The sequence below is a fragment of the Lolium perenne genome, chromosome 7, assembly GCF_019359855.2.
Source record: "Lolium perenne isolate Kyuss_39 chromosome 7, Kyuss_2.0, whole genome shotgun sequence".
NCBI lineage: Eukaryota > Viridiplantae > Streptophyta > Magnoliopsida > Poales > Poaceae > Lolium > Lolium perenne.
The window spans coordinates 214,291,914-214,352,861 of record NC_067250.2 but is presented as its reverse complement, the minus strand read 5'-3'; the positions used below and the strand labels follow the sequence as shown (position 1 = coordinate 214,352,861).

General features: G+C 41.8%; 2 protein-coding genes across 2 annotated transcripts; one reads left to right on the top strand and one right to left on the bottom strand.

The window, feature by feature from the left end:
- Window positions 1–17,763: 17,763 nt before the first annotated feature.
- LOC127315577 (uncharacterized) lies at window positions 17,764–21,542 on the top strand. The gene is made up of 6 exons (XM_051346053.1): window positions 17,764–17,778; window positions 17,943–18,603; window positions 18,692–19,300; window positions 19,388–19,833; window positions 19,930–20,146; window positions 20,755–21,542. Exons 1-6 carry the CDS (start codon window positions 17,764–17,766, stop codon window positions 21,540–21,542), a joined length of 2,736 nt encoding a protein of 911 aa, XP_051202013.1.
- A 242-nt stretch (window positions 21,543–21,784) lies between these two features.
- Window positions 21,785–27,286, bottom strand: LOC127314244 (kinetochore protein NUF2 homolog). The gene is made up of 11 exons (XM_051344700.1): window positions 27,007–27,286; window positions 26,616–26,925; window positions 26,323–26,502; window positions 25,229–25,318; window positions 24,747–24,854; window positions 24,403–24,456; window positions 24,196–24,310; window positions 23,939–24,096; window positions 23,601–23,696; window positions 23,450–23,508; window positions 21,785–22,224 (listed from the first exon to the last, which is right to left on the bottom strand). The coding sequence occupies exons 1-11, from the start codon at window positions 27,180–27,182 to the stop codon at window positions 22,146–22,148; spliced, it is 1,425 nt and encodes a 474-aa protein (XP_051200660.1). The 5' UTR covers window positions 27,183–27,286; the 3' UTR covers window positions 21,785–22,145.
- Window positions 27,287–60,948: the final 33,662 nt, after the last annotated feature.

Here is a 60,948-nt window from a genome sequence, read left to right as displayed (position 1 = left end):
TCCGGTATGAACATGTGCCTTATGGCAAAGGGGCCAAAGTTAACTCCTACCTTGAATCCCAACACATCTTTGAATGACGAGAGTGATGATGATGAACAAGATGAAGTTTCTATACTTACATGCCTTTACTACCATAGATGCACCCTTCGTGGTGATGCCCTTGTCAAATTCGATTACTTGATGACTCCCTCAAAGAAAGGAATGAGTCCATTGAGGAGTTGGAATCTCATATTGAAAATGAGAAACGAAGATTCTATCTCCTTAGACAAGAGCTGAAAACTGAAAGGGGCTTAACTAATGGCCTTAAGCAAGAAATGGAATTCTATGTGCTTGAAAAATAAAAATCTATTATTGATGCTTGTGCTACTAACTCTACTTATTGTGAAGCATCTATCTTAAAGGAGAATGTTGAGCTAAGGGCTCAACTTGAGTTGCTAACTAGAATTATAGGGAATTGGAAGAAAGTCATAAAAAGCTCTCAGGCTCTCATGATGATCTTCTAATTTCCTATGATGGGCTAAAGTTAGCTCATGTGGCAAGTATTACTAAGGTAACCTCTTGTGAGCCTCACATGGACATTAGCACAACCTCTACTCAAAATGTTATATTGTCTTGTGCTAGTCCTAGTAATCCATCTAGTCAAACTAGTGATACACCTTGTGTTGGATTACTTGCTTTGTCTTGTTGCTCTGACAATGAAGCTTCTACTTCCTCTAGTACTTGTATTTCTACTAACCATGTATAGGAAATCAAAGAGCTCAAGGCCCAAGTCCTTTGTTTGAAGAAAGACTTGGAAAAGCGTCATGAAGGGAAATCCGCACTTGACAAGATGTTGAGTGTGCAACAATCCCCCAATGACAAGAGTGGACTTGGATTCAACTCCAATAACAAGAACAAGTCCAAGATCAAGAGCAACAAGAAGGGCCAAGACAAAGTCAAGGATCCGGCCAAGATTGTTTGCTTCAAGTGCAAGGTTGAAGGGCATCATGTTAGATCATGCCCATTGAAGAAGAAGCACTTGAGTAAGAATCAACAAGGGAAGCGACATCATGGTAAAGGCCAATCACAAGCTCAACTTCAAGTTGAAGATAGGCCACTTCCCAAGAAGAATCAAGATAAAGTTCCCCAAGTAAAGGAATCAATGAAGAAGAGAAAGGGGAACACTTGTTACTTATGTCGTGAGAAGGGGCACTTTGCTTCTTCATGCTTAATGGGTACCTTATCTAACCCTATCATTGTTGATGATGATTATTCTCTTGGTAAGGATAAGGATGGCAATGTGTTTGCCAAGTTTGTTGAAACTCAAAGTGGTATCAATAAAAGAATCATTTGGGTTGTCAAACCTATTGTGACTAACCTCTTAGGACCCAACTTGGTTGGGGACCAACAAGCTCAAACTTGATCAATAGGTGTATGTGGAGGGCATTGGAGACTTGGCTACTTCATGAAGAATTAAGGGATCTTCATATATTATATTTTTATCAAGCCAAGTCATAAGGATTATCATGTATATCTTATATCCAATGTTCCTCTTTGCGGTAACGTATACTTAAACTCTTCATATTTATTGTAAGTTACTTTCCCCTTTGCATGTTTGGTTTTGTACTAAATATGTGTTTGTATGTGTTGTGTCTTACTTGTCTATCTTGTGTATTCAAGTATGTTTGTTTGACTCATCATATACCTGTGCATTGTTATGAGCCTAATGCATCTTGATGACATCTTATTTGGCTCTCTTTGAGTGATTAATGGAACATCCCATTTTGGGGGATTGAAATGCTGTAATATCCCAGGTGGGGTTACAAAAATAGAAGAAACAGATGTGTGCATTGCATTCATGCATAGAAAATCTGGGGATTTTTCGCGCTTTAAAGTAAAACAGTCACAGTAACTGAAGTTTCACTTGACCTTGGTGGAATTGAAGTAGCTCATCGAGTCAAGCGCTATAAACCTCAATGTGACTTTACTAAAACCTTGTTTTGGGTAGAGATGATTTGATCTAAGGGATTAGATCAAATGGAATTAAAATCAACACAAGAACTTATTAACCAAGGATCAACTACTTGATCTTATCAAAGATCACAGCATGATATTCCTTGCCATAATATATGAACATCCATTTAATTGGAAATCAAGTAACAATAAAATGGAGAAGCCATTCTTGACTTATCTTTTCCATGTCTTAAACTAATATTTGATCCTACCATGAACCTCATGGTATTCATTCTACCTTAATCTTGGAAACAAGACAAGGAGATCCAACCAAGGAAAAATAATTCTTCTCTATTACAAATAGCTTCACATCAAACCTAAAGAGGTGAGAGTCCTATTTTAATTAGGGAAGCAATGGCAAACCTTGAGGCAAACCTTGGATATAAATATCCATATGATCACAACATTATCTTCAAGAGGAACCCTAGAGTATTACTCAAGTCATTACCAAGTGAGAGACCATTTATACTAATTCAAGCTTTACCTATTTAAGAATAAATGACAACCTTTGAACTAAAGTATTAGGTTGTAAACCATTTTCCTTGGAGTGGTGAGATAACCTAATATCACATGGAATAATACCATATCCATGAATTGATAAAGTAAGGAAGAGATTAGTTCAACCAAGATAGCCAAGTGGAGTTTTAGACTTGATACCTATTGAGATATTGTGAATACACCATAAACCTTAGAATAACTATTCCTATGAAAGAGAGCTCAAGCTATGGTGCTACACTCAAGTTAGGTGAGGCAACACTTGAATGTGAGGGAGAGAACTATCCATATACCCAGATGATTATATCAACATTGTTTAAGTAAAACCCTAACAGGATATCTCAGGTATTCTCCTGGGATATAAATTATTGAGGCAACCATAGGAGTCCCATCCAAGAAAGTAAAATAGAAGTGTTATATCCTAGTTGATCAAGACTATGCTTGATAATGGAAGTGAGAACCCATTCCATGAGAGATAACTTAGGAAGCCAAAACTTGATCATTATAAATTGAGTAATGATCATAAAACCTTAGAATTTGAGATAGAAGAGATTAAGAACAAGTTGATCATGCTTAAACCATGATCATGCTCTTGAGGTATGTGAGGATAAGTTAAATCCTATTAGGATAAGAAGATATTATTCACCACATGAAATTATAGGGAGATCACTAGTAATCAACCCTAGGCTTATATCTCAATCTTAATTTGTGAATCATTTGGTGATCATAAGTAGAATCCTACCATATCTATATTTCATAAATTAAAGAACCTACGAAAACCTTAGAGTAAAACTCCATACTTTATATGGTGAGAAACCAATCATCCATATAACCAAAGTTAACTATAAAAAGAACCATAACTACTTTAATTACTTTAATAATAGATTAAGGATATAAAGAAAGTCCATTGGTATTAGAGAGAAACAATTCTCAGAACCTTAACAACTAAATGAGAATAATACCAATAAAGCAAGTAACCATCTTATTTTAGTTAGGGGGAATTAAACCCTAGCAAGTACAACATGGTGTCCTCTCATATCTACAACCTAGAATTATATCTCAACCTTAGTTTATGTATCACTATGGTGATCATAATATAAAGCTAGGTCCTAATTGAAATTCAAACCAATTGCCACTAGGTGAATATGATGAGAACCTTAGAATTGTTCACTAATTAAAGCTCATGCTTCATTATGGAACTTAAGAATAACCTAGTGCTAAACCATTTGATTAGAACCATGGTGGTGATCAACCACTTAGCTTTATAAATAAGACCAACCCATAATGAGAGAAGTATCTATCTTAGGTATTTCATGATGTTATTAAAATATAACACTAATGCTAACTTTGAAATAGGGTTATAATAATGCTTACAAGGTCTTAACAAAAAGATGCTCACATAAAATATTATGCAAGTAATCAAATTATCAAATAAGAGGACAAATCCTAATGATTCTTTCTAATAAACTTGGAGTAGAAATTATCAACTCAATTAATTCAAAACAGAATTGATTCCACAAGAAAAAGAAATTAAAAGAGTACATAAAATCATGAATAATTGAAATTTCAATAAAGCTCACATATATTTAGTAAATGTTCAGAACAACAAAACCATGCAGTGATTTTTGTTATTAAGTCCTAATTGAAATATAAAGAAACATCTGCAAAGTAGGATTGAATTCAAATTTGAATTCAACAAATGGAATTGAAAACAGAAAATATAAAACAGAAAATGGAAAAAGGGGGAGAAAAACATTACCTGGTCTCATCTGGCAGCAACAGCCCAACAGCAGCCCAACCAACCCCAGCCCAACACGGCCCAGACCAGCCCACCATACCCCTTCGTCTAAAAAACAGAGGTGAGGGTCGTCCTCATTCTCTTCGTGTGCTGGAGGCCAGCACGAAGACGTGCTCGTCTTCTCCCTCGCGCTGGCGACCTCTCCTCGACCGAATCCGTGACGAGGCGTGCTCCACAGCGCCGTATAAAAGCCGAGAGATGATCAATGGCCCGAGTTCTTCCTCTCTCTGCTTAATTTCCCCAAGTCCGAAACCCTAGCTTACCCGGTCATCACCATCGCCGTCGACTGGGACATCCCCGTGCCTCGCCGTGACCACCATCGGCATCGCCATGGTCGACAAGCTCACCGTGCGCAAGGAATCGAGCCGAGGTGCTCGCAATTGACCATGCCTGGCCGCGGCTCAAACCGGCGAGCCAGGCCATCTCCGACCATGCCGTCACGCCCTACGCCCTCCTGGTGAGCCGCTGAACCCCTGGCATGCTCGCCTTGCTTCCTAGACCGCCGTAGCATCGCCGCACCGTGAACCCGTGACCGCCGCCGCTGTTTGTGCTCGCCGGAGTTACTCCGGTGACCATCCAGAGGGGGCGCCGCCACCTTTATGTCCAGTACCACACCGCACATCCCCTCAGCCTATCCACTCAGACGCGGGAGCCCTGGATCCTCGCCGTCGATCACCACTGGCCGCCGGCCAGGCGCTTCTCTTGCCACGCTAGCTATTTTGACTCGGTCAAAGCTGTGTGGCAGCTGACATGGACACTGGCCCACTGGTCAGTGTCAGGTGGGTAGAATAGCCGGGTACACTTAGTTACTTTTCTTGTTTTAATTCAAACTCATCAATTGCTGCAACTTCAAACAATTATAGAAAATTCAGTTCAACTCAGAAAAATGAAAATAATATATCAAAATTCTCAGAAAGGAAAAATCTATCCAATAAAAATATAATATGAAATTTTTATTTGTAATAAAAATTTAAGTATTTAATACTTGTTATTTAAGCATTTTTCTTTAATTCTAAATGCAAATCAACTTCAATAATTAGGAAAACTATCTAAAATAAATAAAACCAGTAAAGTAAATAAAGAAAACATTAACACTAAATTTCTTTATTTGTAACTTATTTAATCCTTAATATTGGAATTTAAACCCTAATTAATAATTACCTTAATTATTAATTGTTTAAAAATAATAAAATGCCAAATTCAATATTATTTTATTTACAAGTTACTAATAACTTCAATTTAAAATGAAGTTATTAATCATAGAACTATATGGTAATTAGAAAACCCTAGTTCCATAAGAGGAAAACTAGGAACTCATCATTTCATGTGTAATCCTAAAACCCTAGCTCCATTAATTAGAATAAACTCTAACTTGATTATCACCTAAACCCTAAATCAATCATGTGATCATGATACTTTAATTTCATTCATAGCTCCATAGTAGAAACTAAACAATTGCCAAGTCTTCATAAAATAATAGAGACCCATCTCTAATACTTTGGTGTTACATGCGTTCATGCTTAGTTGATCAAACAAGACCAACCCTAGTTCCTATCTTCTGAGACACCCAACTTAGTCATCCATGCTTAGCATCACACCAATGTGATGAACCTCAGGAGCAACTATGCCAAATCCTGAGCATTACCTAACCATATTCCACTAAACCCTACTAGTGTTGGATACTTATCAACCACCCTATTTAGGAGCCAATTATTCCTTACTTAATAGAACCAGTAGTAAAACCTAGACCACCTCAACCCTAATTGATATACTTCTTATTACTTAAGAAGTATGCTCTTTGAAAGTTATTCTTTTGAAGAAAATAAGGAATCATCATCAACCCTGCTTATAAGGACCTATAAACCCTAGCCAGCTATCACTAGCAAGATAAACCAACCTTGACAACAACCATGTATAATGATTTGCTTAGGATGCCTAGGCTTATCTTAACCTTACAAGCCCTAGGTGTTGATGAATCCAACTTTGTTGGGATCCATCTAATACTTACTCCAGAAACCAATTGGAACCATAGAAAACCATAGAACCCCACAAACCTAATTATCATACTTGTTCTTTATTAAAGAAAATGTTCTTCAAAAGTTATTCTTTTGAATTATATAATAAGTAATCATCAACCATGCACTATAGGACTTAAAGTTGATAACTGCTCTTTACTTACTAAACAACTACTATTCCTTGGTATGTATGATCGTTACTATGCATTTTACCACTTGCTTATGATTCTAAAACAACACAACCCTAATAAGAATCTTGTTTGTGAACCACTCTAAAAGTGCAACACACCCTAAACAAACCATTTCAACTCAATAATCCTAAATCATCGCGGTTAGGTCACGCTTAGAGCGATTGCATCTCATATTTATGCATTATTTCATCTTTGCCAATCTTTTAAACATCGTCCTTACCGGACGATGATGCTATTTCAGAATTTGGAGTTATTGCGTATCGAAGACCTTGCCTGCATAATCTTGCAGTCAAGAAAGGCAAGTTCATCGCTTGCTCATGTCAATTGAGTATTTTTACCAAATTACTTGCGAAGTACTATGTTTATCACTATTGCATAAAAAGACAAACCATTATTTTCATAACTATGAATATGACTAAGTGGTGGGCAATGGAACCATGGATTGTGTTGATATGGTGGAGGTTCCATTGCAAGGGTTTATATCCATCTAGGATTAAACAACAAATGTCGTCCAATGATTCTTGTGCCGTAATACCCGTGTTAACCATAAGATCTGGAGTGAGACGGAGTAGTCAAAAGTGTTTCCACCTCTCGTTCATCAACGGATGAGCTTGCCGTAGACACTTGTACTCTGTCGGGGGCAAGCGGTAGGCTGGGGAAGCCATAAGTTCCCCACGGCATTGTCCGTAGACACTTGTCGCCCGAAGAGCAAGCGGTAGGCTGGGGAAGCCATAAGTTCCCCACGGTAATGCGGTCTATGATGGGTTGCAACGACCGGCGAAGGTATCAGGCCGTCGTGCCTGGTAATAGTCGAGGTCGGATGGTATCCATGGATACGCTGGCCGGCGAGGACCCAAGGTCGGAATTGCAACAAAGGGTGGGTGTTCGAGGTAGCGGAGGAACATGATTGGCTAGACCTTATACCGGGCCTCACACCAAAGGAAGTGTGGACGAGCACGCGGCTCGGTTGGCACCAAGGTTAAGATCTCTTATGGGTAAAGCAACACACCTCTGCAGAGTGTAATGAACCGTGACCTGTCACTCCCTGTTCCGGGATATGGAACTGCGAACGCTGCTGGAAAGGAGCTCCATGAAGTTCTAGTAAACCGGTGAAGGCTGACGGACATAGTTCTTCTGAATAAAAGCAACCTCTTGAAGAAATGGTTATGAAAACCTGCATTGGTATTAGACTTTCTGGTCTAATGCTGTAGCTAGTGCATTAAACACCTCTTTCCTATAATGAACTTGTTGAGTACGCTCGTACTCATCCCACTCTTAAATCCCCTGCTTAGATATGGAGGCATCGAAGGAGGATCTACAGTGCAACTCGAAGACCGAGGGATCAACAAATACTTCAAGGGACAGGAACCTGACAGAAGAGTCAAACACTACATCCAACAAGGATCAAACCTAGCTTAGCAATAGAAAGGAACTAGTTTCCTAAACCTAGCTCCTATTTAGCTAGAATCTATTCATAGCCCCTATAGCTAGTCAAATGCTCTACAAATAGAGTTCATGATAGGATTAGACTACGAGTCGTTCTTCTGGAGTTTATTTACAGATTTACCTCATTGTAAAGTAGGAGGTTGTGCTGATCTCATGTAACAGAGTCAATGTTGTAATTCTATAGACATGCCTTGGACCCGCATATGTTTCTGTTGTACGACTCTGAGCGATATAAGACTAGTGGAACTGTGTTTCATTGGTGTTATATCAGACTTGCATACTACACCATGCAGTGGTATGTCGGGTCACCACATATGCCTTATGCATCTCTCTTCCTTTAAAATATGTGTACATATATAGGTACCACCATTTAGTATTGATATTGCAAGATTATCTAGTCACTATGTGGTGTGTCTTACTCATGCGAAATTCAAATTCTAAATGTCCATTAATCATATTTAGTCAATTTTAATTGCCTATTGATTAGAAGAAATGTTTTATCACATTATGGGGGAGAAATATGTTTTGTACATATCACAAACCTAGAAAATGTGAACATATGAGGTTATGCCACTTAGAGTTGATACTATTAATTATCTTGTTCCTAGGTGGCATGTTTGCTCAAACAAGCTTCACTTTTATTAAGAAACTTTTATTTGTTCATCGTATGAGTTTTTGTTTGAATAAGAAATTCTTGGTGCGGTTTTCCTCAAAAAACATATCTTTATATCTTATTTGGGACACTATTTGCTTTAAGTTATTCTAATCATTGCTCTGCGTGATTGTTTTACTTGTTGAAGCTATCAAGAATCTTCATCCGTGCATAGTGCTTAATCCTATATATATTTATCCTATGCATTTTATTGTGAAGTTGATCCTTACTATCCTTGGCAATATACCACCGGAAATTAATTCCAATATTCTCATTGTCTTTGACAATTAATAACCTTGTATGTGGTAACATCTTTGGATCATCTTCATCTTGGATTGTCGTTTTATTTGCCACTAAGAGTTGATATTTTTTAATTATCTTATTCCTAGGTGGCATGTTTTCTCAAACAAGATCTCTCTTATTAAAAGCTCCCTTTGCTTATCTTTTGGTTTTTGTTTGAGTAAGAGATTATTGGTGCGGTTTTCTCAAAGACATATCTATACATCTTATTTGGGAAATCATTTGCTCCAAGTTATTATAATCATTGCTTTGCATGATTGGATATATTGAGAATCTCTATTTGTGCATGGTTCTTAATTCATATCTTTAACCATATGCATCTTGTGAAGTTGATCTCGAATTCTTGAAATATACCACTAGAAGTTAATTCCAATATTCTCATTGTCTTTAACAAATGATAACCTTGTATGTGCTTGAATTTATGGATCATCTTCACCTTGGATTTCTTCTTATTGCCTTATTTTATTTCCAAGAAATCTTTGTTGCTCCCATGTGTCTTCCTTGTCTCTTTGAAAAATCTTTTTGATAAATTCTTTTATATCATATCAAGTGTATGTTTTGGAAGACAAATCTTTTTCTTTACGGTACATTGTGCCATTGTGAAAAGTGTAGAGGGTTTGGTTTATTTGTTCGAACATTGCTCTTTGGGGAGTGTGTTATCTCATTCCTTCTTACATATTTTATTTGCTTGAATGAGATAAATCGTTGAGCATGTGTGGCTTTATTCATATTTTATGCTCAATGTTTTCTACTTAGTTCATTTGTTGAACTTTGTTGAACAAATCTTTTGTGATTTGCTTCCTTGATATATTTTGGACAACAAATTTGTTTGGGCACACCTTTATGCCTTCTTGAATTCATTTGGTATTTTGTCCAAAGTGTATCTTTCTGGGATCTTTAAAGTCTTTGTGCATGCTTATATATAATTTGCTTATACTTATAGCATGCTTGCTTTCTTTGATCCAATATATAGGGTATACTCCATCAAATCCTAAATGGCTAAGATGTGCATTAAATTCAAATTTCATCTCTAAATATGCACATATTTATATGGAGTGTGTCTTATGTATTGTGGTTAGTCTAACCATTTTGGACCCAATAAGTTTGGGGACCAATATGTACTTGAATATTGTTTTAGGTACATTGGAGATGCAATGGAGGCTTGTCTCATCTATAAAGAAGGTATTGTCACCATATGAGAATTGGAGCCAAGCTAGGATGATCGATGAACTCTTATCTACTACATCATGTCATTGCTATCTCGGTAACAAGTATCGTATTCATGCATACTCATATAGCATCCAACCTCTTGTAGGTTGCATCTTGGCATGAAATTCGTTATTTCAAAATATTGCGGTTCTTGAAAAATCCTTTTTAAAGAAAACTTCTTATTGTACATTTGAGTAATTTGAGAAGATGCATACGATGGGAATATATGTACAAATCATGTTTATGATTCACCTATCCCAAATATGCCCCCTAGCAATTTATTGCATATCAATTCCTCGAAGAGCTCTTATGTGCAATATTGATGAACTTGCGAAATGAATCCCTATTTGTGATACTTGTTGAATTTCTCAAAACATTCCAACTAGCTTTACTTCCCTTATTTTTGGTTGTGATATTTTTGAGATTTTCTTGGTTGAAGCTCATTCATATACCATAAGTTAAAATTGGAGCCATAGGCTATATATGCATTTTAAGCAAACATCTCTTGGTATATTTTATGACTTCATCTTGAATATCTTGTCTTATTTATTTTATTAACCTCTTGTGTGTGCATGTTTCTTTATGGATCATTTTGTACACTTTAGAAACTTATATACATGAGAGTGTTAATCCATCACCTCGATATCCTTGTTTTTTGCCGACCATCTTTTTATCCTTTTGATTTTAGTGGTGTTGGTAAGGATTTGATTTACGAGCGCTTGGCTTAATTTTATCTTATCTTCATGCACTCATATCTCATAAAAGTTATTGGACTAAAGTTATCCTCTTTATCGCTTGTTTGTGTTCTAAATGATATAAAGGAAGTGAAGATTCCATGTTTATGCATATTGTATTTAAATGCAACTATTCTAATTTATGCACGAACCTTGGGAGCTTTCTTTGTTTTTCCAATTGGATCTTTGATTGCTTGCTTTATTTGTTAAAGTTTTCTTCACCATGTTATCTTTGTGCAATCTTTGATCCTCAATATAGTTTGACTTACTTCAAGTATTCGTCATTGGATATGTGCATTTGATTTCACTCAAATTATGAGAAATGCACACCTTGGGGAGGAACTCATATTATATTGGCTTTCTAAATTTTTCACCCATTTTTGCAATTGTTGCCAATGGGGGAGAAGTTTAGAGGGTTTAAGGGAAATGGTTTTATACTTAAGTTTGGTTTATGCTTAAGTGTTTTGCCTCTCATGCATTCCATATTTATTATGTCCTACATGGTTGTTTATATAGTGGAAACTCTCCCAAAGCTTAGTCTTGACAATGTATGCAATGAATTCATGTTCATCACACATGCATACATTATGGGGGAGTTTGCTCTATATATATTGGTTCTACTCACATCCCTTGTATTAGTTGTAGTTGTGTGAATAGAGCTGGTTTTCATATGGGCTAGTAGCTTCGTGTTACTTGACCATATCAAATACAACCTATTGTATACAACTTATTCTCGGGTAAGTTGCATACTTGTTTCTAATATTCATTATATCGGATGAACGCTGGTGTTCACATGGGTAGGTGAGCACGCGCTTGCTATGCGACACGTGTCTAACACCGTTTGTTCTGCCGTTAGCCTGTAAATAAAATAATTAGCCTGTACAAAAGATGTTCTTACCGGCACAAGGGGAGAGAGGTCCCTGGACGTGTTGTTACTGAAGTTGTTCTTACCGTCGAATCACACGAACCAGGAGGAATAGTCGATTAATCTACAAATTACAGGTCGAGAACTGGGACTAAAACTCTGTGGACTGTCGTGTTTATCAAATAATCTCTATCAGTTTACAAACACTACACCACCAGTTCAGAAAAGAAGATAGGATCACGTAGCAGGATAAAAAGAAACAAATTTTTTTTGCTGATGTAGTGCTTGTATCGCTCCAAACAGAGCTGGACCGGACCAGAATCAAGGCCGGCGCAACCTGGAAGGAGTCAAGAGGCTGACGCGGGAGATCCTGGCCGGAATAAGCAGGCTGCGGGCCGCTGCCGTGCCCCTCGTTCCCCACCTCGCGCTCGAGGATCTCAGCGGCGGCGGCCAGCAGCCACATTAGGAGCAGTGCGCCGAGGCTCCTCCTCCACCAGCGCGAGGCAACCGCCGCCCAGTCGACCCCGCGCACTGCCCATGCCCAGCTGGGAAGCCTCACCTTTGGAGATGCCATGGCGGAAGGAGGAGTGGTACAGCTCGAGGAGCGGCCTTGCGGCTCAAATCGAGCGTCCCAAAATCGATTCAGCCAGCGGATTCCAAGATATACCTTAAGTATTGGCATCAAGATCATCGATTTGAAGACATATATGTGATATGAACAAGAAGAAGAAATGAAGATGGAGTTCTTATGTGGAACTCAACATTAGCCATGCTCTAGCTTATGTGTTAAGCAATGAATGATCAAGATCTTGAGTGCTTGATTCCAAGTGAAGAATTCAAGATATGGCTCTAAGTCGGTGTCATGATAGTCTCATGAGTTGAGCTATGGTTGACTAATATTTAGAGCATGCAACCAAATGAAGAGTTCTTTATACACCTCAAGATCATATGATAGAGCATGAGAAGATACAAGGTTGACCAATACAAAGAGTGAAGAATAGATTCAAGTTTGGTCAACACATGAAGCATGAAGAATGTGCCACATGAAGTCATGTGGTATGGTAAGCCTTGTCAATTATGTTTTATGAACTAACCCATCATATATGTGCTCTTGTGTTGTCTATGTTGGTTAGGTATCTTTCCATGGGCATGCATCAAAAGTGAGATCTCATATAGCCCATGAGAAGATGACATCAAGTGGTGATCGTCATCAAGGTTGAGTTGGGAAAGTTCAAGTTGATCATCTCAAGAGGATCATATGCTTGAAGCTTGCCATCCATTTGGTGATAATGGACATGTGAAGATGTGCATCAATGGATCGATCCCATCATGGTGTATGGGGAGAATTTGTGAGTCTTCACGAAGCAACAATGATCAAGTGAGGCATTCCGGCTTGAGTGGAGCTTGAAGAGTTATCATCAAGATCAAGCGGGATGTGCAAGGCAAAGGTATGGCCTTGCTAGGTTTTCCTTTTACCGGTCTCAAGGTGGTTGTTGAGAGACCGGGTTATAGGATAGATAGTCGCACTATCAAGAGGGGCTTTCGGTTGGGTAACTTGATCACATCGTCTTAGGGATCTCAACCCTTTGCATGCTTTGCATTCCATAAATCTTCTTACTTCTTGGTGTTTCTTTATTTGAGGTTCTTGAGCTTGTTGCTAGCTTTACAACAAGTCCAAGTTCATCTAAAGCGGATTTCGTATGCATCTTCTATTGTGTTTTCATGGTTGGAGGTTTTACAGGTTTGATGTTTTATATATAGGAAAAACCTTTTATATTATTTTTCTTACTCAATGGTTGTACTATGATTTTTATATGCATAATGTTGTAGAGCTTGTTGTCGTGATTCCAACGAGCCCAAGATCATTGAAATTGGAGTCCGGATGCAAAAGTTATCGCAATTTCGGCGTGTGGCTCGGCATGCCGAGTGCTGCTGCCGGGTAGCCCGGTATCTGGCCCGGCATGCCGGTGAAAGAACAAGGATGTCGCCTAGAGGGGGGTGAATAGGCGATTTAAACTTTTACAATATGGGCTTAACAAATGCGGAATAAAACTAGCGTTTACTTTGTCAAGCCCAAAGCCTATATACTATGGTTCACCTATGTGCACCAACAACTTATGCTAAGCAATACAAGCAACTCTTGCGAGTGTTAATGTCCGTTGGAGAGGTGCGTTGGCTTAGTGCCCTCGAACGCCACAAGAGGCTCACCTTGAGGTGTGGTTGCTCGATGCACACCAACGCCACAAAAGCCTCACCCCAAGATGCGGTACTCACACCACACACCGAACGCCACGAAGGCGCCTCACCTTATTCTCCGGTGACCCTCGCCACAAAGGCCTAGGTCACGGTTCCACTAAGGGATTTCCTTCAAGGCGGAAACCGGGCCTTACACAAAGATTGGGGCACACATCCACAACTTAATTGGAGGCTCCCAAAAAATCACCACAAAGGCCTAGAATCTGTCTAGGATTCCAAGAACCCAAGAGTAACAACCTTCTTGCTTTCGCCACCACGAATCACCGTGGAGAACTCAAACCTATGCACCAAATGCAATGGCAAGAAAACCACAAAGATGCTCAAGTCCTTCTCTCTCAAATTCCAACAAAGCTACAAAAGCTATTGGTGGAATAAGAGAGGAAGAACAAAGAGGAGAACACAAAATTATCCAAGATCTAGATCCCAAAGATTCACTCATAAAAAGATAATTTGGTTTGGTCAAAGTGCGGATCTAGATCTCCTCTCTCTTTTCCCTCAAAAGGGGGCAAGAATCATGAAGGGATAGAGAGATAGGGCAAGCTTCTCAAGAACAACAATGGAGGAGAGAGAGAGTGTGAGGAGCACTAGCCCAAGGAGGAAGAAGGGGGTATTTATACCCCCCAAGAAAATCGAGCCGTTGGGGCAAATCCAGGGCCGAATAATCCGGTGTAAGTGAGGGCTGGATAATCCGCCCCCCCGGAAAATCAGGCCTCTGGGAAATTCCGTGCAAAAGTCCGGCCTAGATCCAGGGTTACTACGCGACATCGTTGAAAGTACTTAGCCAAATTTCAGGGGCCGGATATTTTGCAAATATCCGGCCCGGAAAATCCGGCCTGGTGATATAAACCTGCTACCTTGTAAAATCCAAAACTTAAGATTGGTAGCTCCGAATAGAGTGAAACCAATTTTGTTGGAAAGAGGACGACAAGAGATTACCCAACAAAATATGGAAACTAGTGGGGGGTGATTTTCTATTATTTTTAGAGGTGCAACACCTCAACATGAGAATCCGAGAAAAACACCAAACTCGAAGACGCAACAAGTGATTTATGCGAAATCCGTTTTCGATGAACTAGAGCTTGTCATGAGAATAAGCACAAGCTCTAAAACATCACATGGATAAGATCCAAATAACAACCAAGAGAGATGCTGCAAGGATGCAAAGGTTTGAGCTCTCCGAAGGATACGATCGAGTTACTCACTCGAGAGCCCTTTTGATAGTACGGCAATTAAACTATAAACCGGGCTCCAACTACACTATGAGACCGGTAAGAAAGAAACTTTATCAAGAGCAAACCTTATACTTGCGCATTCCACTTGAGCGCGATGATGACGATCTTGACCGCAACAAGATGGAACGCCTTTCTTGATTGTGCTTGCTTGACGAACTCATGCGAAATGCTCCCCCATACTCCACTATGGGAGAGCATCTTCTTCGGCGCGTCTTCACATATCCATGAACACCATATGGATTGCTCCCCCATAATCCACCATGGGAGAGCTTCTTCTTCGGCGCATCTTCACATATCCATGATCACCATATGGATGGCAAGAGTCAAGTGAAGGATCTCTTCGAGATGGCTCATCTTGAACTTGCAGTTCATTTCTTCATGGCAAGCTTCAAGCCTATGATCTCTTCAAGTTGGCTCATCTTGAACTTGCACTTCATTTCTTCATGGCAAGCTTCAAGCATATAATCTCTTCAAGTTGGCTCATCTTGAACTTGCACTTCATTTCGTTGATGTCTTGAAGTTAACCTTGAGAGTTCACTTCATCTTCATCTTCAAGACATACTTGACACTTGATCTTCTTCATTTGCTTCTTATTGCAATCTTGAAGCCAACATATGGTTCAAGCATTGCATATGGACAACTCCTACATATATAACTCAATGAAAAAATTTGTCCATAGGGATTGTCATTAATTACCAAAACCACACATGGGGGCTCCATGCACTTTCAGCCGGGTGGGGTGCCGAAAATTTCGGTACCGCCGGGTTCGGGCTCGATTTTGGCCCAAACGGTCATATTTTGGAGGGGCTATAAAAGGGGCCTTCTTCCCCATTGTTCTTGAGGTTCTTGAGCACGGTTTTGACAACCATTGTTGAACCTCTTGAGCTTGCTTCCTCTCCCTTTCCTCCTATGATTCTTGCATATTCTTGGGGGATCTAAAAAAGATCTAGATCTACAACCTCCTCCAATCCATTCCTCCTCTAACTGAGGGGAACTCTTGGGATCAAGATCTTGGAGTCATTTGTTGATTTCCTCCCTTGTTCTTCCTCTCTAATCTCATCCTAGCATCTGTTGCTTGGGTGGGATTTGAGTGTGAAGGATTTCAACACCTCTACTGTTCTTGCTTTGCATCATTGCATAGTGTTGAGCTCTCCACCACGATTAGTTCGAGTGAGAGACCGTGAGTTTGTTACTCTTGGAGGGAGACCTCCTAGTTGGCTTGGCGGTTGGTGCTCTGGTGATCTCTTCAAGGAAGATTGTGAAGAGGCACGGGCTTCTCCTTCGTGGAGCTTGTGAAGTGGTTTTGGAGCTGGCCATCTCCGGAGTGGAGGAAAAGCTAGCCATAAGGAAAGAGCTATTCCTTCGTGGGATAGGCTCTGGCCATCTCCGGAGTGGAGGAAAAGCTAGCCATAAGGAAAGAGCTATTCCTTCGTGGGATAGGCTCAGGAGAAGAAGGTAAGCCTTCGTGGCGTTGGGGAATCATTTGTGGGACCTCCACCTCTCCAAACGTGGCGTACCTTCTTGCAAAGGAAGGGAACACGGGAATACATCTTCGTCTCCGCGTGTCTCGATTATTTCTATACCCAAGCTTACTTTTCTTGTGATAGCCATCGTGCTTGAAGTACATATATTTTGCTATCACTTGTGGTACATATATCTTGTGCCTATCTTGCTTAGATCTAGTTGTTGTTGTTGCACTTAGTTGAGCCTAGCATATTTATGATTTGTGCTTGTAAAATAAACGTTAGTTTAATTCCGCATTCTTACAAGCCAAATCCGTAAGAGTTTTAAAACGCATATTCACCCCCCCCCCCTCTAGGCGACATCTCGTCCTTTCAGAGGGGAGGCACGTCGTGGAAGAACGTGTGAATGGCCCGAGATGCTGGCAGGTGGTACCCAACGTGCTTTTACCTAAATGGCGGGAGGCACAACTTTAGTCCAGCGCACCTAGCATGTCCATTGTGGTGCAGGGATGCGCTTTGGGCACTAGACACGCTATTGGGCCACGTTGAACAGAAACGGCCTTTAGGCACGAGGATTGGCATGATTTATCTATCACACCCGATAGGCTTTTGGGGCGTCGTTTGGGATACGCAACTGGAGATGCTCCTACACGGTCAGTACCGTTTTCAGGAACAAAAATTGAGCAAAAATTTAGTAGCATTTCTAGCATACCTGATAGTTTGGCCTCACATTTAAGCGACAAGTGGACTTGCAGCCATTCTCTTAATGCATGTATAATGATTGATAAGATGTTCTTATCTTAATCTGTTATTGAGATATAATAAGAAAAGTTGAAGTACATAGGTTACTTTTTACTCTTATCTTTAGGAACTATGAATTCACAAATATGTGGTGAAAAATATTATTGCTAAGATGATATCTCTGAATTAAGGAAGGCAAAGAATTTTTCAACTTTCTTTTTCCTTCACCTAAGCGTTTATCCTACGTGCCCAGATAACACCCTTGTACATGCCCTTAATTTTTTTCCTAACGTTTTCCTTACCACAAAGCACCTTACCGATGTACGCACCGTCGACCCCGCCGGTGTTAGGTCATCCCAACAAGCCCCCACAAAATGGACCACATTTCGGTCCGTCTAGCACCAATCAGATCTTCCTTGGATGTGCCTAGGTGATTTCAGTGAAACAATGTACAGTTTTGAAAAACAAGGGGGGCCCCCTAGAGCCCAATCTCTTATGGAAATTTTCCGTAGTGTTCTTGACTTTTGTAATCTGCAAGATTTGGGTTTTGAAGGTGACATCTTCACTTGGAGGAATAATAACTTTCGTGGGGTATATCCGTGAAAGGTTGGACCGTGCTGTGGCCTCGCCAGCATGGCGAGCTCGTTTCCCTGGTTACAAGGTGATAAATGGGGACCCCGAACACTCCGACCATAGGCCTGTGATTGTACATTTGGAGGGAACCACCCAGCCAGTCCGAATCAGCAACAATAACTTAAATAAGCGTTTCGAGGCACGGTGGCTCCTAGAAGATGGTTGTGAGGAGGTGGTTAATAATGCATGGATAACTGCAGGAGCTCGAGGTGAAGTTAAACTACCGGAGAAAATTCGTTTCGTGTCAAAGGAATTAGCAAGTTGGAGCCCTGAGGTCATGGGTGATCTCCAAAAACGTATAAAGCAGCTGAAGGCCGATCTAGAGGAGTGCCGCAAGGATAGTATCACTGAAGCATCTTTAAGGAAGGAGCAAGTTTTGCGCTACCGTCTGGATCGCGTGGAGGAACAATGGGATACACATTGGAAGCAAAGGGCGCATGTCACTTGGCTGCAAAATGGTGATCGGAACACCACTTATTTTGATTCAGTGGCGTCGGAGAGGAAAAGGCATAATACTATAAAAAAAGTTGAGGAGGGAGGATGGAGTGGTGGTAGAAGGGGAGGAGAGCTTGCAGGCTCTTGTAACTAACTATTTTTCTGGCTTGTTTACCCCCATGGCAGGTACAAATATGTTGCAGGTTCTACCACATATCCAACCACGCGTTACAGACCAAATGAATGCACATCTCAATGCTGAATTTACACGCGAAGAAATTAAAGAAGCCCTGGATAGCATTGGAGATCTTAAAGCTCCTAGTGTAGATGGTATGCCAGCGATTTTTTTCAAGAAGTTTTGGGGAACGGTTGGTGATGCATTGGTGCAAGAGGTTGTAAACGTATTGCAAGGCGGCAGTATACCGGAGGGATGGAACGAAACAATCGTGGTGCTTATCCCAAAGGTGCAGAACCCTGAAAGTATGAAGGATCTTCGCCCTATTAGCCTTTGTAATGTCGTTTATAAGCTAGTGTCCAAGGTGTTGGCTAACCGTTTGAAGTGCATCCTTGATGAGCTTATCTCTCCAAATCAGAGTGCTTTTGTGCCAGGTCGGCTTATTTCAGATAATACTATACTTGCATATGAGATGTCTCATTTTATGAAGAGGAGAAGATCGGGAAAGAAATGTTACATGGCAGTAAAGTTAGATATGAGTAAGGCCTATGATCGTGTAGAATGGTCCTTCTTGGAGGGGACAATGTTGAGGTTGGGAATCTGCAATGATTTTGTGAAGAATGTGATGAAGTGTGTACGGTCTGTCTCATACCGCTTCAAGGTCAATGGTAACATCACGGATACAATAATTCCGGGCCGTGGTCTTTGACAAGGTGACCCTATCTCGCCGTACCTTTTCTTATTGTGTGCTGAAGGTTTCTCAGCCCTCATTCATAATGCGGAAAGAAGAGGTGCAATTAGTGGGATAAAGCTGGCTCCAAGTGCACCAAGTGTTAATCACCTTTTGTTCGCGGACGACTCACTCTTGTTGTTGGAAGCGAACTTGGAGGGTGCTGCTGAGATCAATTTCATTCTTCGGCGCTACGAGGAAGCCTCTGGACAGTTTATAAACTGGGACAAGTCATCGGTTTTATTCAGTATCAATACTCCTAGAAGGAAAAAAGATGCAATTATGGGGGTGTTGGGGCTGCGTATGGAAGCACACGGTGGCAAGTATTTTGGTCTCCCAATTTATATTGGTCGTGAAAGATCAAGGGCATTTGTTTATCTGAAAGAAAGAATCTTAAGTAAAATAAGAGGGTGGAAAGAAAAGTTCCTCTCAAAAGCTGGCAAGGAAATCCTTATTAAAGCCGTTGCACAGGCAATTCCAACCTATGCAATGGCCTGTTTTGACCTTACCAAAAGCCTTTGTGATGATATCACTCAAGCTATTTGTCGCTTCTGATGGTCACAACAGGAAGATGAGCATCGTGCACACTGGATCAGCTGGGAGAAAATGATGAGACCAAAGGAAGAGGGAGGCCTAGGATTCCGGGATCTCCACCATTTCAACTTGGCAATGTTGGCCAAACAAGTGTGGCGCCTGATACAAGCGCCTTATTCACTTTGTAGCAGGGTACTGAGAGCTAAATATTTCGGGGATGGTGATATCCTCAATGCAAAACCAATGCCAGGTATGAGTTACGTATGGCGAAGCATGTTGAAGGGTCTTGATGTTGTCAAGCAGGGGATCATATGGCGGATTGGGGATGGTACAAAAGTTCGCATATGGGAAGATCCCTGGATCCCTAATGGTGATACACGTCAGCCTCGTACTACTCAGGGTATCCAAGTTCTGACTAAAGTGCATGAGCTTCTGGACCCAGTCGTTGGAACGTGGGATGAAGTGCTAGTGCGCCAAACTTTTAGCCAAGAGGATGCTGAAGTCATCCTTCGGATCCCAATCTGTGAGCATGAACAAGATCACCTTGCTTGGCATTTCGATGACAAAGGCAGATTCTCGGTCAAGTCAGCCTACACTGTCCACTCCTTAGCGACTAGTGAGGTAAGGCAATCAGGGTCATCGGATGGACAAGAGGCAGCCTGTGGAGGAGAAGCATTTGGCGCCGGTTATGGGACCTGGATTGCCCAGCCAGAGTTCACCATTTCTTGTGGCGAGTTGGCCATGATAGTCTGCCAACAAGAAGGAACATTGAACGGAAGCATGTGGACCTGGACACCCGATGTGCTATCTGCAATAGGCTGTTTGAGGACAGTGGACACCTATTCCTGCGATGCTCAGAACTGAAGAAGGTTTGGAGGAGTGTGCTCCCAGAACAACTAAGAGTGCAGCTTCTAGAATGCAATTCAAGTCTAGAGTTTGTTCATGAAATTTTCTCATTGAAATACAAGGATATGATGACGGCGGTAGCCCTGTTATGGTGTTGGTGGACGGAGAGGAATAAAGCAAACCACAATGAGAAACGTTTGTCACCTGCTGAATTTCAGTTTACAGTCAGGAGACATACAAGAGAATGGACTGAATTTTTTAAATCGAAGTCCACGAGCATACAACAGAATGAGCTTAAATGGCAGCCTCCGCAAAGAGACTGGATCATGATAAATACTGATGGATCTTACAAATCTGCTACTGGGAATGGAGGATGGGGTTGCATCGCAAGGGACCATGCGTGTCAACCAATCTTTGCTGCTGCGGGCAGTGTAGCAAATGTTGGTGAACCCCTTCAAACTGAAACGCATGCACTTCTTGAAGCAATCTCCCTGGCGGATCAGTTTGGGATTGGAAGGCCTGTGTTTGCTACGGATTGCCTAGTCTTGAAGCAAGCAGTTAACTCGAATGATTATGATGATGCACCACTTGGAGCCCTGTTTAGAGAAGTGAAGTATAATCTTTGGCTGAACTTTATCGACTACCGTGTGATTTATGTGCATCGGTCTTGTAACAAACCAGCTCACGAGCTAGCGGCATTGGGTGCGGCTGAGCCGCAGAGTTACCACAATGTGTGGGTCGAAAACTATCCTATTGCTGTAACCAGTGCCATGTCCGGCGATTATGCCGTGCAAGTTTAATGGAATGACTGTGTTCCATCTCAAAAAAAAAAAAGATCCGTTTGAGGTGGCCGGCGGACAGGAAAACTGCCCATGTCCGTTTACGTTGGGAGGGAGCCCCAACGGCCTCAAACTCACAAAACAGTGAAAAACATAGATATATATTGAGCTTAGTACTTATTTTTGGGGACAGGAAGGTTCTAGTTTTAGACATAAGAAAAACAAAAGTGGATAATGCGCCTAGTCCTCGTCGCCGAGGTCGATGAAGGCAACACGAGCTGTCATAGATCTAGTATTTACAAAGAACAGAACATCCGTACATGGCTTCCGTCCATCCTTCTACGAAACAACAAGCAATACGTAGTGTCCAGATCAGCAGATAGTTCAGTAAATAGTACAAACGCCGTCGCAGGATCTTTTCAGTTTGTGTTCGTTCGCCCACGTTGCCAGGGATACGAACAAAGCAGCGCGTATCTAGGGGTAGTCAGCTCTATGCCTTTTCTGTTATGCACACATATTTCAAATCAAAGATCGATAAAGTGCCGATGTTCTAGCAGCGCCATGTACAGATGAACCGAAGGTTCTCCGGAAATATACGGCATGGCATCTGGTAAGAAGAACACCTCATGTCCTTTTCCTAGCCCTTGACTTCTTGCTTGTTGCACTGGCTTTGGGTGCGGAGCTATCTTCCTCAGCCAATTGCCTACACATTTGGATATAGAAAGGAAAATAATCCCATCAGAAATTCTCAGCTGCTAGTCTACATTATGAAATATATGTAAAGGGTCATGCTGAGCGTCCCCGAAGGATGAGAAACATCCATCCTCCTGCTTTCTAACCGTTCGATGGGACAATCCACATCATCCAATACTGCCCACAAACGGTTCTGCATCGAGCAGAAAAAAACAGGTTAAATCTTCTCACGCGCTAGAGGGAGGTCCCTGGGCACGGCGCACAGCTCCATGAGGTGTGTCCGCTGCCGGCGAGAGAGCTCCGCCTGAGATGCGACCGACACCGGCAAGGAAGCTCTGCTGTGAGATGAGATTGCCGCCAGCGAGGAAGGCTTGCCGTGAGCTGCGATCGACGCTGGCGAGAAAGCCTGTCCCATTGCTTTGCACGAGCTTAGCGTCGGCGTGGTGAGCCATGGCTGCCGCCAATAGCCGGAGAAGACGCCCATCGCACCCCACACTGCCACTTGCTTGCAGCATTGCTGGCGGTCATTTGCAGCTCCTGCGCCCACTCACCGTGCCAACAATAGGCCGTAGGCTTGCAGCTCCAGCAGTGTTAGTTTGCAGCTCCCACGCCGGCCACTTGGAGCTCCGACGGTAGGTCATATGTTTGCAGCTCTGACGGTGCCCACTTGCAGCTCCGCGGGTAGGCCGTAGATGCTTGCAGCAGCCGTTCATAGCACCCCCCCCCCCCCCCCCCCCAGGCCATTAGCAGGTCCAGCGGGCACTAGTTGGCAGCAACAAAACCTTGTGTCTTGCCCCATCAGCCACGCGCAGAGGAGACAGAGGTGCTCGTCACGACAGAAAGAGGAGAGGGGCTGGTGGTGGGTTTTGGACTTTTGGTGGATAAGAGCGACCAGAGACAGGAGGCATCCGCACTGCGGTGTATCCGTGTATGTGCTCGAGTTGTACGGCGGCGAGGGCATTGCTGCACAGGCAATAAAGTGACGCCTCAGGACGAGTTTTTGCGTTGAATTTGGGACATAAGCTCTGTTTCTTGCGTGCAATGGGTAAGAGGATAAGCAAAAAGGAAGAGATAATGTGTGGTGGAAAAGAGGACGTGTGGTAAAGCAGGAAGGCTTTTCCATATGTAAAATATCGACTTGGGCTATATTTAGTTTGGGTTCAAGTCACAGGTCATGTAATTTCATTAAGTGCAGGAAAGGTATTCAAATGGTCTCGAAAGCTCAGTGATCTAACCTGCCCACCTCCTCGAGTCGTTCCAGGAAAGGGTTGATATTATCCATGTAGGTGTTGAACTGCAGAAAAGATATGTCAGCAGTTTACATATTCTTGAAAAGAAGCATGTTTATTGATGATATTACGGAACAGTCTTTTGAAGCAGACATACCGCCTTCAGAATATTGTCGAACTTTGCACGTATTTTCTGTTGTTCTGATGTGGCAGCAGTCCTTACTGAAGCAGCCTCTGAACATAACTTAGAAGCCTGTGTGGTGACATGAAGAAAAGCAGAATTAACAAATAGAGTGACTAAATCTGCAAGCCTGAACATTCAAAGAGATGGACAGTTAGCATTGTGTTTTATGTACTAACAGCGGCAATAAATACTAATCAAGCCTCAACAGAATCCCCATAGGTAAGTAGTTTACATGTAGACACCAAAATTAACAACAATTTCAAAAGGATATTAAGTTCAAACAAGCTATGACTTCAGAATAAGCACATCACCTTCGCGATCATTGCCTCTACTTTCTTTTCTCTAGGTTCAAGACACTGCAGTTTACATTCAATCTCGGACTTCAAAGCACCCAGTTTCTGATTTTCATCCGCTATTATTTGATTCCTTTCTTTCACTTTCGTCTTGAGACGCTCCTCCATTTCATGTACTGGTTGGAAGGTATCATGTAACAATGTAAGGAAAATAACTTCGGAACAAGAGGAACATAGTACTAGCAAAATATACAAATAGAAATGAGAAAGATAACCTTTTCCTTGCCATTCAATAATCTGTGCATCAAAGGACCTGACTGTGAGACTTTCATCATTAAGCTTAGCTTTGCGAGATTTAACTTCCTTTTCAACTGTTTTAGCAGCAGCAAGCTAGCAGCAACAGTAAGAATAAGAATTAGCCCAGTCTCACCGCTCAATAAATCCAGGTACAGAATCCAATTGTTCTTTGCAGCTACTCTCACCTGTTCTTGTACATCCTGGATTTTAGTGTGTTGCTTCGCCAGTTTTTCATGAGCCTGGGAGATGGAGATAGTTTAGGATGCAATCACACCGGTATCTACTGGTGAAGCATAACTAGGAACAGCGGTAAGTGCCACCATGATACGAGCTAGTACCACCAGAGGCACCAGCAGTAAGAAACGGAATCTAAAACATCAGAGATATATCATGAGGAAACTACATGAACCCGGTAGACAAATATGTAGCAGTCTAGCAGATGGTTTAATTTTTCAAACTCCATGGAAATAAGTCTGAAATCAGTTGTTGCAGCCAATGGTCATAAGCTTGAAAAGTGGAATCAGAATACCTTATTTAGTAACTCCAAAGTGGCAGTTTTTTCTTGAACATTTTGCGTTGCTGTTTTCTCAGACTCCTTCAACTTAGCACGAACTGATTTCTTCTCTTCCAAGGCCCTCTTTAATAGGAAAGAAAACCAAAATTAGGTATGCAAACGTAAACAGATCTCTTGTGATGATAAAACCTTTGAGTCCAAGTTTTATTAAGTAAATCACAGGTTAACCACACCATACATCTTGGTAGGCTTGAAATTGAGCCAAAAAATAGGATTAAGGCCCCTCCACGAGCAAACTTTCATGGAAAAATTAATGTAGCAGGTCTACCAACCTGTTTACGATATGCGGGTATGCAGTCAACTACTACTAGGCAGATTACAAAAACCGAGTAGTTGAATTCCCATATAGTCATGACAACATCAGGTCACAGAATAAATACCAGTTTCAAAAATTTGGTACAATGCCTGCAGCAACAGAAAAATGGAAGATGTCTCACCTGAACCTTTTCTGGAGACTTAACTAGTTTGGACCTCAGTTTGGAGTTTTCTTGGGCATGTTTAGTCAACTCAAAATCGGCCTGGGTTATCTGCAGCATGAAACATAAATGCAATGAATACAACATCATGTAGTGAGCTTTTGCTTTTTTTTTTCATCATATAAAACATTCAGCGTAAGTTAGGGAGAGCAATATATCAGTTGTTCAATGTTCTCATTCACGAAGTATAGCTTAATACCAATTGGTGATGAGCAGATGCCAAGCCTCAAGAGTAAATGGTGGATACATAACTAATTTTTTTTTAAAGTGCACAGAGTTCACTTTTCACATGGTAAATTACTAAATTGTAGGTAGCCTGGTTCTATGTGGGCTGGAGTGCTTCTAACCTGCGAAAGGTGGATGGAGCTTATTATGACTTCTCAGAGTCAAGAAGCTGGAGCAGGAGATGCGTAAGGGCCAATAGTCCTGGTCTAATAAAATCTATGGCCCTATAGTTAAATATAGCATTCAATGTTACAGGTTATAACCAACTGCCAGTAATGTAACTTCTTGTGATTTATGTTTGCAAGCTACTTTAAATTCATATGTAGTTTGTTTTAGCCGATCTCCTGCCTTCAGGTTCCAAAATGGATCCTAGTTCGTACAGGTGGGTGCTCCTAGTATATTGGCATCAAACGGGCTCCAGTCTCATTTACACTCGTACTTGGAAGTTTGGGGCTGTAGTGTTTGACCAAGCAGCTCTAGCTTTGATCTATCAGACCAGAGCCAAAGCCACGACAAAGAACCAAAGCTTCAATACATTCCAGCACAAATCCAAAATGCTGTTCATATTTATACCCTAATTTGGCAACGTGTGGTGTATTTGATCAGAACTCAACAGTCTTTCGTTATTATTCATGTTGTATTATAGACCATGTAGCATGTTTGATTATTCACAACATGCCAAACTCCTGAGCAATAAGTGGATCTTTTAATACCATAATATAAGACAGTTCATGACAGAAATTCACAGAACTTGGTTAGGTTTTTTGGGTGGGGAGGTGATAATATGCGAAGAAACATGACGCTGACACTTGGCAGGAATGAACACACACCTTCCTGTGGATTTCCTCTTTCTTGTCAGTGATGGCCGAAGATTTTGCTCGCAGGGCCAATTGCTGCTTGTTGTAAACCTGAACTTTCTGCTGCAGAGCATTGACGTCCGCTTCCAGCTGCTGGGCCATGGGTTCTTCCATCTGCTCGGCGAGCTCATGGTCCGCAATCTCCTTGTGAAGCTGCAGGAGAGGAATCCGGCACAGCAAGCAGAGACGCGATTTTAAGAATGTCAAGCATGTAGGCATTTGCCCGAACAGAAAAGCTGCAGAAACTGTGAACAGGCAGGGAAGACCTCGGCGATCCTGGCCTTGAGGTCCAGTGTGCGCTGGTGGTAGTCGGGGACCTCGTTGACGATGGGCTGCAGGAGGTTGAGCTTCTCCTCCCTGTAGAAGAGGAAGTTGATGAGGGCGCTGAGGACCTCGAGGACGCGGCGCGGGGTGGGGCGGAGGAGGTCGGCGAGCGTGAAGTCCTTGAACTGGATGGAGTCGAGGAAGGCCCGCGACTTGGTGTGGAGGCGCAGCACCCGGATGGCCTCCAGGTGGTGCTCCGGGTTGTCCAGCCCCGCCAGGTCGCTGAACCCTAGCTGCCCGTCGTCGTCGTCCCTGGGGGAAATCCAAGCCGGTGAGCGAGCGAGCGAGTGGAGGAGGAGGAGGAGGAGGAGGATGCGACGACGCGTTTGGTACCCGGGGGCATCGACGAAGGAGGCGAGGAAGCGGGCGAGGATGGCGGGGAGCAGATCCGGCTGGGGCTTGGCGATGTCCTCGGGGCGGAGGTTAGCCACGGGGGCGATGCCGAACTGGACCACGGACTCAGCAATCTCCGCCGCCGACAGCATTGGGAACCCGAAGCCGGACGCCATCGAATCGCCGGCGATTCTCCTCCTCCTCCGGCTACCGGCTACCGGCGGCGGCCACTCGCCTAGTCGTGTAGATCCTTCCTCTTTCCCCCCAAAATCGAAATGTTTTGGCGATGGCTCTAGCAACTCTTTCCCGCCGATGTGGGGCTTACCCTCTCGGTGGGCCGAGGGAATACGGCCTGTTAAGACCACGAGCCCAATGTTAGCCTGCTCTAAACAACATTGTTCAATTACACAAACATAGCTCCCCCTTCCTTCCCTCAAAAAAAATATAGCTTCCTCTTCCTTCCCTCAAAAAACAAAAAAGCTCCCCCTTGCAAAATATAAGGCACAATTGAATGTTTTTCTGGTTAAGGAAATACAATTTTAATTAAAATTTCCATTTATATTATTTTACAAAATTAGTAAATATACGCTCCAATTTTTTTTCAACAACAGCAAAACCTGTAAAATTAAAGTATAACTTTGAACAACGTGTTTGGATGTTTGCATTCGTGCCTGGTATTAGACATTGGCATTGTCCAATCCCTGATATCCCAAATTCCAGCTGTTTGTATTCAGGGCGAATATTGAGATGAACTTCCTTTTTCTTAGCCTAGGAAGCTCGCTCCCGAATGAACCATTCTCGAGCTACATCATGAGGTATTTTCCCTGAAATGTTTTCCTCTGCCTCGTCCCGGGCGAGAACACTGGAACACTAGCTCAAGTATGCTCCCGTAGCCGCCTGACCTCCTTCCTTCTCCGCCTTCGGCGAGGCTGGCCGTCGTCGGCCCCATACTTCTACACCTCCTGTGAGGTTGACCGTCACCGCCACCATCCTTCTCCACATACGATGAGGCTGACCGCCACCGCCCCATACTTCTCCGCATCTGGTGAGGCTTGCCGCCGCCTCTCCCATACTTCTCCGCATCCGACGAGGCTGGCAGTCGCCGCCCCATCCCTCTCTTCCTCCGGTGAAGCTGGCCGCTGCCGCCCCATCCTTCTCCACCCCTAGTTGGCTCCAACCTAGCTGCTCTGCACCTGCGATAGGCTCCTAATGCACTACGTCTCCACCTAAGGATGATGGCAGCTGGCTATAAGATTTAAATTTTATGTTTGTATTTAATTAAACTAGAGATAATAGAAAAGAGAATATAAGCAAGCTCTAAGTTAAGAGCTAGCCGTAGCGCCGGCTCTTAAACATTTTCTGAAACTATCAAGTAGCTTATGTAGGTAGTCTTAACAAAATAGGATAATTTTTATAGCTATTATTGTACATGTTTCGCTACAGTGTAATTCTGAGTATAGAAAACATATCAATGTGATATAGCCTACAATTGGCTAAGTTAGTGGTTTTGCTCTAATACGCATGGAGGCTCTCATTTCTCCCTTCTTTTATCTCTCTTTCATTGGACGCTTGAGAGTCTCTTTCCAGCTCCCGGCTCCACCCCTCTTCCCTAGTGATTTCGCTGAATGGAGGTGGGGTGGGAGGGGGGAGGCTGGCATGTACAGAGTAGCTTTAGGTCTAGCAGTTGTACTGTACTGGCAAAGGTCTGGTTTGACATTATGACACTAGTACAAACTCGTTACTTAGAGAAGGTTTGGTTTGACATTATGCCACTAGTACAAACTTGTTACTTAGAGACGGCGTGTTCAGCCGATTTCATCCAAGTTTTTTGAAAGCCAGCTCTGCGAGAAAACCTCAGACGATTGTGATTTACCACCTGTCTCTAAAACTTTAGAGTCTGGATTGATACGTCGCAAACGTATCTATAATTTTTGATGCTACAAGCTTGTTTTACACCAATTTGTATATGGTTTGCTCATATGTCTTTGCACTTTTATACATTTTCCGGCACTAACCTATTAACAAGATGCCACAGTGTCAGCTTCCCATTTTCTGTTGTTTTATATTTCAAAAAAGTTGTACATGAAATATTCTCGAAATTGGACGAAACAAAAGCCGGAGTCAATATTTTTTTGTAACGAAGACCGAGTCCAGAGTGGGGACGAAGAAGAGGCGTAGGGCGGCTAGACCATGCCTTGGCGCGGCCAGGCCTAGGCCCGCGCCAAGGGTGGTGTGGGCCCCCTGGTCTCCATCGACCTCTCCCTTCCGCCTATTTATTCACGATCTCGGAAAAAACCTAAACACTTGAGCCTCCATCCACAAAATGTTCCTTCGCGGCCGCCATTGCAGACCCTAGCTCGGGAGGGTTCTGAAGCTCTCCCTAGCACCCTACCGGAGGGGGAGATCATCGCCGGAGGCATCTACATCGTCATATCCACCTTCAAAGTGATGCGTGAGTAGTTCATCCCTGGACTATGAGTCCATAGCAGTGGCTAGATGGTTGTCTTCTCCAATTTGTGCCTCATGTGTAGATCTTGTGAGCTGCCCTACATGATCAAGATCATCCTTATGTAATGCTACATGTTGTATTTGTTGGGATCCGATGAATATGGAATACTATGTTGAGATCGATTATATATACTTGTCATATGTTATTTGTGATCTTGCATGCTCTCTGTTGCTAGTAGATATGCTGGCCAAGTAAATGCTTGTGACTCCAAACGGAGGTATTTATGCTCGATAGTAGGTTCATGCCTCTAGTTTTCTGGAAGAGTGATAATAACTTCTAAGATTGTAGATGTGTTGTTGCTATAGGGAGAAAACAACAATGTTTTATCCGAGGATAATTCTATTATTTACTTTACACACATTGCTTAATGCGATAATCTATTACTTGCAACTTAATATTGAAAAGGGTTCAGACGATAACAGGAAGGTGGATTATTGGTCATAGACGCAGTTGGATTACGGTCTATGTATTATGTTGTAATGCCCAAACGAATCTCATAGTAATTATCTTGTAATGTATGGTCTTTATTATGTCAATTGTCCAGCTGTAATTTGTTCACCCAATATGTTAGTTATCTTTATGGAGAGACACCTCTAGTGAACTGTGGACCCCGCTCCTTTCCTTTACAATGATAAATTCATCTACTGTAATCATGTTTTGTTTACTTTCTGCAAGCACTGTTCTCTTTAATTACTGCAAACATCTCTTTCCACTCGATACGTTTAATACTTTGTGCTCAGCAAAACCGGTGAGATTGACAACCTCACTATAAGTTGGGGTAAAGTATTTTGGTTGCGTTGTGTGCAGGTTCCACCTTGTTGTGGACGCCAGTAGTGCGCCCTACCAATAGTCAGGTAGCAACACCTTCAGAAGTCACGCCTTTTCTCCTAATGGTCAATTAAATCTTGGTTTCTTAGTGAGGGAAACTTGTTGATGTGGTCATCACACCTTCCTCTTGGGGTTCCCCAACGAGATTGCCAACTTCCAAGAAGCACCATCAAGATTTTCTAGCGCCATTGCCGGGGAACAATCAAGACACTCCATCAAGCCCGTCAACCGCCAGCAAGATTTTCAGGCGCCGTTGCCGGGAAGAAAGAGGATTTCTGCAAGGGGAGTCTCTCATCTCCAGACTCTTTACTTTGTTATAGTTTTGCTTAGTTTATTTTATTTTGTCTTGTTTTCTTTATTATATCAAAAACACGCCAAAAATTAGTTTCTATTATAGCTTTTTTTTCTTTGTTTTAATTTGGCTAAAATGGGTTCTGCTGGAAATACTAAGTTGTGTGACTTTACTAGCACAAACAACAATGATTTTATTTGTACACCTATTACTCCACCTGCTCCTGAAGTAGCTTTCTATGAAATTAAACCTGCTTTGTTAAATCTTGTTATGAAAGAGCAATTTACTGGTGTTAGTACTGATGATGTTGCTTCTCACCTTAATAATTTTGTTGAACTTTGTGAGATGCAAAAATATAAGGATGTAGATGGTGACATTATAAAACTGAAATTGTTCCCTTTCTTTCTCTTTGAGAGGGAGAGCTAAATATTGGTTGCTATCTTTGCCTAGAAATAGTATTGATTCTTGGGTTAAACGCAAAGATGCTTTTGTTGGAAAATATTATCCTCCTGCTAAGATCATATCCTGGAGAAGTGACATAATGAAATTTAGACAATTTGATAATGAAAATGTTGCTAAAGCTTGGGAAAGAATGAAATTTTTGGTAAAGAATTGTCCCACTCATGGACTGATTACTTGGATGATCATCCAAACTTTTTATGCAGGACAGAATTTTTCTTCAAGAAAACCTTCTGGATTCAGCTGTTGGACGTACCTTTATATCCATTACTTTGGGGGCTGCAACAAAAATACTTGATGATATGATGATAAATTATTCTGAATGGCACACCGAGAGAGCTCCACAAGGTAAGAAGGTAAATTCTGTTGAAGAAACCTCCTCTTTGAGTGATAAAATTGATACTATTATGTCTATACTTGTTAATGGTAAAGCTCATGTTAATCCAAATAATATTCCGTTAGCTTCTTTGGTTTCTCAAGAAGAGCATGTTGATGTGGACTTCATTAAAAACAATAATTTCAACAACAATGCTTATAGGAATAATTTTTGTAGAAACTATATATTATAGGCCATATCCTTCTAATAATGGTAATGCTTATGGCAATTGTTATGGTAATTCCTACAGCAATAGCAAAAGTGCACCCTCTGATCTTGAAGTCATGCTTAAGGACTTTATTAGTACACAAATTGCTTTTAATAAATCTGTTGAGGAAAAGCTTGGCAAAATTGATGTTCTTGCTTCTAAAGTTGATAGCCTTGCTCGTGATGTTGAATTTATTAAATTAAAAGTTATGCCTCATGATGTTAAATAAAACAAAACTTTGAATTCCATCAAGTTAGAATTGATGAAAATGTTAGGATGTTGGTGGAATTGCATGGTAGGTGGAAAAGAGAAGATGAAATTGGTAGAAGTAATAATTTGACTAAAATTTGTACCATCACCACCACCAATAGTAATGAAGTCTCAAATTCTAGCCACCCTCCTACTATCAATGGTAAAATAATTGGTGTAGGAAAATTCCCCGCTCCTTCTACAAAATTTCCTAGAACCACTAAAACTGTTCCTGATAAGTGTGCTGAAATTTTTCGGAGTCTGGGAGACAATAGTCCTTTTACCTTTGATAATAATGACTTTGTTTTTGATGATTGCAATATCTCTGAAGTAATTAAGTTCTTACAAAAGCTTGTTAAAAGTCCTAATTCTAGTGCTATAAATATGGCTTTCACGAAGCATATTACAAATGCTCTCATGCAAATTAGAGAAGAGAAATTAAAATGTGAAGCTTCTATTCCTAAAAAGTTAGAACATGGCTGAGAGCCCATCATTAAGATGAAAGTAGATGGCTTTTATTGCGATGCTTTATGTGATCTTGGTGCAAGTATTTCTGTTATACCTAGAAAAATCTATGATATGCTTGATTTGCCACCGTTAGAACAATGTTATTTCAATATTCATTGTGTTGATATTGCTACAAAGAAACCTTTGGGGAGAGTTAATAATGTTCTTATTATGGTTAATAATAACTTTGTCCCCGTTGATTTTGTTGTTTTGGATATTGAATGCAATGCTTCTTATCCAATTATATTGGGAAGACTGTTTTCTTAGAACTGTTGGTGCTGCTATTGATATGAGAGATGGGAATATTAAATATCAATTCTCACTAAAGAAAGGTATGGAACACTTCCCTCGGAAAATAAAGAAGCCACATTATGATTCTATTATTAAAACGAATTATTATGTTCATGTTTCTTCACTTGATAATACTTGATGCTAGATCTTTTTTTGCGCCTAGCTTAAAGGCGTTAAAGAAAAGCACTCTTGGGAGATAACCTATGTTTTTTATTTCTGTATTTTTTCCTTTGTTGAGTCTTGGAAGTTATTACCTCTGTAATAACCTCTCCTTATCATTTTTATTTCGTTTTTGTGCCAAGAATAGCCTCTAATAGGAAGAAACTAAGATTTGGGGAAGTTGCTGTCCTGAAAACAGACTCTGTGTTGTCACCATAAAAATTCGTATTCACAGCCACAACGGAATTTTGATCTGCCAATTTTTTTTGCACATGCCCCAGATTATTGTCTAACTTTCGTTAGTTGACCACCTTTCCATTTGAGCAAGAGAAGATTTTCTAAAAAAAAACAATCTTTACCTTCTGTTCTGTTTTGACAGATTTCCGCCATTGTTTGCATTTGCCTCTTAATCTCTTTCTTTTTGAATTATTTTGATCAAAGAGCTTCTTTAAGAGGTTGCTACAGTAGCTAATGTTTTAATAAATGTTTGATATATGTTAGTATTGAACCAAAGTGGATTTGTTATTTTGATTGTACTAATGCTGCTAATAAAGAATTGTGTAAAGTTTATTATGAAGGAAGTTTTCAAGTGTAGGGAAAGAAGAATGATGTAATGAGGTAAAGTATGGACAAAAGCTCAAGCTTGGGTATGCCCATTTCACCCCAATAAATATTCAAGAGGTATAAGCGTCAAAGCTCAACATGTCATCTTTCTATGCACTATATTTTTATTGATTCATACGCTATGTGTTGTTCTTGGAGCATCTTTATTTTTGTTTTTAGTTTAGTTTTATTTGTTTTAGCATATGGTTGTATCCCGACATATTTGTTTTGGAAAATACACACTCCGTTGTAATTGCATGGAACGCTCTAGTTTTCGCTCTTATTGTTCTGCGAGTGTTCTAGTTTTCTACTACGTTTAGCTCTTATTCTTTCACTCGAATTATGTTCAGAGTTCGTTAGTATTCTATATTTATGTATGATTATCTCTCTGGTCCATATTGATTTTCATCTCTGAGAGTTATTTCAAATAATTTGATTGGTGTTGGAGACGAGTAAAATGTTTCATGCTGATACGTCTCAAACGTATCTATAATTTCTTATGTTCCATGCTAGTTTTATGACAATACCTACATGTTTTGCTCACACTTTATGATGATTTTATGCGTTTTCCGGAACTAACCTATTAACAAGATGCCGAAGTGCCAGTTCCTGTTTTCTGCTGTTTTTGGTTTCAGAAATCCTACAAAGAAAATATTCTCGGAATTGGACGAAATCAACGCCCAGTATCTTATTTTTCCCGGAAGCTTCTAGAGCACCGAAGAGGGGCCAGAGGGGAGCTAGGGGGCCCCACCCCACAAGGCGGCGCGGCCAAGGGGGGGCGCCCCCCTACTGTGTGGGACCCCCAGGACTCTTCCGACTCCGCCTCTTCGCCTATTTAAGCCCTGGTGACCTAAAACTTCGAGACGAATAAGCCACAATACGGGAAAAGTTCCAGAGCCGCCGCCATCGCGAAGCCAAGATTCGGGGGACAGAAGTCTCTGTTCCGGCACGCCGCCGGGACGGGGAAGTGCCCCCGGAAGGCATCTCCATCGACACCACCGCCATCTTCATCGCCGCTGCTGACTCCCATGATGAGGAGGGAGTAGTTCTCCCCTGGGGCTGAGGGCTCTACCGTAGCAATGTGGTTCATCTCTCTCTCTTTGTGATCTAGTTGAATATCATCTATTTGCTACTCTAGTGATGTTATTAAAGTAGTCTATTCCTCCTCCATGATTTAATGTTGACAGTGTGTGCATCATGTAGTACTTGGTATAAGCTATGATTGTGATCTCTTGTAGATTATGAGTTAACTATTACTATGATAGTATTGATGTGATCTATTCCCCCTTTCATAGCCTGACGGTGACGGTGTGCATGCTATGTTAGTACTCGGTCTAAATTGCAATGGTCTATCATGCACTCTAAAGGTTACTTAAATATGAACTCCGGATGTTGTGGAGCTTGTTAACTCCGGCTTGAGGGAGATCTTGTAGCCCTACACAATGAATGGTGTTTGTCATCCAGCAAGAGAGTGTAGAGTAGTTTCAGTTATGTGATCAATGTTGAGAGTGTCCACTAGTGAAAGTATGATCCCTAGGCCTTGTTTCCAAACATTAAATCTCCGTTTATTTACTGTTATGTTACATGTTTGCTTGCTGCCATCTTTATTTCAGATTGCTATTACCACTCATATTCATCCATATTACTTGTATTTCACTATCTCTTCGCCGAACTAGTGCACCTTTACATCTGACAAGTGTATTAGGTGTGTTGGGGAAACAAGAGACTTCTTGTATCGTGATTGCAGGGTTGCTTGAGAGGGATATCTTTGACCTCTTACTCCCTGAGTTCGATAAACCTTGGGTGATTCACTTAAGGGAAACTTGTTGCTGTTCTACAAACCTCTGCTCTTGGAGGCCCAACACTGTCTACAGGAAAAGAAGCCAACAGTAGACAGCACATGCCTATAGTGATGCAAAAGAAATCTTGTCTAGACTGTGGCATAGACTTTGGCATGTCGTGTTGGATGTTATTCTTATCATATGCTTAGTATTTATTGTGGTAGCATGACTTGTCTCAAATAGTTGAGAGTGCACAATGTGCTATTGAAAGAATCATGTATTCTTTCTGTCATACAAAGCATAATATTGTGGTATTCTCCTTTAGTGTTTTATTGGGTAGACTTGGCACATGCTTATACCATGTTATCAGTATAACCAGTTAACTAAAGCCTTTATGATCATTTAATTTTTGACTTGTAATATCACTTGATGCTTTGGTTAATAATGTTTTGTTGCTATGCATGATTATGACCATTATTGCTCTCTTAGTTGGTCGCTCCCAGTCTTTTCCTAGCCTTTGCATGTACTGAGTATGAACTCTACTCGTGCATCCAACCACCAATAACCAAAATTTGCCAATTGTGTCCACCATATCTACCTATTAGCATTATTGCTATTCCAAGTATATTCATCATGCTTTTATTTATCTTCCAAATTAAATTATGTCATGAGAAAATTAGTTAGTAAAGCTCTCACCAACTTGATGTCACATTTACTTAATTGTACTTAATAAACTTGAGTCATGTAACTATCTTATGAAGTTTATATGTTTGCAAATTGCGAGTTGAGAGTTAGCACAACCATGCTTTCATGGGGAACGCTTTCAACATTGCACTTATTCCTATTTAGGTTATGTCATGTTCTTTTATTTATGGATGCCTAGCGGTGCGAAATAAAATGGAAACTTGTAAGTCCATGGAGTTTGTATATATGTTAGAGAAACGCCTGGACCGCCAATTTAAGCCATGCATCATTCATGGTGGAAATTTACAGCGAACCATAGTGAGCAATCTATGAAGCATCTTCAATAAAAATCTATACTCATAGTAAATAAAAGGATTGCTGAGATACTCATTGTCTGTTTGTCTTGTCATTTTGGCTTGGGATAGCTTCTATACAGGAGTACTTTCAAATCATGGGGCAGGAGGTACCCAGTTGGCGTTCTCGGTGATACATGTATACTTACAATGACGAGAACTTATTTGGGACCTAAGTTGAGTAGCATGAGGTTTAGGTACTCGTATTCAAGGGGCATGCGATTTTCAACTTGTGATTTGTCAAGCATATAACTCATATTTGCACTCACATTAACTTTAACCATTCAAGATGCTTATGATAGGGGCAATGAGAGCTCAAAGCTAATGAGTACCATACTTTTTGGAAGCTCTATAAAACTTGTTAATCTTGCTTACTCTACAAAGAGTCTTTCTTTTACTTTTATGTTGAGTCTTCACCTTCTTCTTTATGTACCAATTAAGAGAGTATAGTTGTCATTCTTAGTGCAATGTGCATAGTCCCAAAATTATTATTGATTGATTCATGATTATGCTATTTATTGTTCTTAACTTACTTGTATATAGTCACCCTTTGAACTTTAAATGTGTCCTAGCATTTATGATTTGCTACTTTATAAAGGACATGCTGAGTACCACTTTACTAAGTTTTCTCTATGCTCATAAATAAACAGTTGCTTTCAATGCACAATTATTCATGACAATTTGTTTGAGTTACTTCTCATGATATAACATAGTTTCTAAGTTCTATTATTAGAATTATATAATAGAATTATATCTATCATGTCTGTGTTTAGAGTACTTTGATCCCAGCTTACAATGCTCTACAATAACTTGATCAAGATTGTGTTGGCTTCATGTCACCTCAAAAATTATTTTATTATCGCTTACCTACTCAAGGACGAGCATGATTTAAGCTTGGGGATGCTTGATACGTCGCAAACATATCTATATTTTTGATGCTCCATGCTTAATTTACACCATTTTGTATATGGTTTGCTCATACTTCGTTGCACTTTTATACATTTTCCGGCACTAACCTATTAACAAGATGCCACGGTGCCAGTTCCCTATTTTCTGTTGTTTTATATTTCAGAAAAGTTGTACATGAAATATTCTTGGAATTGGAAACAAAAGTCGAAGTCAATATTTTTTCGTAATAAAGACAGAGTCCAGAGTGGGGACGAAGAAGAGGCGCAGGGCAGCCAGACCATGCCTTGGCGCGGCCAGGCCTGTGCCCGCGCCAAGGGGTGGTGTGGGCCCCCTGGCCTCCATCGACCTCGCCCTTCCGCCTATTTATTCACGATCTCGGGAAAAACTTACACACCCGAGTCTCCATACACGAAAAGTTCCATCGCGGACGCCACTGCAGACCCTAGCCCGGGAGGGTTCTGAAGCTCTTCCTGGCACCCTGTTGGAGGGGGAGATCACCGCTGGAGGCATCTACATCGCCATATCCGCCTCTGAAGTGAGGCGTGAGTAGTTCATCCCTAGACTATGGGTCCATAACAGTAGCTAGATGGTTATCTTCTCCAATTTGTGCCTCATGTTTAGACCTTGTGAGCTGCCCTACATGATCAAGATCATCCTTATGTAATGCTACATATTGTGTTTGCTGGGATCCGATGAATATGGAATACTATGTTGAGATCGATTATGTATACTTGTCATATGTTATTTGTGATCTTGCATCCTCTCCATTGCTAGTAGATACTTTGGCCAAGTAAATGCTTGTGACTCCAAGAGGGGGTATTTATGCTCGATAGTAGGCTCATGCCTCTAGTTTTTTGGAAGAGTGACAATAACTTCTAAGATTGTAGATGTGCTGTTGCTAGTAGGGAGAAAACAACAATGTTTTATCCAAAGGTAATTCTATTGTTTACTTTGATGGGATTCGTAGCATAGAAAACAAAAAATTTCCTATCGCAAGAACGAATAACAAGCCAAGATCCAATCTAGAAGATGGTAGCAACGAGAAGATCATGAGACTAACCCTCGAAGATTTCCAAAGCCTACGAGATTAGATCTCGTTGTTGTTGTAGTCGATCACTTGCCGCTTTCGAAAGCGCATAGAAGATCTTGATGGTGCCACAGTCGGGCAGCACTTCCGTACTCGGTCACATGTACGGTGTTGATGAAGACGTCCTTCTCCCCGTTCCAGCGGGTAGCGGAAGTAGTAGATCCTCCTCGGAATCCCGACAGCACGACGGCGTGGTGTCGGTGGCGGTGGAGATCTCCGGCAAGGCTTCGCCGTAAGCGCTACTAGAGGTGTATGAGGAGGAGGGGCGGCTAGGGTTTGGGGAGAGGGGGGCGCCGGCCTTGGTGCCTCTTGGGGGTGCGGCCAAGGTGTGGTTGTGGTGGGCGGCCCCCTCCCCTTGCCCCTCATTATATAGGTGGAACCCCCAAGGGTTTGCTCAAGTCTTCGAATAAGACCCCAATTCAAAAACTGCCATATGGACGAATCCTACTTGGGGTGGGACTCTCCCCTTAACCTTTGGTGGGCTGGCCGGCCCCCTATGGTGGAGTCCACCTGGGACTCCTCCCCCCTTTGGCTGGCCGGCCAAGCTAGGTGGGACTCCACCTTCCATGGTGATTTCTTCCGGACTTTTCTAGAACCTTCTAGAACCTTCCATAAAAACACCGGATCATTTCCAAACATGGAAAGTGACTTCCTATATATGAATCTTATTCTCCGGACCATTCCGCACCTCCTCGTGATGTCCTGGATCCCATCCGAGACTCCGAACAAATCTTTGAACTCCATTCCATTTTCCATATCTACTTAAAACGACATCAAACCTTAAGTGTGTCACCCTACGGTTCGTGAACTATGCAGACATGGTTGAGACTCTTCTCCGACCAATAACCAATAGCGGGATCTGGAGATCCATAATGGCTCCCACACATTCAACGATAACTTAGTGATCAATTGAACCATTTACATATGATACCGATTCCCTTTGTCTCACGATATTTTACTTGTCTGAGGTTTGATCATCAGTATCTCCATACCTTGTTCAACCTCGTCTCCGACAAGTACTCTTTACTCATACCGTGGCATGTCATCTCTTGTGACCAAGTCACATGCTTGCAAGCTAATCAGATGACATTCCACGGAGAGGTTGTAAGAGCAAAATTCACACCCCAAGTTTTGTGTGTTTGATGACAACACTTGAGTAATCTCACCGTGTGCCTTGAGTATCATTGTTAGATTTGCAAGAGCACGGTGACCTCGCCGGACGTGTCAAGATCGGAAGACTGAAGCGTAGTTGATAGGTTTTCTGGTTTTGTGTGTGTTTAGCGAGGTGACATGGTTGGAGAGAAAAAGGGAAGAAAACCAGATTTAGCCAGGACAGTACTACCGGTACCTGTAGCGGTAGTACCGCTACCCCTATAGGTACCGCCCTCGGTACCGCTCTGAGTCTGCGCTGATTTCATCCCCCAGAAACACGTTGCGGTACCCCTGCAGTACCTGGGGCGGTAGTACCGCTCACGAGCGGTAGTACCGCTTAGGTACCGTAACCGAGTTACGGTCGTACCGCCCTGGTACCGCTCTGGTACCGCTTTGGATCCAGTAAGGTCTGGACCCTATTGCAGTACCTCAAGCGGTACCTCGTGTGGTAGTACCGCTCTGCGTCCTTTGACCAGATCTGGGAGGATTTCGAACTCAAAGCGGTAGTACCGCTTCCCTGAAGCGGTAGTACCGCTTAGGCCAAATCTGGACATAACGGTTGGATTTGGAGGAGCCTATTTAAGGGCCCCTTCTTCCCCAACACGATTTTATCTCTTCCCCCTCTCTCTCCTCCATTGTTGCTGAGCTTAATCTTTGAGGATCTCCTTCCCCATCCAACCAATCTTGTCCAAACTTTGAGGATAGGTGGAGGAGACCCCGATCTATAGTTCTACCAAGAGAGATTTCACCAATACTAGCTATTCCTTAGTGGATCTTGGAGGTAGGTGATGGCGTGTATTTCACACGTTCGTTGGGCAACCCCAAGAGGAAGGTATGATGCGCACAGCAGCAAGTTTTCCCTCAGAAAGAAACCAAGGTTTATCGAACCAGGAGGAGCCAAGAAGCACGTTGAAGGTTGATGGCGGCGAGATGTAGTGCGGCGCAACACCAGGGATTCCGGCGCCAACGTGGAACCTGCACAACACAACCAAAGTACTTTGCCCCAACGAAACAGTGAGGTTGTCAATCTCACCGGCTTGCTGTAACAAAGAGTTAACCGTATTGTGTGGAAGATGATTGTTTGCGTAAAACAAGAGAACAAGTATTGCAAAGAGATTGTATTTCAGTAAAGAGAATTGGACCGGGGTCCACAGTTCACTAGAGGTGTCTCTCCCATAAGACGAACAGCATGTTGGGTGAACAAATTACAGTTGGGCAATTGACAAATAAAGAGAGCATGACAATGCACATACATATCATGATGAGTATAGTGAGATTTAATTGGGCATTACGACAAAGTACATAGACCGCCATCCAACTGCATCTATGCCTAAAAAGTCCACCTTCAGGTTATCATCCGAACCCCCTCCAGTATTAAGTTGCAAGCAACAGACAATTGCATTAAGTATGGTGCGTAATGTAATCAACAACTACATCCTTAGACATAGCATCAATGTTTTATCCCGAGTGGCAACAGCACAACACAACCTTAGAACTTTCTCACTTCGTCCTGTGTCAATGCGGGCATGAACCCACTATCGAGCATAAGTACTCCCTCTTGGAGTTACAAGCATCTACTTGGCCAGAGCATCTACTAGTAACGGAGAGCATGCAAGATCATAAACAACACATAAGCATAACTTTGATAATCAACATAACAAGTATTCTCTATTCATCGGATCCCAACAAACGCAACATATAGAATTACAGATAGATGATCTTGATCATGTTAGGCAGCTCACAAGATCCGACAATGATAGCACAATGGGGAGAAGACAACCATCTAGCTACTGCTATGGACCCATAGTCCAGGGGTAGACTACTCACACATCCCACCGGAGGCGACCATGGCGGCGTAGAGTCCTCTGGGAGATGATTCCCCTCTCCGGCAGGTGCCGGAGGCGATCTCCCGGATCCCCGAGATGGGATCGGCGGCGGCGGCGTCTCCGGAAGGTTTTCCGTATCGTGGTTCTCAGATGCGGGGTTTTCGTCACGGAGGCTATTTGTAGGCGGAAGGGCAGAGTCGGGGGCCGACGAGGGGGCCACACCATAGGGCGGCGCGGGCCCCCGGGCCGCGCCGCCACGTGGTGTCGCCACCTCGTGGCCCCACTTCGTGTGTTCTTCGGTCTTACGGAAGCTCCGTGGAAAAATAGGCCCCCGGGCTTTGATTTCGTCCAATTCCGAGAATATTTCCTTACTAGGATTTCTGAAACCAAAAACAGCAGAAACAAAGAATCGGCACTTCGGCATCTTGTTAATAGGTTAGTTCCGTAAAATGCACGAATATGACATAAAGTGTGCATAAAACATGTAGATAACATCAATAATGTGGCATGGAACATAAGAAATTATCGATACGTCGGAGACGTATCAGCATCCCTGCTTAGTTCTGCTCGTCCCGAGCGTGTAAAACGATAACACGAGATAATTTCGGAGTGACATGCCATCATAATCTTGATCATACTATTTGTAAAGCATATGTAGTGAATGCAGCGATCAAAACAATGTGTATGACATGAGTAAACAAGTGAATCATATAGCAAAGACTTTTCATGAATAGCACTTCAAGACAAGCATCAATAAGTCTTGCATAAGAGTTAACTCATAAAGCAATAATTCAAAGTAAAGGCATTGAAGCAACACAAAAGAAGATTAAGTTTCAGCGGTTGCTTTCAACTTGTAACATGTATATCTCATGGATATTGTCAACATAGAGTAATATAATAAGTGCAATAAGCAAGTATGTAGGAATCAATGCACAGTTCACACAAGTGTTTGCTTCTTTGAGGTGGAGAGAAATAGGTGAACCGACTCAACATTGAAAGTAAAAGAATGGTCCTCATAGAGGAAAAGCATCGATTGCTATATTTGTGCTAGAGCTTTGATTTTGAAAACATGAAACAATTTTGTCAACGGTAGTAATAAAGCATATGCATCATGTAAATTATATCTTATAAGTTGCAAGCCTCATGCATAGTGTACTAATAGTGCCCGCACCTTGTCCTAATTAGCTTGGACTACCTGGATTATCACCGCAATACATATGCTTTAACCAAGTATCACAAAGGGGTACCTCTATGCCGCCTGTACAAAGGTCTAAGGAGAAAGCTCGCATTTGGATTTCTCGCTTTTGATTATTCTCAACTTAGACATCCATACCGGGACAACATAGACAACAGATAATGGACTCCTCTTTTAATGCTTAAAGCATTCAACAACAATTAATTCTTTTCTCATTAGAGATTTGAGGATGTTTGTCCAAAACTGAAACTTCCACCATGGAACATGGCTTCGGTTAGCGGCCCAATGTTCTTCTCTCACAATATGCATGCTCAAACCATTCAACTCAGAGTAGATCGCCCTTACTTCAGACAAGACGAACATGCATAGCAACTCACATGAAATTCAACAATGAGTTGATGGCGTTCCCCGATAAACATGGTTATCGCACAACAAGCAACTTAATAAGAGATAAAGTGCATAATTACATATTCAATACCACAATAGTTTTTAAGCTATTTGTCCCATGAGCTATATATTGCAAAGGTGAATGATGGAATTTTAAAGGTAGCACTCAAGCAATTTACTTTGGAATGGCTGGAAAATACCATGTAGTAGGTAGGTATGGTGGACACAAATGGCATAGTGGTTGGCTCAAGTATTTTGGATGCATGAGAAGTATTCCCTCTCGATACAAGGTTTAGGCTAGCAAGGCTTATTTGAAACAAACACAAGGATGAACCGATGCAGCAAAACTCACATAAAAGACATATTGAAAACATTATAAGACTCCACACCATCTTCCTTGTTGTTCAAACTCAATACTAGAAATTATCTAGACCTTAGAGAAACCAAATATGCAAACCAAATTTTAGCATGCTCTATGTATTTCTTCATTAATGGGTGCAAAGCATATGATGCAAGAGCTTAAACATGAGCACAACAATTGCCAAGTATCACATTACCCAAAACATTTATAGCAATTACTACATGTATCATTTTCCAATTCCAACCATATAACAATTTAACGAAGGAGAAACTTCGCCATGAATACTATGAGTAGAAACCAAGGACATACTTGTCCATATGCTACAGCGGAGCGTGTATCTCTCCCATAAAGTGAATGCTAGGATCCATTTTATTCAAACAAAACAAAAAACAAAAACAAACCGACGCTCCAAGAAAAAGCACATAAGATGTGATGGAATAAAAATATAGTTTCAGGGGAGGAACCTGATAATGTTGTCGATGAAGAAGGGGATGCCTTGGGCATCCCCAAGCTTAGACGCTTGAGTCTTCTTGATATATGCAGGGGTGAACCACCGGGTGCATCCCCAAGCTTAGAGCTTTCACTCTCCTTGATCATGTTGCATCATACTCCTCTCTTGATCCTTGAAAACTTCCTCCACACCAAACTCGAAACAACTCATTAGAGGGTTAGTGCACAATATAAATTGACATATTCAGAGGTGACACAATCATTCTTAACACTTCTGGACATTGCATAATGCTACTGGACATTAGTGGATCAAAGAAATTCATCCAACATAGCGAAAGAGGCAATGCGAAATAAAAGGCAGAATCTGTCAAAACAGAACAGTTCGTATTGACGAATTTTAAAATGGCACCAGACTTGCTCAAATGAAAATGCTCAAATTGAATGAAAGTTGCGTACATATCTGAGGATCATGCACGTAAATTGGCTTAATTTTCTGAGCTACCTACAGGGAGGTGGACTCAGATTCGTGACAGCAAAGAAATCTGGAACTGTGCAGTAATCCAAATCTAGTACTTACTTTTCTATCAACGGCTTAACTTGGCACAACAAAACACAAAACTAAGATAAGGAGAGGTTGCTACAGTAGTAAACAACTTCCAAGACACAAAATAAAAACAAATTACTGTAGCAAAATAATACATGGGTTATCTCCCAAGAAGTTCTTTCTTTATAGCCATTAAGATGGGCTCAGCAGTTTTAATGATGCACTCGCAAGAAATAGTATTTGGAGCAAAAGAGAGCATCAAGAGGCAAATTCAAAACACATTTAAGTCTAAAATGCTTCCTATGCATAGGAATCTTGTAAATAAACAAGTTCATGAAGAGCAAAGTAACAAGCATAGGAAGATAAAACAAGTGTAGCTTCAAAAAATTTAGCACATAGAGAGGTGTTTTAGTAACATGAAAATTTCTACAACCATATTTTCCTCTCTCATAATAATTTTCAGTAGCATCATGAGCAAACTCAACAATGTAACTATCACATAAAGCATTCTTATCATGAGTCTCATGCATAAAATTATTACTCTCCACGTAAGCATAATCAATTTTATTAGTTGTAGTGGAAGCAAATTCAACAAAGTGGCTATCATCATATATAGGAGGCATATTGTAATCATAAAAGAAAATTTTCTCCTCAATGCTTGGGGGACTAAAAAGATCATGCTCATCAGAGCCAGCTTCCCCAAGCTTAGAATTTTCCATAGCATTAGCAACAATGGTGTTCAAAGCATCCATAGTAATAACATTCCCATTAGCATGCATATAAAGTTCCATGGGTTTTTTAATTCTCTCTTCAAACACATCATGTCCTAATTCAAGATAAAGTTCATAAAGATCTCTCATATTTTTGTGGTTTTCCATTATGCTTAACTAGTGAAATAAAAACATGCATGATATTAAGTAAAGTAAAACAAGTAACTAATTTTTTTGTGTTTTTGATATAGCAAACAAGATAGCAAATAAAGTAAAACTAGCAACTATTTTTTTTTTGTATTTTGATTTAGTGCAGCAAACAAAGTAGTAAATAAAACTAAGCAAGACAAAAACAAAGTAAAGAGATTGAGAAGTGGAGACTCCCCTTGCAGCGTGTCTTGATCTCCCCGGCAACGGCGCCAGAAAAAGAGCTTGATGGCGTGTATTTCACACGTTCGTTGGGCAACCCCAAGAGGAAGGTATGATGCGCACAGCAGCAAGTTTTCCCTCAGAAAGAAACCAAGGTTTATCGAACCAGGAGGAGCCAAGAAGCACGTTGAAGGTTGATGGCGGCGAGATGTAGTGCGGCGCAACACCAGGGATTCCGGCGCCAACGTGGAACCTGCACAACACAACCAAAGTACTTTGCCCCAACGAAACAGTGAGGTTGTCAATCTCACCGGCTTGCTGTAACAAAGAGTTAACCGTATTGTGTGGAAGATGATTGTTTGCAGAAAACAGTAGAACAAGTATTGCAGTAGATTGTATTTCAGTAAAGAGAATTGGACCGGGGTCCACAGTTCACTAGAGGTGTCTCTCCCATAAGACGAACAGCATGTTGGGTGAACAAATTACAGTTGGGCAATTGACAAATAAAGAGAGCATGACAATGCACATACATATCATGATGAGTATAGTGAGATTTAATTGGGCATTACGACAAAGTACATAGACCGCCATCCAACTGCATCTATGCCTAAAAAGTCCACCTTCAGGTTATCATCCGAACCCCCTCCAGTATTAAGTTGCAAGCAACAGACAATTGCATTAAGTATGGTGCGTAATGTAATCAACAACTACATCCTTAGACATAGCATCAATGTTTTATCCCTAGTGGCAACAGCACAACACAACCTTAGAACTTTCTGTCATTGTCCTGTGTGTCAATGCAGGCATGAACCCACTATCGAGCATAAGTACTCCCTCTTGGAGTTACAAGCATCTACTTGGCCAGAGCATCTACTAGTAACGGAGAGCATGCAAGATCATAAACAACACATAAGCATAACTTTGATAATCAACATAACAAGTATTCTCTATTCATCGGATCCCAACAAACGCAACATATAGAATTACAGATAGATGATCTTGATCATGTTAGGCAGCTCACAAGATCCGACAATGATAGCACAATGGGGAGAAGACAACCATCTAGCTACTGCTATGGACCCATAGTCCAGGGGTAGACTACTCACACATCACACCGGAGGCGACCATGGCGGCGTAGAGTCCTCCGGGAGATGATTCCCCTCTCCGGCAGGGTGCCGGAGGCGATCTCCTGGATCCCCCGAGATGGGATCGGCGGCGGCGGCGTCTCTGGAAGGTTTTCCGTATCGTGGTTCTCGGTACTGGGGTTTTCGTCACGGAGGCTATTTGTAGGCGGAAGGGCAGAGTCGGGGGCCAGACGAGGGGGCCACACCATAGGGCGGTGCGGGCCCCCCCTGGGCCGCGCTGCCACGTGGTGTCGCCACCTCGTGGCCCCACTTCGTGTGTTCTTCGGTCTTCTGGAAGCTCCGTGGAAAAATAGGCCCCTGGGCTTTGATTTCGTCCAATTCCGAGAATATTTCCTTACTAGGATTTCTGAAACCAAAAACAGCAGAAAACAGCAACTGGCACTTCGGCATCTTGTTAATAGGTTAGTTCCAGAAAATGCACGAATATGACATAAAGTGTGCATAAAACATGTAGATAACATCAATAATGTGGCATGGAACATAAGAAATTATCGATACGTCGGAGACGTATCAGTAGGGTTCCTTAGTGGAGCTTTGGAGAAGAGTTCCTTTGGTGGAGCATTGGAAGAGTTCCTTGGTGGGGCATTGGAGAAGAGTTCCTTTGGTGGAGCATTGGAAGAGTTCCTTTGGTGGAGCATTGGTGATGGATTCCTATGGTGGAGCATTGGAGATGTGCAGCTATGGAGTCTAGCTTGGTGATGTACTAGATCCATAGGGTGTTGGGAGCATCCTTGTGTGTGGAGCTCGCCCCAACCTTGTGAAGGAATCACCGCCTCGACCGGTGCCTTAGTGGAAGAGGGAGAGCACCTCCGTGGAGCTCTCTCGAGGAAGAAGGTGAGGCCTTCCTTCGTGGTGTGGCCGCCTAGTCTCTTGTGTGAGACTAGCACCTCCTCAACGCAGACGTACTTCCTTTAGTGGAAGGAACTGCGGGAAACAAACCTCGACTCGCCTCGCGCCCCCCCGGTTGTCTCGCTCCTTACTCTCGTTATCTTGTTGGTTCCTTTACTTGTTGCACTTGTCCGATATTCATTGTAGGATCACCCCTATTGCTAAAGTTCACACCTTTACCTTCCGTTGCATAAAAATTGAAAAGGACTAAAACTTGCCGTAGCGCCATTCACCCCCCCTCTTGTTCGCTACGATCCATTCAAGTGGTATCAGAGCAAGGTTTTCTTGCTCGGGCTTTACCGCCTAAGAAATGGCCGAACAAGAGGCGGATAAGAATGGGTCACCTTCCCTTGTGCCACCCGCTCCATCATCGCCCATCGATTCCACGACTGCTACGTTGGATGACCTCAAGAAATTGGAGTCATCCATCGTTGCCCAAATGAAGGCGATGATGATTGAGTTGGTTGTACAAAAACCAAACCCTCCACCAAAAGCAAGTGCCGAGGATCCGCCACCAAAAGCTAACACCCTTCCTCTTGTTGATTTTGTCGCGCAAGCAACAAAAGATTCACAAAAGGAAGGGCTTGGGGATACCGGCACTTCAACAAAAGGGAAGGATGATGACACACCGGTTGCGGATCGTCTAGGGGGTTATCATGCGGTGCCACCACCAAATGATTACACCATAAACGTTCCAATACCGATGCCGCATATCTTGTCACATGGTTCACCACCGTTACTTGAGTCAAACAACTTTGAGAATTGGCAATTCTTAATGCGTTCTCATGTGCGCAGCGCTTCTACCGAGCTTTGGCGTATCATTGAGGAGGGCTATTCACCACGAGATCCAAAGAGCTTGACAAGAAGACATGTGGTGGATGACCAACTCAACGCCACCGCCATCAACATGATTCATATGGCCATCACCCCCAAGGACCGCGCTCATATCCGCTTGCTCAAGACTGTCAAGGAAGCATGGGACAAACTTGAGAAGCTCTTCCTCGGCAATGCAAGCATCCAAAGCTCTCGTTTTGATGAAGTGAACAACATGGCCGACAATTTCGTCATGATTGAAGGAGAGACCCCCGAATAAATGTATCGGCGCCTCATCGCTCTTGCCGTGCAAATGCAAGATCTTGGAGCAACATTCGTGGATGACTGATACGTCTCTGACGTATCGATAATTTCTTATGTTCGATGCTTGTTTTATGACAATACCTACATGTTTTGTTCACACTTTATGATGATTTTATGCGTTTTCCGGAACTAACCTATTGACGAGATGCCGAAGTGCCAGTTCCTGTTTTCTGCTGTTTTTGGTTTCAGAAATCCTAGTAAGGAAATATTCTCGGAATTGGACGAAATCAACGCCCAGAGTCTTAAAATTGGACGAAGCTTCCAGAACACCCGAGAGCCGCCAGAGGGGGGCCACAGGTCCACCAGACAGTAGGCTGGCGCGGCCAGGGGGTGGGGCGCGCCCCCTACTGTGTCGTCGCCTTGTCGACCTTCCGACTCCGCCTCTTCGCCTATATAAAGGTCCCTGACCTAAAACATCGAGACGGAAAAGCCACGGTACGAGAAACCTTCCAGAGCCGCCGCCATCGCGAAGCCAAGATCTGGGGGACACGAGTCTCTGTTCCGGCACGCCGCCGGGACGGGGAAGTGCCCCCGGAAGGCTTCTCCATCGACACCGCTGCCATCTCCACCGCCATCTTCATCACCGCTGCTGTCTCCCATGAGGAGGGAGTAGTTCTCCATCGAGGCTAAGGGCTGTACCGGTAGCTATGTGGTTAATCTCTCTCCCTATGTACTTCAATACAATAATCTCATGAGCTGCCTTACATGATTGAGATTCATATGAGTTTTGTATCACTATTCATCTATGTGTTACTCTAGTGATGTTATTAAAGTACTCTATTCCTCCTGCACGGTGTAAAGGTGACAGTGTGTGCATCGTGTAGTACTTGGCGTAGGTTATGATTGTAATCTCTTGTAGATTATGAAGTTAATTATTGCTATGATAGTATTGATGTGATCTATGCCTCCTTCATAGTGTGATGGTGACAGTGTGCATGCTATGTTAGTACTTGGTGTAGTTGTGTTGATCTATCATGCACTCTAAGGTTATTTAAATATGAATATCGAATGTTGTGGAGCTTGTTAACTTCGGCATTGAGGGTTCGTGTAATCCTACGCAATTAGTGGTGTTCATCATCCAACAAGAGAGTGTAGAGTATAGCATTTATCTATTTTATTATGTGATCAATGTTGAGAGTGTCCACTAGTGAAAGTATAATCCCTAGGCCTTGTTTCCAAATGCTGCTATCGCTGCTTGTTTACTGTTCTACTGCATCTGTACTGCCTGCAATATTACCACCATCAACCACACGCCAGTTGTAGCATCAAGCTATTTTCTGGTGCCGTTACTACTGCTCATATACATTCATACCACATGTATTTCACTATCTCTTCGCCGAACTAGTGCACCTATACATCTGACAAGTGTATTAGGTGTGTTGGGGACACAAGAGACTTCTTGCTTTGTGGTTGCAGGGTTGCTTGAGAGGGATATCTTTGACCTCTTCCTCCCTGAGTTCGATAAACCTTGGGTGATCCACTTAAGGGAAACTTGTTGCTGTTCTACAAACCTCTGCTCTTGGAGGCCCAACACTGTCTACAAGAATAGAAGCACCCGTAGACATCAAGCACTTTTCTGGCGCCGTTGCCGGGGAGGAAAGGTAAAAGGTACTCACACTCCGGATCTCGGCTACTAAGCTATTTTCCGGTGCCGTTGTAAGTGCTCGAAGCTATTTCCTTTAGATCCTGCAATTGCATCTTTTTGTTTCTTGTTTTACACTAGTTTGGCATAATGGAAAGCAACATGGAGCTTTTTATTCTTTTTCCTGAGTTAAGACATGGATGGTTTGATGCAGAAATTAAAAAACCCATGGAACATATTAGTATGAACACTTTGAACACCATTGTTGCTAATGATATGGAAAATGCTAAGCTTGGGGAAGCTGGTTTTGATGAGCATGATATTTTTAGTCCCCCAAGCATTGAGGAGAAAATTTTCTTTGATGATACTTTACCTCCTATTTATGATGATTATAATGATAGTAGTCTTTTGGTGCCGCCTGTTATGGAGGATAAATTTGATTATGATTACAATATGCCTCCTATATTTGATGATGAGAATAATAATAATAGCTACTTTGTTGAATTCGCTCCCACTATTGCTAATAAAATTGATTATGCTTATGTGGAGAGTAATAATTTTATGCATGAGACTCATGATAAGATTTATGTGATAGTTATATTGTTGAGTTTGTTCATGTTGCTACTGAAAGTTATTATGAGAGAGGAAAATATGGTTGTAGAAATTTTCATGTTACTAAAACACCTCTCTATGTGCTGAAATTTTTGAAGCTACACTTGTTTTATCTTCCTATACTTGTCACTCTGCACTTCATGAACTTGTTTATTTACAAGATTCCTATGCATAGGAAGCATGTTAGGCTTAAATGTGTTTTGAATTTGCCTCTTGATGCTCTCTTTTGCTTCAAATACTATTTCTTGCGAGTGCATCATTAAAACTGCTGAGCCCATCTTAATGGCTATAAAGAAAGCACTTCTTGGGAGATAACCCATGTGTTTATTTTACTACAGTAATTTTGTTTTATATTTGTGTCTTGGAAGTTGTTACTGCTGTAGCAATCTCTCCTTATCTTTATTTTATTGCATTTTTGTGTCAAGTAAAGTCTTTGATAGCAAGGATGATACTAGATTTGGATTACTGCGCAGAAACAGATTTCTTGCTGTCATGAATCTGGGCTGAATTCTCTGTAGGTAATTCATAAAATTCTTCCAATTTACGTGAGTGATCCTCAGATATGTACGCAACTTTCATTAAATTTGAGCATTTTCATTTGAGCAAGTCTGGTGCCTCAATAAAATTCGTCTTTACGGACTGTTCTGTTTTGACAGATTCTGCCTTTTATTTCGCATTGCCTCTTTTGCTATGTGGGATGGATTTCTTTGTTCCATTAACTTCCAGTAGCTTTGAGCAATGTCCAGAAGTGTTAACAATGATTGTGTCACCTCTGAACATGTGAATTTTTGATTATGCACTAACCCTCTAATGAGTTGTTTTGAGTTTGGTGTGGAGGAAGTTTTCAAGGGTCAAGGGAGGAGGATGATATACTATGATCAAGGAGAGTGAAAACTCTAAGCTTGGGGATGCCCCGGTGGTTCATCCCTGCATATTTCAAGAAGACTCAAGCATCTAAGCTTGGGGATGCCTGATGGCGTGTATTTCACACGTTCGTTGGGCAACCCCAAGAGGAAGGTATGATGCGCACAGCAGCAAGTTTTCCCTCAGAAAGAAACCAAGGTTTATCGAACCAGGAGGAGCCAAGAAGCACGTTGAAGGTTGATGGCGGCGGGATGTAGTGCGGCGCAACACCAGGGATTCCGGCGCCAACGTGGAACCTGCACAACACAACCAAAGTACTTTGCCCCAACGAAACAGTGAGGTTGTCAATCTCACCGGCTTGCTGTAACAAAGAGTTAACCGTATTGTGTGGAAGATGATTGTTTGCAGAAAACAGTAGAACAAGTATTGCAGTAGATTGTATTTCAGTAAAGAGAATTGGACCGGGGTCCACAATTCACTAGAGGTGTCTCTCCCATAAGACGAACAGCATGTTGGGTGAACAAATTACAGTTGGGCAATTGACAAATAAAGAGGGCATGACCATGCACATACATATCATGATGAGTATTGTGAGATTTAATTGGGCATTACGACAAAGTACATAGACCGTCATCCAACTGCATCTATGCCTAAAAAGTCCACCTTCAGGTTATCATCCGAACCCCTTCCAGTATTAAGTTGCTAACAACAGACAATTGCATTAAGTATGGTGCGTAATGTAACTAGTGACTACATCCTTGAACATAGCACTAATGTTTTATCCCTAGTGGCAACAGCACAACACAACCTTAGAACTTTCTCGTCACTATCCTGTGTCAATGCAGGCATGAACCCACTATCGAGCATAAGTACTCCCTCTTGGAGTTACAAGCATCTACTTGGCCAGAGCATCTACTAGTAACGGAGAGCATGCAAGATCATAAACAACACATAGGCATAACTTTGATAATCAACATAACAAGTATTCTCTATTCATCGGATCCCAACAAACGCAACATATAGAATTACAGATAGATGATCTTGATCATGTTAGGCAGCTCACAAGATCCGACAATGATAGCACAATGGGGAGAAGACAACCATCTAGCTACTGCTATGGACCCATAGTCCAGGGGTAGACTACTCACACATCACACCGGAGGCGACCATGGTGGCGTAGAGTCCTCCGGGAGATGATTCCCCTCTCCGGCAGGGTGCCGGAGGCGATCTCCTGGATCCCCCGAGATGGGATCGGCGGCGGCGGCGTCTCTGGAAGGTTTTCCGTATCGTGGTTCTCGGTACTGTGGGGGTTTCGTCACGGAGACTTTTTATAGGCGGAAGGGCAGGTCAAGAGGCGGCACGGGGGCCCCACACCACAGGGCCGCGCGGCCAAGGGGGCCGCGCCGCCTAGGGTGTGGCCCCTCCGTGGCCCCTCTTCGTCTCTCCTTCGGACTTACGGAAGCTTCGTGAGAAAATAGGCCCCCGGGCTTTGATTTCGTCCAATTCCGAGAATATTTCCTTACTAGGATTTCTGAAACCAAAAACAGCAGAAACAAAGAATCGGCACTTCGGCATCTTGTTAATAGGTTAGTTCCGTAAAATGCACGAATATGACATAAAGTGTGCATAAAACATGTAGATAACATCAATAATGTGGCATGGAACATAAGAAATTATCGATACGTCGGAGACGTATCAGCATCCCCAAGCTTAGTTCTGCTCGTCCCAGCAGGTAAAACGATAACACAGATAATTTCGGAGTGACATGCCATCATAATCTTGATCATACTATTTGTAAAGCATATGTAGTGAATGCAGCGATCAAAACAATGTATATGACATGAGTAAACAAGTGAATCATATAGCAAAGACTTTTCATGAATAGCACTTCAAGACAAGCATCAATAAGTCTTGCATAAGAGTTAACTCATAAAGCAATAATTCAAAGTAGAGATATTGAAGCAACACAAAAGAAGATTAAGTTTCAGCGGTTGCTTTCAACTTGTAACATGTATATCTCATGGATATTGTCAACATAGAGTAATATAATAAGTGCAATAAGCAAGTATGTAGGAATCGATGCACAGTTCACACAAGTGTTTGCTTCTTGAGGTGGAGAGAGATAGGTGAACTGACTCAACATTGAAAGTAAAAGAATGGTCCTCCATAGAGGAAAAGCATCGATTGCTATATTTGTGCTAGAGCTTTGATTTTGAAAACATGAAACAATTTGGTCAACGGTAGTAATAAAGCATATGCATCATGTAAATTATATCTTATAAGTTGCAAGCCTCATGCATAGCGTACTAATAGTGCCCGCACCTTGTCCTAATTAGCTTGGACTACCGGGTCATCACAATGCATTGTTTTTACCAAGTGTCACAAAGGGGTACCTCTATGCCGCCTGTACAAAGGTCTAAGGAGAAAGCTCGCATTGGATTTCTCGCTATTGATTATTCTTCAACTTAGACATCCATACCGGGACAACATAGACAACAGATAATGGACTCCTCTTTTATGCATAAGCATATAACAACAATTAATAATTTTCTCATTTGAGATTTGAGGATTGTTGTCCAAAACTGAAACTTCCACCATGGATCATGGCTTTAGTTAGCGGCCCAATGTTCTTCTCTAACATATGCATGCTTAACCATATGGTGGTAGATCTCTCTTACTTCAGACAAGACGAACATTCATAGCAACTCACATGAAATTCAACAATGAAAAGTTGATGGCGTCCCCAGTGAACATGGTTATCGCACAACAAGCAACTTAATAAGAGATAAAGTGCATAAGTACATATTCAATACCACAATAGTTTTTAAGCTATTTGTCCCATGAGCTATATATTGCAAAGGTGAATGATGGAATTTTAAAGGTAGCACTCAAGCAATTTACTTTGGAATGGCGGAAAATACCATGTAGTATAGGTAGGTATGGTGGACACAAATGGCATAGTGGTTGGCTCAAGTATTTTGGATGCATGAGAAGTATTCCCTCTCGATACAAGGTTTAGGCTAGCAAGGCTTATTTGAAACAAACACAAGGATGAACCGGTGCAGCAAAACTCACATAAAAGACATATTGAAAACATTATAAGACTCTACACCGTCTTCCTTGTTGTTCAAACTCAATACTAGAAATTATCTAGACCTTAGAGAAACCAAATATGCAAACCAAATTTTAGCATGCTCTATGTATTTCTTCATTAATGGGTGCAAAGCTTATGATGCAAGAGCTTAAACATGAGCACAACAATTGCCAAGTATCACATTACCCAAGACATTTATAGCAATTACTACATGTATCATTTTCCAATTCCAACCATATAACAATTTAACGAAGGAGAAACTTCGCCATGAATACTATGAGTAGAAACCAAGGACATACTTGTCCATATGCTACAGCGGAGCGTGTCTCTCTCCCATAAAGTGAATGCTAGGATCCATTTTATTCAAACAAAACAAAAACAAAAACAAACCGACGCTCCAAGAAAAAGCACATAAGATGTGATGGAATAAAAATATAGTTTCGGGGAGGAACACGATAATGTTGTCGATGAAGAAGGGGATGCCTTGGGCATCCCCAAGCTTAGACGCTTGAGTCTTCTTGATATATGCAGGGGTGAACCACCGGGTGCATCCCCAAGCTTAGAGCTTTCACTCTCCTTGATCATGTTGCATCATACTCCTCTCTTGATCCTTGAAAACTTCCTCCACACCAAACTCGAAACAACTCATTAGAGGGTTAGTGCACAATATAAATTGACATATTCAGAGGTGACACAATCATTCTTAACACTTCTGGACATTGCATAATGCTACTGGACATTAATGGATCAAAGAAATTCATCCAACATAGCGAAAGAGGCAATGCGAAATAAAAGGCAGAATCTGTCAAAACAGAACAGTTCGTATTGACGAATTTTAAAATGGCACCAGACTTGCTCAAATGAAAATGCTCAAATTGAATGAAAGTTGCGTACATATCTAAGGATCATGCACGTAAATTGGTTAATTTTCTGAGCTACCTACAGGGAGGTGGACCCAGATTCGTGACAGCAAAGAAATGCAGGCGTGCAGTAATCCAAATCTAGTACTTACTTTTCTATCAACGGCTTAACTTGGCACAACAAAACACAAAACTAAGATAAGGAGAGGTTGCTACAGTAGTAAACAACTTCCAAGACACAAAATAAAAACAAAGTACTGTAGCAAAATAAACACATGGGTTATCTCCCAAGAAGTTCTTTCTTTATAGCCATTAAGATGGGCTCAGCAGTTTTAATGATGCACTCGCGAGAAATAATATTTGAAGCAAAAGAGAGCATCAAGAGGCAAATTCAAGACAAATTTAAGTCTAACATGCTTCCTATGCATAGGAATCTTGTAAATAAACAAGTTCATGAAGAGCAAAGTAACAAGCATAGGAAGATAAAACAAGTGTAGCTTCAACAATTTCAGCACATAGAGAGGTATTTTAGTAACATGAAAAATTTTGCAACCATATTTTCCTCTCTCATAATAACTTTCAGTAGCAACATGAGCAAACTCAACAATGTAACTATCACATAAAGCATTCTTATCATGAGTCTCATGCATAAAATTATTACTCTCCACATAAGCATAATCAATTTTATTAGTAATTGTGGGAGCAAATTCAACAAAGTAGCTATCATTATTATTATCTTCATCAAATATAGGAGGCATATTTTAATCATAAAAGAAAATTTTCTCCTCAATGCTTGGGGGACTAAAAAGATCATGCTCATCAAAGCCAGCTTCCCCAAGCTTAGAATTTTCCATAGCATTAGCGACAATGGTGTTCAAAGCATTCATAGTAATAACATTTCCATTAGCATGCATATAAAGTTCCATGGGTTTTTTAATTCTCTCTTCAAACACATTATGTCCTAATTCAAGATAAAGTTCATAAAGATCTCTCATATTTTTGTTGTTTTCCATTATGCTTAACTAGTGAAATAAAAACATGCATGATATTAAGTAAAGTAAAACAAGTAACTAATTTTTTTGTGTTTTTGATATAGCAAACAAGATAGCAAATAAAGTAAAACTAGCAACTAATTTTTTTTTGTATTTTGATTTAGTGCAGCAAACAAAGTAGTAAATAAAACTAAGCAAGACAAAAACAAAGTAAAGAGATTGAGAAGTGGAGACTCCCCTTGCAGCGTGTCTTGATCTCCCCGGCAACGGCGCCAGAAATCTATGCTTGATGGCGTGTATTTCACACGTTCGTTGGGCAACCCCAAGAGGAAGGTATGATGCGCACAGCAGCAAGTTTTCCCTCAGAAAGAAACCAAGGTTTATCGAACCAGGAGGAGCCAAGAAGCACGTTGAAGGTTGATGGCGGCGGGATGTAGTGCGGCGCAACACCAGGGATTCCGGCGCCAACGTGGAACCTGCACAACACAACCAAAGTACTTTGCCCCAACGAAACAGTGAGGTTGTCAATCTCACCGGCTTGCTGTAACAAAGAGTTAACCGTATTGTGTGGAAGATGATTGTTTGCAGAAAACAGTAGAACAAGTATTGCAGTAGATTGTATTTCAAGAAAGAGAATTGGACCGGGGTCCACAGTTCACTAGAGGTGTCTCTCCCATAAGACGAAACGACATGTTGGGTGAACAAATTACAGTTGGGCAATTGACAAATAAAGAGGGCATGACCATGCACATACATATCATGATGAGTATTGTGAGATTTAATTGGGCATTACGACAAAGTACATAGACCGTCATCCAACTGCATCTATGCCTAAAAAGTCCACCTTCAGGTTATCATCCGAACCCCTTCCAGTATTAAGTTGCTAACAACAGACAATTGCATTAAGTATGGTGCGTAATGTAACTAGTGACTACATCCTTGAACATAGCACTAATGTTTTATCCCTAGTGGCAACAGCACAACACAACCTTAGAACTTTCATCCTTGTCCCAGGTGTCAATGCAGGCATGAACCCACTATCGAGCATAAGTACTCCCTCTTGGAGTTACAAGCATCTACTTGGCCAGAGCATCTACTAGTAACGGAGAGCATGCAAGATCATAAACAACACATAGGCATAACTTTGATAATCAACATAACAAGTATTCTCTATTCATCGGATCCCAACAAACGCAACATATAGAATTACAGATAGATGATCTTGATCATGTTAGGCAGCTCACAAGATCCGACAATGATAGCACAATGGGGAGAAGACAACCATCTAGCTACTGCTATGGACCCATAGTCCAGGGGTAGACTACTCACACATCACACCGGAGGCGACCATGGTAGCGTAGAGTCCTCCGGGAGATGATTCCCCTCTCCGGCAGGGTGCCGGAGGCGATCTCCTGGATCCCCCGAGATGGGATCGGTGGTGGCGGCGTCTCTGGAAGGTTTTCCGTATCGTGGTTCTCGGTACTGGGGGTTTCGTCACGGAGACTTTTTATAGGCGGAAGGGCAGGTCAAGAGGCGGCACGGGGGCCCCACACCACAGGGCCGCGCGGCCAAGGGGGGGGCCGCGCCGCCCTAGGGTGTGGCCCCTCCGTGGCCCCTCTTCGTCTCTCCTTCGGACTTCTGGAAGCTTCGTGAGAAAATAGGCCCCTGGGCTTTGATTTCGTCCAATTCCGAGAATATTTCCTTACTAGGATTTCTGAAACCAAAAACAGCAGAAAACAAAGAATCGGCACTTCGGCATCTTGTTAATAGGTTAGTTCCAGAAAATGCACGAATATGACATAAAGTGTGCATAAAACATGTAGATAACATCAATAATGTGGCATGGAACATAAGAAATTATCGATACGTCGGAGACGTATCAATGCCCAAGGCATCCCCTTCTTCATCGACAACATTATCAGGTTCCTCTAGTGAAACTATATTTTTATTCCATCACATCTTATGTATTTTACTTGGAGCGTCTGTTTGTTTCTATTTTTGTTTTGTTTGAATAAATGCATGCTTGTGTGGGAGAGAGACACGCTCCGCTGGTTCATATGAACACATGTGTTCTTAGCTTTTAATGTTCATGGCGAAGGTTGAAACTGCTTCGTTAATTGTTATATGGTTGGAAACAGAAAATGCTACATGTGGTAATTGGTATGATGTCTTGAATAATTTGATACTTGGCAATTGTTGTGCTCATGATTAAGCTCTTGCATCATATGCTTTGCACCTATTAATGAAGAAATACATAGAGCTTGCTAAAATTTGGTTTGCATGATTGGTCTCTCTAAGGTCTAGATATTTTTTGGTAAAGGTGTTTGAACAACAAGGAAGACAATGTATAGTCTTATAATGCTTGCAATATGTTATTATGTAAGTTTTGCTGTACTAGTTCATACTTGTGTTTGCATCAAATAACCTTGCTAGCCTAAGCCTTGTATTGAGAGGGAATACTTCTCATGCATCCAAAATCCTTGAGCCAATAACTATGCCATTTGTGTCCACCATACCTACCTACTACATGGTATTTCCTGCCATTCCAAAGTAAATTGCTTGAGTGCTATCTTTAAACACTTCAAAAGTTATTACCTCTTATTTGTGTCAATGTTCTATAGCTCATGAGGAAGTATGTGGTGTTTATCTTTCAATCTTGTTGGGTAACTTTCACCAATGGACTAGTGGCTTCATCCGCTTATCCAATAATTTTGCAAAAAGAGCTCGCAATGGGATTCCCAGTCCCAAATTAATTAACCTTCATAATTTTACAAAAATGGACACTCCTCCATGGTATGTGATTGTTGGACGGCACCCGAGGATTCGGTTAGCCATGGCTTGAGAAAGCAAAGGTGGGGAGGAGTGTCATCTAAACAAAACTAAAATAAAAAGGCACTCCTTCATGGTATGAGATTGTTGGCAGGCACCCGAGGATTCGGTTAGCCATGGTTTGTGAAAGTAAAGGTTGGAAGGAGTGCCACCCAAAAATAAAAATGTTTCATGGGAGCCGCTCTTCGAAAGTCTGTCTGGCAAGGGGGTTAGAGTGCCCATTACCATTCGTTGACAACAACAAACACCTCTCAAAATTTACTTTTATGCTCTCTCTGTGTTTTCAAAATAAAAGCTCTAGCACAAACATAGCAATCAATGCTTCCCTCGTCGAAGGGCCTTTCTTTTACTTTTATGTTGAGTCAGTCTACCTATTTCCTTCCATCTCAAGAAGAAAACACTCGTGTTAACTGTGCATTGATTCTTACATACTTGCATATTTGCATTCATCATATTACTTTATGTTGACAATATCCATGAGATATACATGTTACAAGTTGAAAGCAACCGCTGTAACTTAATCTTCCTTTGTGTTGCTTCAATGCCTTTACTATGAATCTATTGCTTTATGAGTTAACTCTTATGCAAGACTTATTGATGCTTGTCTTGAAAGTACTATTCATGAAAGGTCTTTGCTATATGATTCAGTTGTTTAATCATTGTCTTTACCATTGCTTTGAATCGCTGCATTCATCTCATATGCTTTACAATAGTATGATTATGATCATGTTGGTAGCATGTCACTTTAGAAATTATCTTTGTTATCGTTTACCTACTCGGGATGAGTAGGAACTAAGCTTGGGGATGCTGATACGTCTCTGACGTATCGATAATTTCTTATGTTCCATGCTTGTTTATGACAATACCTACATGTTTTGTTCACACTTTATGATGATTTTATGCATTTTCCGGAACTAACCTATTGAAGAGATGCCGAAGTGCCAGTTCCTGTTTTCTGCTGTTTTTGGTTTCAGAAATCCTAGTAAGGAAATATTATCGGAATTGGACGAAATCAACGCCCAGAGTCTTAAAATTGGACGAAGCTTCCAGAACACCCGAGAGCCGCCAGAGGGGGGCCTCAGGCCCACCAGACAGTAGGCTGGCGCGGCCAGGGGGTGGGGCGCGCCCCCCTACTGTGTCGTCGGCTCGTCGACCTTCCGACTCCGCCTCTTCGCCTATATAAAGGTCCCTGACCTAAAACATCGAGACGGAAAAGCCACAGTACGAGAAACCTTCCAGAGCCGCCGCCATCGCGAAGCCAAGATCTGGGGGACAGGAGTCTCTATTCCGGCATGCCGCCGGGACGGGGAAGTGCCCCCGGAAGGCTTCTCCATCGACACCGCTGCCATCTCCACCGCCATCTTCATCACCGCTGCTGTCTCCCATGAGGAGGGAGTAGTTCTCCATCGAGGCTAAGGGATGTACCGGTAGCTATGTGGTTAATCTCTCTCCCTATGTACTTCAATACAATAATCTCATGAGCTGCCTTACATGATTGAGATTCATATGAGTTTTGTATCACTATTCATCTATGTGTTACTCCAGTGATGTTATTAAAGTACTATATTCCTCCTGCACGGTGTAAAGGTGACAGTGTGTGCATCGTGTAGTACTTGGCGTAGGTTATGATTGTAATCTCTTGTAGATTAT

Excerpts from the sequence above, each read along its gene's own strand:
- LOC127314244 (XM_051344700.1), bottom strand. The coding sequence starts at position 27,182 with ATGGCGTCCGGCTTCGGGTTCCCAATGCTGTCGGCGGCGGAGATTGCT. Across the intron at positions 24,311-24,402 it reads TCCAGGATGTACAAGAACAG|CTTGCTGCTGCTAAAACAGT; the intron begins GTGAGAGTAGCT and ends TGTTGCTGCTAG. Across the intron at positions 24,097-24,195 it reads TATTGAATGGCAAGGAAAAG|TACATGAAATGGAGGAGCGT; the intron begins GTTATCTTTCTC and ends CCTTCCAACCAG.
- LOC127315577 (XM_051346053.1), top strand. Across the intron at positions 19,301-19,387 it reads ATACCGCTTCAAGGTCAATG|GTTTCTCAGCCCTCATTCAT; the intron begins GTAACATCACGG and ends TGTGTGCTGAAG. Across the intron at positions 20,147-20,754 it reads CAATGCAAAACCAATGCCAG|AACTGAAGAAGGTTTGGAGG; the intron begins GTATGAGTTACG and ends TGCGATGCTCAG.